At 40.2% G+C, this 60,948-nt stretch overlaps 2 protein-coding genes across 3 annotated transcripts; one reads left to right on the plus strand and one right to left on the minus strand.

Annotated features, from left to right (window-relative positions):
* Positions 1–6,439: 6,439 nt before the first annotated feature.
* aig1 (androgen-induced 1 (H. sapiens)) lies at positions 6,440–41,506 on the plus strand. 2 transcript variants are annotated; one of them, XM_053648081.1, is made up of 5 exons: positions 6,440–6,955; positions 13,477–13,632; positions 18,353–18,454; positions 36,533–36,648; positions 40,830–41,506. In XM_053648081.1, the coding sequence occupies exons 1-5, from the start codon at positions 6,815–6,817 to the stop codon at positions 41,056–41,058; spliced, it is 744 nt and encodes a 247-aa protein (XP_053504056.1). In that variant the 5' UTR covers positions 6,440–6,814; the 3' UTR covers positions 41,059–41,506. The 2 variants fall into 2 exon arrangements, with proteins under 2 accessions (XP_053504056.1, XP_053504047.1); XM_053648072.1 differs by lacking the exon at positions 13,477–13,632.
* Positions 41,507–51,048: 9,542 nt separating this feature from the next.
* adat2 (adenosine deaminase tRNA specific 2) lies at positions 51,049–59,577 on the minus strand. The gene is made up of 6 exons (XM_053648095.1): positions 58,811–59,577; positions 58,624–58,728; positions 56,397–56,547; positions 55,863–55,969; positions 52,295–52,367; positions 51,049–52,164 (listed from the first exon to the last, which is right to left on the minus strand). The coding sequence occupies exons 1-6, from the start codon at positions 58,907–58,909 to the stop codon at positions 52,052–52,054; spliced, it is 648 nt and encodes a 215-aa protein (XP_053504070.1). The 5' UTR covers positions 58,910–59,577; the 3' UTR covers positions 51,049–52,051.
* Positions 59,578–60,948: the final 1,371 nt, after the last annotated feature.

Here is a 60,948-nt window from a genome sequence, read left to right on the forward strand (position 1 = left end):
GACACAGCTTTGTGCTTCTTTTATTTTAGTTTTTCAATGTGTGGTTTTTTTTTTTTTTTTGGCAAGAGCACTTTTTAGCGAGCTTCTCTTCCACTTCCCAAAAATCAAGCTAAACCAAAATCCACTAAACCATTCATGGCTTGTCAAGTTCCACTAAGTTCAAGTTCAAGATGAGTGTTGTGTCAGCTCCGCCAACTCCACCGCTCTCTGGCTCTCTGTGGAAACTTGAAATGCTGGAACCTGAACATGCCAGATACCAACAAGTCATCTGCACCAAGTGAGCGGCAAGTGATTTCATGCAGTGGGGCCATTGGAGTGGGGGAAAAGAGGTGAGAGGGGTAAAAGGGGCGCCCTAACAGGTAGTTTCAGAGGACGAGGACCACACACTTGAGGGCCAGGCACTCTTTCTCTATCGTGCTGTACTTCAGCCAGCCCTCTGTGCAATGAGTTGGTCTACAGAACAAAAAGGAGAGCGAAGTCAGGAGAATGCTACAGCGGGCCCCCACACTAAACCGTGTTTATCTGGCAAAAAGCCTGTCTACACAGCCCCGCCCACTGGACTGGATCGGGGCTCTTTTTTTTTAGTGAGATCAGTCCACAGCCTGGTGATATACAAAAAATACAGTAAAACCTATTATAAGAGCCAGCCAGCCCTTAGCACTGCCTCACCCCTATTTGGTCAGGAGTCTTGGGCAGGCTGTAATTGCCACCATTTTCTCAGTTTGAAGATGCACCTACCCATGGTCAAAGTGGAAGCCCAGATACCATAATTCCACCCTTCCAATTGCACACGACTTTGCTCTTTTTTAATGATTATATCATGGGGGTGCATGGTGGCTTAGTGGTTAGCACGTTCGCCTTACATCTCCAGGGTCCGGGGTTCGAGTCCCACCGGGCCATGTGTGTGGAGTTTGCATGTTCTCTCCGTGCTGCAGGGGTTTCCTCCCCCAGTCCAAAGATGTGCATGGTAGGCTGATTGGTGTGTCTAAAGTGTCCGTAGTGTATGAATGGGCGTTTGAGTGTGTATGTGATTGTGCCCTGTGATGGACAGGCTCCAGGTTCCCCCACGACCCTGAAGAAGGAGTAAGCGGTAGAAGATGGATGGATTATATCATGTAAATATGCATCAGCATATGTGCAGTATAAATATTTAGTCCATAAGATGTTGAAACATGGCTGGGGCTCCAAACTAACTAAATAGAAGGCTGACAAATTGGTGTAACTTAAAGGAGTGGAAAAAGCTGTTTTGTTCTCGGAACATTGGAGACAAGGGAATCTGTGAAATTCCAATGTTGAAAAAAAATGTGCCATAAAAAAGTGAGACAATCAGACCAACCTGTCAGCATCAAGACCATGGGGCTGCTCCAATCACTAAAGGACTCCCTGATTACTTCCGTGTTGAGCCTTGAGTTCATCCCAAAATACATTATTTTGTGTTCGGGTAAATGATAGAGCCAGCTGTGTATAACCATGCCTGGGGGAGTCTAAATGTGGTGTTCTAGGAGTGTTGTGTGAGTGAGTAGAGGCAAATAAAAGCCTGGGTATTTCTCTTGTGACCTGGAAACCTGTGCTCTTCACTGGGGACTGGGATAGGCCATGTGTTTTAGGTATACCGCCAGTCCCAGCTCCTCCCTCTCGGGAACCACCATCACCATAACCATATGAATTGCATGAACTCCATGGTTTCAGGAGATTGAGGTGGTATATTTACAGTACGCTTCTATCTGTTCACCTGTGACCTTAAAGGGCCCTTGCCACTTCATGCGTAATTTAGACTTTGATGCAGGTAATAATATGAACACTTTGCTGAACAAATTATTGTGTTCCCCTGTCATATAGTCGGAACTGTCACTCTTGAGCCAGACACAAATTCTACTGTGTTAGTTGTCCCAAGGTGTGGAGTTTTGCTCTCAGGACCAGAAATATAATGAATTTCAGTTTTACCAGTTGAAGGTCTGTCTTCTCAATTTTCCTTAGTGAAATCTAATACATTGCAGAGCTTGTGCATGTACTGTATATTTGAATGGGGAGAACCCTGCAGAGGTTTGTGGGGACCTCTCATACTGCAAATAACGGAGGTTCAGGCCACTTAACCCAATTCTGAGCTTCATCATGAACAAACTAAGGAATTATGTTTTAAAGGTCTGTTTAAACTGCTTGGGGGTAATAAATACCAGTGCAAATTGATTTAATCCCTAATAATTAATATACAGTGGATATAAAAAAAAGTCTACACACCCCTGTGATGTAAAAAACAACAACAAAAAACCAAGATAAATCATATCAGAACCTTTTCTACCTTTACTGTGAAATTGCAACATATAAATTAAAGTGAAGAACAATAAGAATCATTTTGGAGGGAAAAATGAAAAAGAAAAAAGTACAATAACCTGGCTGCATAAGTTTGCACACCCCTAAACTAATACATAGTTGAAGCACCTTTAGATTTTATAACAGCTTTCAATCTTTTTAGGTAAGAGTCAATCAGTTTAGCACATCTTAACTTAGCAATATTTTTCCATTCTTCTTTGCAAAAGCATTCTAACTCTGTCAGATTGGCTGGGCATCTCCTGTGCACAGTCCTCTTCAGATCACCACACAGATTATTGATTGGATTTAGGTCTGGACTCTAGCTGGGCCATTCCAAAACCTTAAACTTGTTTTGGTGAAGCCATTCCTGGGACATTTTTCTTTGTAATTATGCTTGCTGTTGTCTATACATACACAGGATGTTCATACCGGGCATGCTTCCATCAGAAAAATATAAGTTTATAGTTCTTTATTATCTGGTACAGATAATGGTCTCAGACTCATGTCTAGAGAAATTTAAATAACACTTCTTAATACCAAAATTATACTGTAGCTTGGCTTCTAGTTTTTAGAATCATTTAAACCATAAAAGGTAATAAGGATTGTGTATTGAGAGGAGTTTTATTTTAATTTTACTCTAACCAACAGAGGCTCATCGTTCTCATGTTTGTTTGCCCAGCTTTTTGCTGGCATGGCCTTCTTTTTGAAAAACGGCTCCATGGAGAGAAGATTAACTTCCTTGTCACCAGCTTCCTACCAGTGAATGCATTCTGTTTGCACATCTCTCTTCAGCAAGGCCCGCTCTTCTCACCTTTCTATCAAAAGCCTTAATAATGGACACATGCCTCAGTCAATGCTTTCTCTATATCCTGCTCACTCTCTCTCTCTGTGTATGTGTGTGTGTACATGAGTGTGCATGTATGCTTGTGATTTCTGTGGTGAATAACCATGTAGAAAAAACCTGTAGGAGCAGCAATTCAATGAAATCTGTGATTTTGTTTACATATTGTTTATTGCTTGATGAGATAATGATGAAGGCAGCAACACTTCATGCACTATCATCATCATCATCATCATCATCCAAACAACAGGAGAAATGATCACCCACATTATCAGTCGGAAATAAGCCATATATATAATTGGCTATATTAGCATATTGGAATATTGGCAAAATTCTGTATATCTGGGCTTGTGTCGCTGATATGAAGTCTCGAGATACTTTTACATGCACAAGTATATTATTACATGATATAGTCAGATATTATATTCTGTTAATCTGATTTCACTTACTGTTATACTTAATATAAAGTACTGAGAAAAATCTTAAATAAATTTTTACAACATGGTTGTACATGTAGGAGCATTACACAGAGTATATAGTTGTAATATATTATACTACCTCCAGAAAAAAACACATCAGTAGGTGAATTTGTACAATGAATTGTATGAGGTTGTGTGTGTGTTGGTGACCCATCCATGGTGTGTTCCCATTTCGTGCCCAGTGTTTCCAGAATGAGCTCGGGAACCACAGTGACCCTGACCAGGATAGAGCAGCTACTTAAGATGATAATAAACCAGGATGTATGCACAGTAAACAATAAATACATGTGCAAGTTCTGCTGGTTGATGGGTGTCTGTAAAAGGACTCATCATTGTTATATATGGCTCACATTAGGGTGATGTTATTGGCAAACCTGAGTAGTTTGACAGTTCATTAGCAGTCCTTTGTGTGCAGGAAGAAGAATAGGTAACAGAGCGCAAAGCCTTGAGGCTGGATGGTATAACTAGGTGATGGATTATAGCTCATTTACTGTAATTAGTTGTGACTACTCATTATACTCCTCAGGATCTTCTTGTGTAGAGTTGTAGTTCTGCCATACTGGATTATGATGTGTGCTGTAATTGAAGTTCAGTGACCACACGCACTCTCTATAAAGCATCGTTTTTGACCTTAAGGATGAAGATACTTTAAATAATACTATATTATTACCCATATTGCACTATGCAACCCATGTGCACTACAATTCGTAACCAATTTCTCTCCCCAAAATGTACCCAACAGGATGGACAATTTCATATTTACATAAGAATAAAATGTGTTTTATGGCCACAAAAGCCTGTGGGTATTTATGGATGTATGTGAGACAGAAATTTGCTATTTTAATACTTTAAAGCTGCATTTTTTTCGTGGTTTTAATTTGTTAGGTAATTTGTTTGATTACTCCTTTATTGCTGCACTACATAGTGTGCTATTTACAGTAGAACGTTTAAGACAGTAAATAATGAATGAATGAATGGTGGAGCAATTTCAGACACGATGTTGGCTTTTTATATGAATTCCATTAACACACTACATAATCACCATGATATAAAAACATAAGCAACTGAATAAGAAGGAAAAAAAGCATCAAAACATTGTGTATTCTATGTCATACTGAGATTGTTACTGTATTCTGATTCATAATAGACAAGTTACATAATCCAGTAAAGCTCAATTGGCATGAATTAATAAAAATTATCGTTTAAAAAAAAGAGAGAGAAAAACCCTAGGTAGACCATGCTAAAAGAATGTTTTTTTAAGTAATATTATCTATTCTAATGATTAACACTAATTAACACAGTACTGAAAGTACTGTATAATAGGTCATTTTAAAGAAAAGGAATAGCTAACAGAAACTATTCACCTTTATGCAGTTTTTAGGTGATAAAAGGCTGATTAAAGGTTTTTAATACTTAATTTGAGTATGAGATAAGTTGATGATCTCTTGGGATTTTCACACACAGCAGTCTCAATAGTTCACACAAAATGCGGCAAAAACAAACAAACATCCAGTGAGAGGTCGGAGCGGTCAGAGTAGAATGGCCAGACTGGTCTAAGCTGAAAGGAAGTAAGGCACTCAATAACCATTTTTACAAAAGTGGTCATCAGAAAAGCAGCTCAGAACACACAACATGTTGAACCTTGAGGTGGATGGGCTACAAATGACCACACTGGGTTCCACTCCTGTAGGCCAAGGACCGGAATCTGAGGCGACAGTGGGCGCTGACTCACCCAACTGGGCAGCTGAACACTGGAAATAGACCAGGTGATGTTCTTCCAAATCTTTAACTATCCAGTTTCACTGATGTAGTTTAATCACAGTTATCTGTGAGATGTGAATCCATGTACAGTCTTGGTCGTTACACTACAAGTCAAAAGTCTCCATAAAGGAGAAATTAACACTTTTTTAGCAAAATGTCTTCCAAAATGTTTCATACTTTTTCAGATAGCCTTTGACAAAAGAACATATTGAGATCATTCTCATGGCTGGATCAGGAAGCTGTCACAAGGTTGTGATGGACTTTAACTGGAAACACAGCAAGCATATCACATGACACTGTTGCCAAACTTATTAACAAATTCAAAAAGACTGGAAGTGGAACCGAGAAGTGGACAATCCACTGACAAAGGCACAACAGACGTGATGCTGGCAAACATAGTCCCCTATGGATGGAAACTTTTGGAGCTCAGTGGTCACCAACCCATTTCCTTGAGACCCAACTTCCTGTGGATTTCATCTCCAACCAAAATCTAACACAACTGTTTTAGCTAAGAACTTCTTAAGGCAATTATTAGATGGTCAGGTGGCCATCATTATGGTTGGAGCCAAAGTAGGAACAGGAACAGAGTTGCTGACCACTGCTCTAGATTGTGATGTGCGTCTTTGTTATAAAAGCTCCACCTTTCCCAAAACACAAATCGAAATGCACGTTAGCCTTCAGCCACCCTATTTTGTAGCTGCTGTATGATAGCACTGCTGAAAAAAAAAATAGAAACCATCACAGAAATACTAATGGTTTCCACTACAAATACCATTACAAACCATCAGCTAACCATTAAAACCATTACCATTATTGGTCCTTAATGGTATCCACTAGACATAACATGCCACCAATAGAAGGCAACAGATTCCCAGTAGAGACCCACAGGGATCATTACAGTTTCCGTTCAAACCGATACAATTCACATTTTAACCATTAAAACCACTACAAATTCTCTGTTTCTAATGGGTTTTTTTTTCAGCAGGGAGGGGAGAGATGGCTGGTGGATGGGAATTGGTTGAAATTGGGGAAAAACTAGGGAGGAAAGCTGGCCATATGAGAAGTCACCTTGTTTAGACCAAAACATCAACGTTTAGGCGTATGATGAACACATGCAATAATGTTTTGTGTCATCACTGCTGTGTATATGCAGAGCTGTGAGAATGTTTGCTCTCAGTTCCTCAAAAGGAATGCTTCCCCAGGACATTCTTGTCGTCATCACTCAAATCTCGGCAAATATCGCGCGCTTACTGTACGTAACGGGACAGCCCAGCGTGGCAGCTTCAGCTGTTACTATAGCAACAGCCTCCCTCCTCTCTCCTCTCTCATGCTACCTCATCCAGCATCTCTTCCTTCCTCCTTACCGACACAGCAGCGGTAGGTAACAGCAGCGCCGGCGCGTCCACCACAACGGAAAATAAACATGGCGCTCATTCCTTCCCAAATCCTAAGAGTAGCCATACTCCTGTCGTATTTATCCATCATCTGCAATTACAAAGCCATAGACATGCCCGCGCATCAGACATACGGCGGTAGCTGGAAGTTTCTGACGTTCATAGATTTGGTAAGTGTTCCTCCAAACCCAGCGAATGTTTATTTATTCGGCACGCATCTCTGACAACTGAAAAACAAATGCAGGTCCCGGAGATAAACATGCAGTCCCACTGTGTAAGGCTAGGCTTCCTGACTGTCTATAAACTGTCCACTGGCTGTGATTCAGAGTGCAGTAAGACATCACGTCACAGGCCATAATAAACCTAATAAAAGAGAGGGTTTACATTAAAATACTCAATATTTCACTATCAGATCATTTGCATAAATATACCGTGTTTGCATCATCCTTATAGTAAGAGCAAATGTAGGTCGCGTCAGGTAGCAGTCTGCGCATGCGTAAATGTAGGCCTGGTGTTTTGTCCTACAAGCTCGTGACTCATGTTTTCCACATAAACGGCTTTTTTTCTTCTTCTTCTTTCAGTTATACAATGAATTTAATAGAAATGGCACGTGAGGTGGTAATAAAGTTGTTGTTTTTTTAGTACTCCTTTGGCACTGGAAAGATCTTTGGACACTTTGCAAAGTAGGCTTTTTATGTGCAGTAATGTAAAGCAAAGTTCAGGCAGCTGTAGAGAAAACTAGTAGATATGTTCATCTTTCAGTCCTCACTAGCAGCTCTCACCCTTAAGACAAATAGTTGAGGTTTAAAAGCTTTTCCTAATTTGTCTATTTGGCTAGGCCTATATATAAAATGTAATAAAATGCAACTTATAATGATTTCTCCAGTTTCAGAATTATTCAACCCCTTAATGGTATGCATCTTTAGTACTTAGTAGAGCACTTTTTTGCTGTTCTGACCTGCTGCAAACGAGATGCATAGCTTCTGGCAGCGTTCCTGAGGAATCTTAGCCCATTCCTCATGAACAATGGCCTCCAGTTCAGTAATATTCTTGGGTTTGTGTGCTGCAACCGGTTTCTTCAAATCCCACCAGAGATTTTCTATGGGGTTGAAGTCAGGTAACTGTGATGGCCCTGTAGAATCTTCCAGGACTTCTTCTGCAACCAAGCCTTGGTGGAATTTGAGAAATGCTTGAGATCATTGACTTGTTGGAAGGTCCAGTGACGCCCAAGCTTCAGCTTCCTCACAGACGGCATGACATTTTCTTCTAGGATTTCCTGATACAACGAATCCATCTTGCCTTCCACACGCTGCAGGTTTCCAGTGCCAGAGGATGCAAAGCAGCCACAGAGCATCACCGAGCCACCACCATGCTTGACTGTGGGCAGAGAGTTCTTTCTTCATTCTTCTTTCTCCATCTGCTCCATCATGCCGAAGAGTTCCAGTTTTGTTTCATCACTCCACAGAATAGAATCCCATAACTTCTGTGGCTTATTTATAAGATTTTGAGCCGACTTTTCTTGTGCTTTTGGGTCAGTAGTGGTGTACAACTAGTGGAGTTCTGGCATGGAAACCTGCATTCTGCCTAACTGTGCTCACTGAAACCTCAGTGCCTGTTGCCACCAAGTCTTGCTGCAGGTTTTTCACAACCTACCTTCTCAGAAATCTGATTGCAGTCGTTGATAGCTTCCTTTTTCTGCCCCGTCCAGGTATTTCACAAATTTTCTGCCCCTAGCCAGTTCAGGTATTTCATGTGTTCCAGCTCAAACACACCTGGTGCAACTGATGAAGCCCTTGATCAGTTGTATCAGTTGTGCTTGAGACAACACCTGTTTTGCATAGTTGTGCTGTTGTGAGGGATTCTATTCAGGGGATTGAATAACTTTGAAACTGGAGAAGTCATTGTAAGTTGCATTTTCAGTTGAATTTGGGGAAACCACTTGAAGCATTCATTGTGTTGAACTATTTCAATTGCTTTTGTTTGATTTGTTCATTGCAAACAGCTGAAAGTCTGTAAATTTTGACAGTAAACCTGATTTGCAATGAGGGTTGAATAATTTTGATTTCAACTGTAATACTATGCTATTTTCAGATATATGAAGGTGATAGAAATGTATTTTAGATATATATTTTTCTTGAGCATATGTGGTTTTTGTTGCAAGCACCATTTACTGACCTAATTGTAATAAACGTATTACATATTACAGTAGACTAAACAGAGGACTGCAAGTCAGGTTCAGATATTGGCCATCGGGCTATCAGATGCTGCAAAATACAGAAATATAACTGAAATATTTAAAGTAATGTCAAGCGCAGCTCAATCTGATCTGCTCACACAGCTAATATTGTCTCATTTTCACTATCAACGTCACTGTCTTTTACATAAAACTGCAAATGGCTGCATAATTGTATATTATTTCCTAATCATCTGGATTTTTTTGATTGGTAAATACTTTTGAATGTAAGTTTGAAGTTTTCAATTTGAGCAGCTCATAACAACAATCACAACGACAGCATTTTATTTCTTATGTATTGGTCAAAATAGTGTTTCAAACACACCTCCCGACTTTGAAAAGGTGTTATCGAGAAATTAGTTTTTAGTCACTTAGGGTACACATATATTGCATGTTAGAATGTTATGTAGTCCTAAATTATAAATCTGGAATTAAAAAATGTAGTGGTCAAGGCTTGGGGTAATTTAGCTAGCAGCTATAAGTTCATGGAAACTGGCCAACATTGATAGTCAGTGATTAGCAGTTAGCTAGCTGTTACAGAAGGTAGGCCTGCACTTCATAATCACTATAAAGCACTATTAAGTAACGCCATGATCTGCTTTAGTATTCTAGCTACATATAGCATTATACCACTTATGTTTTTCTTTTGAAATACACTCACCAACCAAATTATTAAATAATGCATTCAAATACTGTGCATACAGAGATGCTTTTCTGCTCATAACTGGTGTAAAAAAGTGGTTATTTGAGTTATAGTAGCCTTCCTGTCAGCTTGAAGATACGCTGCTTGAAAAGTGACTGCGTGTTCATGATGCTCGACTGTCATTTCTAGCCAAACCCCTTAAAATGTAAGTCTGGGTTCTTTCACATTCACTAACATGGTAATGGACGGGGTTGAAAATGGTACTAGAGCCAGAAGGCTGGAAGGCTTCAGAGACAATTTGGCTTAATTTTTGAATCCCTTTTATGACATCCACCCATATATACAGTCATTGGTTTGACAAGTATTTCATACCTATTTCTGCAAAGACATTATCTACTCCCTAATCCTGCTTTCCCTCTCCCAATGTTTGTGAGGTCTCTTACAATAGAAATGGTTCTGTATATCATGGACACATGGTCTGCACTTACACTTTTGTGAAAATGTGTTACATTTAATTCAGATTATTTGTTATAAAACAAGACCTTGGTGGTCATGGGTATTTTAAACAATCTGGGAACCCCGTCTTTAACTGTCCTGTCTGCACCTCCTCCTCCGTTAAAAATATTAATAGAGCGAGTATGTGGCAGGACAAATCTGGCCAATATGAATCTCTGTTAGCACCTTGTACGACAATTGAGGTGTTTCCACAAGAGGTATTCTCAAACAGTGCTTCTACGTACATCTGGAATTACATACCAGTATGCTCATTCATTTGGTTGTTGTCCATATATATGGTGAAGTGCTGAGCATAGTATAGGTAATCCCTAAACTTTTCACAGCCAACACACAGCCCACCTAAACATCAAGAACAGTGGGCAAATGATACTGGTGCTGATGTCCTTGACCCGTATCTAACGACTCGTTGCTGACCAACTTGGTGCCGGACAAGAATGGCTCTGAGGCTCTGGTCTGATGCTTCCTGATGTTCCCGATTCCAGTTTACATGCATTTTGGAAGGTAGTTTTGGGCCTGTCTTCTTCTTCATTCAATTTTCAGGCCTCAACTTCACACCATGACGCTTGAGGGCTTGGAGGACATTGTGAACTCCTTCCACGTGCTCATTGAGGATCTTTGCATAATAAAGGGCACCATTCAGTTTTGGGATACAACATTTGTCCCTCAGGGATTCCAGCCTCTCTTCCATATTCCATTGGAGTACTAAAGGAGAATTTGAAAGGCCAAACAGAATACAGATGCATTTGTAAAGTCCCCTGAAGAACCCTTGGTAGATGTGTCAAGAAATGAGGACACAGGAGGCAGGCTTTGGAGAATCCTGATCAACACATCACAACAATGCAAAAGTTTCTTGAAACCTGAATTTCCAGCATATCTTCTCCAATGTCTTGCTCGACATGTATCACGTTGTCTTAATCAAGCTCAAAAAGCACAACAGGGTTTGATGAGCCCATACTGGCTGGGACCTGACACTTGATCCAAACTGCTTGCCCTGCTGGGATGACTGTATAAGATGTACCAGTCCTTAGGCTCTTCTGCTGTATGGTGGGTCTTCTGGCTTGGATGAATTTCACTAGTAAGATTTGTTCTTCTGGTTGATTTTAATCTCATTACCCAAGAAACAGCCTCCTTCCCTAAAAAGATGAAGGTTTTAACAAGACAATGACCCAAAACGAACAGCCAAAATAACTGAAGAAGGCCTTGCATGGCCGAGCCAATCTCGTGACATGAATCGCATTTAAAGAAGGACATCAGAAGGACCCCCATAACCTTGGGAAAGACGGTTTGCCAAGAAGGGTGGGCCAACACTGAACCATAATGCTGCACAAACCTAACTACTTGTAGTTGTCTTCATGCTGTAACTGCCACTGCCAGCTTTGCAACAAAGAAGTAACATTGGTAATTTGTGATGCCTGAAGAAAATGTTCTCTAACAATTTAACTGAATTAAAAAAAAATATAAACACATCTACTAATCTAGAAATCCAGAAGATTGGTACACAAAACAGAGCTTTCAGTAGGTTTGAAGGCTACAAAAGAGTTTTTAAAATTCAAACACTAGTTGTAATAGGAAACCCAGTTAGTGTTAGTACTCAATAACAGTCTAAACAGTACATAAGTATCCGATTTGAGACCTAGCACTAGTTTGTTTAGCGGAGGTAGATGGACCGAGAAAATTGGCTGTTTCTATTGCAGAGTTCCTAAGTCATGTGATTGCGACCAATGGTTTAGGAACCCCTGCACTATGACCGCCTCCTGGGCGGCACATTTGGACACTTTTGGCGACATGGAGCTCATGTCTATATTTGCCAGATTTTCCATATTGAATGTTGCTTTCTTGCACCCCAAAACAGTATAAAAAATTGTGCTTTTTATACTCTATAGAGAACAGAAGAGAACCTTGAACAATTGTCATCAACAGAGTATCAGTATTAACATTTGAGAGATTCTCCTCCTCAATAAAGTACGGTATAAGCACTATGTATGAGTACTGTCTCTTATTGTCTGGCATGGTGCGCTATCAGAACGTGTTAAGAACCATTGTCACTGTTTTGATATGCAACCTCTACTAGTTCTGAGGGAAGCCACCCTTGTCTGGAAGTAGACAAGGGCAAAATATTTAACTGTGGTTCTATGATTTAGGACTCCCCAGGCCATCTGGGTCATTGGATGTAGTGGAGTCCTTTTATAGACCACCCACCTGGCGTCGAAACATCATAAACATATGTGCAGAAGAGCATTGTATCCACTGCCACTGAGAATGACCCAGTAACTACCAAGCAGCTGGGTTACACAAATGTGGTCCAATATGAACCTAGTGATCAGGCAGAAAAAAATGCTGCATTTGTGCAGCAGTTCTGGCAAATCTGTGCTTCAATAACCCTGTTTTACTGAAACAAAACTGACAAGAGCGATTGATGAGTTAAGCTTTAACTCATGTTCAATCATTTTGCAGTGGTTGTACTGCATATGGTAGCTTTTAGTGGCTTTCTTGATGCTATTTAAGAAATAAAAGATTCAGACACTTGTGTCTCAATCCAGAAAATCACTATGGTAGCTTCTCAGCAGAGAATAAGACATTGTTCAGCTATTAAATTATTTCTTATATGTTGTATAGAGTGCTGAGAGAGAGCGAGAGAGAGAGAGAGACTGAATGAAATAGAGCCTGTTGTGTGTAGCAGTGTAACAGGATACTCCTCATCTCAGGTAGTTACTTTTTATTTCCTCCTTTCCAGAAGGAAATATATTGAGGAATAAAAAATTAAACAGTTAATTAATCAGAAGAAGAAAATTTGATTTTTTTCGACCATTTTCTTTGTGTAAAATGAATAAAGTACTTCCCTCTTAAATTAATTCTGTGGTAATTTTTGGTGCTGATTTCATTGCTGGGAAACATATGAGCATTTACAGAGGACAGTAGTCTGTAAAGACTCTACATTATCTCATAATGCATCTTATTTGTACAGTAACAGTACATTTCTTTTTGCTACATACAGTATATTTACATATTCAGCACTTCTCTTTGAGTAGAATGAAATATATTTGCCTCTTCAGTTGTTTTTCTTGAAATTTATTATTATTAGCTTTATGCATATCATATGATTTGGAATTTCTCAGATGTATTAAGTAGGCATTAAAGCATCAAGAGTCCACATCTGAAACATCTCCATCCAGAGACGAAAGCAGATCAGTGAAGGGTCATTCAAGGCCAGATGACTTAGAAGCTGTTTTCTTCTGAAGTGGACAGGACAAAATTGGCAGCTGTATTAGCATTAGCATTCTTTTTCTCCAATTCTCCAGGTCATCCAAGCTGTGTTCTTCGGAGTGTGTGTCCTGACAGACCTTTCTAGCCTATTGATGAAGGGCACAGCCAATGTGGAGCAAGAAAGGCAACTCCGGAAGCTGATTGGTCTGCGGGACTGGATGATGGCTGTGCTAGCCTTCCCTGTAGGAGTAGTAAGTACCGTACCTCCATTCATTTGCGTTTGTTCATGTCATTCATATGCCATTCATTTTTTCTCTGTAAGCTGAGGTTGATCTGAGGGCATGGAACAGTGTTAGCAGGCATACTTATTAATAGAGAGCGTGAGGTGTTGTTATTTCCAAACACACAAAGCTACAAACCTGGGATTTTTACCTTAAATGAGATTGATGTCTGTGAGTTACCAATCATAGCAGTGGGAACATACATCTTGTTACCGCCCCCAAAGTCTCAAAATTCCACTTGAATCAGCAGAGTAAAAAAGCAGAGTGTAGCCCAGAGTGAGCGATAACAGAGCACAAGCATTCTGATTCTCATTCGCTTTGCAAATGTCTAGTCCATCTGTCAGTGCTATATGGAATGACATGACTCCAAATCATTTGTAGGGAATAAGGGCCCAAGGTCTTGGCAAAGAGAGGGAATATTATGTTTTGTCTGTCTGTAATGTCATCCGTGTTAATGATGGACATGTGATAGTTGTACAGAAAAGATTTCAATATTTGAGACTAGCAAAAAAAAAAATATATGATGCAGAAAAAAATCGGATGAATTTCTAAGCTCTGATGCTTTGGGTAAAGCAGTGTTTATAATAGACTTACTCATCATAGAAGGTGTTTTTGTTAAAACAGTAAAATGTCCATCGTTGTCACAGTAAATAAGAAACCTCTGGAAAAACCCAAAGCACCTGTGGTGATGCACTGGTAACGATTGTAACATAAGGTGTATACTGGTAGTGCATAAAATGAATGTTTTATTCAGGCGAATCCATGAATCATGGTCCATATTCCAGGCAGACAACGTAACACAAGGGTAATCCATAACCATTAATGAGAAAATGGGTACGAGTCAAAACTGGGAAGTCTAACTAGAAATACAAGAACTGTCTACCAAGGAAACAAGGTGAACATGGCTCAGAAATAACCATAACAATGATGAGAGAAAGACACAATAGGGTATAAACAGATAATCTAATCAAGAGCTGAATAGATAACAGGTGAGTACAAACCAAAACCAAATGACAGGACCAAATGACAGGACAGGGGCAGAGACAAGACTAAAATGATAAAAGGCACTGTCAATGTAAACGAAAAGTCACGTGGAGCATTATCAAAACAAAACAAAGTGTGTATGCTGTGCCACATGCAGAGAGGGGGAATTCATGACAAAAGTCTGGCACATAACCCCCATCCTGTCACATCACCAACAATGTGAAACATGTGAAAACATGTGACACTTGGCACTATTCCTTAGCCTGAGAACTTGGCACGAGGCTCAGATTACTCCCTGTACATGATTAGTTCACTTGTTAATGTGGGGAAACACCTATTAGATTAAAGGATTTATGGGTAATTTGCAAACTGGCAGATTTGTGTTTCTGTTGCAGAGATTCTAAATAGATGTTAAATATATGCGTTAGATGATTTTGAAAGGACACCTTCTTGACATGGGTATTATACACGTAATATTCCAAACTGGCTTAATTCAAATTAACCAGTATAGACTGTATTTAAAATGTGATATACCTCCTTTTCATGAAAGCTATAATGGAGGTAGACTTGAACCTAATTGGTTATTTTTGTGATTAACCATAGAAAAATGTTACATTTATTATGTTGTATCAATTGACTTTATATGTTTATAGTTGTTGCATATACTGCATCTCCAAAACCTTTCAGACATCTCTCTATTTTGAAGCATTCCCATTTGAACACAGGTGTTTAACTGTGCTCAGCTATGCAAACTCTGTTGGCAATATACAATGCTGTGTAGAGCTCAATTAATTTGACTGTGGCACATGCTGAAGAATATCCAACATATGTCTGACATTAATGTTCACGTCATGTAATTCTCCATCTCAGCGCGCGTTGTGGCTCTCGTACTCTTATTTTGACATTGTTTGTTTTCTCTTTTTGTTCTTGTGTCCGCCCCTTGTTTTGTCTTTTTTGGTTTTCCCATTGTTTCCATCTGTTTTCAGTTTAGTTCCTGATTAGTCTTCTTATTTATACCCTTCCTTGTGTGCATGTATCTTTGTGAAGTTTTATCGTGCCTCCTTGTTCATTAAGTCCGAGCCTTATATCCGCATTTCTGGTTCTCTGTTGTTTTCCTAATTCCGTGTTTTCTTTGTTTCTAGTTCGATTTCCTGTTTGTTTGGTTTTTATCTCTGCCACTCTATGTAATTTGTGATTACAAATGTTTGCCCAACTTTCTATTAATATCTAGAATTTTTTTGAATAATAGTTGAATGAGCAGATTGGACAAGCATGTGTCCAAATACTTTAGAAATATAGTGCATATCTAGACAAAGCAATTTTCCTTACTACAGTGGCCATCAAGTGGATTGTATAAGCAGGTTTGGAGGTTGTTCCACACCAGAGCTATAGATGGCCCTACCCTGTGTGCAACATGGACTCATTGAGCCCTATGTGTTTTTTGCAAAGGGCCCTGGTAATAGGAAGAGTGTTTATGCATGGACAAAATCCAAATAAACCACCTGCCTGAATAGTCCATACCTCAGGAAAGCAGCCACTCTTAAATTACTGAAAGAAACCACATCAATGGCCCATATTCACCAAACATGTCCTTCTAACATGGCTCTGTTTATTTAGCCATCACCAGAGTATTCCTGGAAGCTGAAATGACCAATCCAAACAGGATCCTGTCAAATCCTTAAATGAGGTTTGTCAATGAAAAAGATGGAATTTGGGAGCAGTTAAAACCACATGGATCAAAGGTATTCCAGAGGAGGGAGAATGGGAATTTCTTGCTCACATGGCCTATGCTTGCTAGAGCCGAGAACCTCAAACACCCAAGGTCCACAGTAGTAATGGGCTTGTTCTGCAGTTCATTAGACTTCTATAATTTTGAATCTATAACTACAAAACGCTGACTTAGTGTGCTGTCCGCTTTTAGAGATTAATTAAGGTTTGTTCATATGAAAACGCGAGCTCCAGAACTGTAAAGACCTGCCTTAAAAGGGCTAGTTTTAGAAGTACTTCAGGAGTATCCCAAACTGACTCCATAATGATTTCATAACATCTGGTCATGCATCGACTGCCTTCACGACAGCTAAGGTTATTCCCATTATGAAGAAGCCCAGTCTAGATACCTCAGACAACTTAGCAGCAGGTAATACATTTCTTTCTAAAATTCTTGAACGTGCTATACACAATCAGTTGTGTGTCTGGTTTACCCAGACCGACTTCCAGGAACCTTACGAATCTGGCTTGAAAGCAGCACACTCAATAAACTGCCATCAAAGCTGTTACTGAGAAGCTTCATGCCATTAGATCAGCTGAGCTTTCACCAGTCCTCATTCTCCTTGACTTTTCAGGAGCCTTCCACACAGTTCACAAAACTCTCCTTTCTATCCTCATGAGAATTGGAATTCGTGGGAAAGCATAGCAATGCTTTGCTTCTTAACAGAAAGGACGGTCATATCAGGTAATATAGATGTCCACGTCTGCTCAATACAGACTCTACACTGGTGTCCCACAAGGTTAGTGCTGGGTCCTCTTCTGTTCTCCCTCTATACCCGCTCTCTCTGTGAGGTCATATCCTCACATGGGTTTTCATGAGACTGAAATGCGGATAATGCTCAATTCATCCTCTCCTTTCGTCCCTCAGACACTAATGTCACTACATGGATATCAACGTGTCTGGCAGACATCTCATCATGGATGACAGTTCATCAGCTGAAACAAAATCCCAGCAAGTCTTAGAGCTGCTGTATATTACTGGAAAGTCAAGATTTTGTGATCTCCTTGCACAGCTCTCAGATCTCAACAGCTGACACTGCAAGCAATCTTCTGGACAACAATCTATCCTTCTATTGCACCAGGATTTGATTCAAGAGTTTGATTAGTATTGTCATACTTCATGCTTAAAATAAAAGTATTGTGTATAGTGCCTCCTCCTAAGAGTTGCTCTGAGAACTAATATCCATGTATTCCCAGCTAACTCTTTTTTTTATCTTAAGTAGACTTCTAAGGGGACTTTCACACTAGCAGTTTAGTCCAAAACAGTGCAGGGTTTGCATGAAAAATTGGTAATGTGAAAGCTGTTTGGGCAGACTGGGAAGCATACCGTGGTACAGAACCCGGGACTACTTGTAGAAAGTGGTCTGAGTTCGGATCAACTGGAACTGAGAAGTGATTTCCGTGAATGTGAATACAACTCGTACTCGTGTCCTCACTTATTCAGGAAGAGAAGTACCCTACACATGTGTTTTAGCCAATGACGACATCATTAGTTTCTACAACACACGTGTACCATGAGTGACAAAGGAACGTTGTGGGACACAGAAAAGCTCCACTGCTAGGTCCAAAATAATAATAAAAAATAAAAAGATATGGTGAGTCACGTTGTGTTCTCCATGTGCGTTTGTGTATGATGTATTATGAACGCAATTGCACCGGTGTTTCTATAGAATCAAGTGAGTCTGAAATGACACCAACGCTACGGGGGGTGTCAGGAACAATCACACTCGGATTCGGACCGCAGCAAGCGTGCCCAGTGTGAAAACCACCTAAGACTAATTTTAAGAGTAACTCTCAAAAGCTTTATATGTTCTGGCCCTGATTCGAAGTCTAAATATTAGTCTCAATGAAAAAGATATTCGTTTACAATGTGCTGTAATCAGAAGGTTTGATAAAGATTACAGATATCTTTTTTCTCATAAATACCTTTGTTTTTCAGTTTGTGGTGACCATGTTCTGGAGCCTGTACCTCTATGACAGAAATTTGGTGTACCCAAGACTCCTGGATAATTTCATACCTCAGTGGCTAAACCATGGAATGGTAAGTATTTCACTGGTGCTTAACAAACAGTCTCACAACAAAAAGACAAAACTATTTAAGTACATTCTTTTGTCTGAATATTAAATGACATAATTAGTAATGCCAGTGATATTGTAATGATCAAAAAGGCCCACAGTAGAACATCCTTGCAGTCTCATAAGAGCTAAAACACATTTTGTTCCTTTAAATGCCTTGGGCTGTACTGACATTAGATGTGAAAACGGTGAGGTGAAGTTGTGCAACCACTGATTTCAATCAGATGAAGCAAAGTCCCAGAAACTTGGAACATCAGTGGTTTGCCCTGTTTTTATGACAAATAGGTAAGTCTGAGGAACATGAGCAGTATTGTTTCTGTGCTGAGCCACTGTAGATCCAACAAGATTGAACAAGTCATTCTGAATCACAGAAAGGAATTTTAAACAATTGCAATAGGCAACTGGAAATGATTGTGCATGCATGAGCTTAAAAATGAATAGAGTCCTGTTCCTAACACTAAATATTCAGGAGTATGTCCCAGTTGTTTACTCAGTGGCGCAACTACAAAATGTATTGGTCGCAAAGTATATTTTATTTAATAGACCTGGAAGATCATGCCAAATTGTTGGGAAAGACATTAGAGTTTAGTTATTGTGGTCATAAAAAAACAAAAAGAAAAAGAAGAAAAAAAAACTGCACAGGCCCACATGAAACACTTCAGAAAAGATTATTGTCTCAGACTGATATTTGCTGCATTTGTAAGTTTGTTTTGGACTTTACTGTGGTTATTTGTGCTGTAGTCACAATGCTGTTGTTCTACAGAAATGGCTTAACATGTGAATTAAGATGGTCCCTAAAGATCAAATACGAAAACAAGAAGCTAAGCTATTGGGCGTTGTGAGTACAACAGGTTCTCAAATGCAATTTTGTTTTTTTAAAAACATCTCAGGCTGGGAACAATTTGTGATAGCTTAGCCAGCTTGACTCTGTGATGGTTGTGGGAGTATTACACCATTACACCATTGTAAATATTTTGCTGCATTCCATGGTACCTCGTTTGTTTGTTTGTCCATGCTTCCATGGCAACAGTCCTCTGCTTCTCCCCGCTCATAGGAGGAAATAGTGGCCAAGCTTTGTTACTGCGAAGTCTGGATCTGCAATTAAAGATACACTGCCATCGCAGTTCTGTCTGCCTGTTGTATTTTTATCTCTTAGGTAAATCTGCTTACCTACAGCAGAGCAATTAGGAGTGCTTTACACCTTACTTCCAAGGATAGAAACCAAACTGAATTTTGGATGAGTGCAAGGTGTTGATTAAAAACTGTTGTCATGTTCTGTAGACAAGAAGCGCTAAAATGACTCATACTTTTGAAACCATTATTTTGGATATAAATGGAAGATTTTTGAAACATGAAGAGGACCATGCTGTGCATTGGTCACAGGGCATCACATTAAACTTTTTGAAGTTTTACAGATGTTAGGGTCTGGTTATACAGGAAAGCACTAGAGATGCAAGATACAGTACATGCCAGCAATATACTAGGTGCTTTACTGGAAATGTAATTATTTGTAAATAATTAGTTCAATAATGAGTAATTAATCAATAAAATCTGTCTCATAGAATATCCTGTTTTTAGTTTAAAAATTTCAGTAGAAATTAAAATGATAAACTTTCAATAACATCTCAATTTTAGCACAAAGAGTAATAACAAATGACTTGGTTTCTGACCAGGCTTAGTCCTGGAATAGTTTGGCTTCTTGCAATATCAAAATAATAACCACAGCACGGCAATAAAATGTTCAATAAATTTGAATTTATTGAAATACTGAGAGAAACATTAGTTAGTAAGGACAGACAAAGGAAAGAAGTGTGTGTGTGTGTGTGTGTGTGTGAGTGTGTGTGACAGAGAGGGAGAAAGGAAAAGAGGAGGGAGTATATGTGTGTGTGTGTGTGTGTGTAAAAGAGAGAGAGAGCGTGCAAGCATCTGTGTGTGTGGACATGTGCTCTGCTCTAGAGTTAATGTGTCCATGTGTGCTTTCGTGCTGAGATTATGAAAATGAATAATCATGTGAGACACGTGGAGATCACTGAGTGATTGTGTTAGTAAGCACAGAGTAAGATTACATGGAAAGATAAGAGTGAGAGGTCAGAGAGAGAGAAGGGAGATTTGCGGCAGTGCACGGAGATCCCGGTGTTTGACAGAATGCTGAATTTGGTCTGTCGTGGATGCACTTCTGGTGCAGTTCATTCAGATTTAAAACTGTGGAACAATGAAGATGTATCACACAAAGCGGGAAGACAAACCCACATTTCATGCTGCGGTGTGGAATTGGTTGATTGTACACTGATGAGCGATGTGAGCCGTTCTCTCGTTATGCTCCTACCACGATGGTCAGAGCCGAAAGAAACGTGAGCCTTCTCTTTGTGATCACATCACGTGCTGATCAGCCTGGGAGGGTGCTGAGATGTCCTCCATCCAGAGACAGAAGGAGACAATGTCTTGGAGGTCCTATTGAGGATGAACAAAGGCTGACGCATCCTTTTTTAAGGGTTTTAACCTGAGCCCTATATCAAGTCACATCCTTCCAGTGACTGTAAGAGTGTAGTAATGAAAGGGCATCCCCAGTCTGTGGGTGCGTGATACTTGCACAGATTATAATATTTGTTTCTATACGCATGTACATACTATCTGTTAATATTAATATGACTGCATGAGTTGCTTAAAATGATTTCCAAAAGCATGAAAGAGATCTTCCTTAGATGAGAAGTAATGCTGTCAAATTGAGCAATGCATATTTGGCAAAACTTCACAGAACTCACTTAATGTGGCATTGACAGTTAGTTCATCAGTATTTAACGAAGACTCTGTCAGGCTTTCATGCTAATACTAGATAGCAGTTTACCTCCACTGTGTAATTAGTTTGCTAACAAGTCAGTGTTGTCAGAGAAGTCATGAGCTACTGTACTGTACTTGGTAACTGCATCTCCCCTAAGAGGTTAAGCCTTTCAAAATGGCACCTTTAAGCCCTTACAAAGTGTATGGATTAAACTTTTAACAATCGAATTACTTTTGCAACAGCCACAGAACCTAAATGTGCCCAATCAGACTTGGTAGCAGTTGAATCTGCTCCTGGCAAGAGTGTGCCAGGCCATGATCATATTTAATTCAATAGGTTAGTTCATAGAAGCTTTAAATGAAGCATGGTCCTGGAATGGATCTCATTGTGTATACGCGGGCCTTTAGGACTAATTACCTAAGGTAAACAACCTCTATATCTACAACAGACTTTTGTTGTGCAGCGAACTGGAAAGAGGAGAGACAAAGGTGATACGGTGCAGTAGTCTTTCCACCGAAGCAACCCTCTTTGCCATCAACTATTTATGGGGTGCTTTTAGACTTTCAGTAGCCCCATACTCCACCTAGTTATCCTTTCCCCGAGTTGAATTTGGTATTGATTTCTTCCTAAGCTATTTATTCATCTTATCGGGTGAACAAGTTGGAACTTAGCTAATTAAGTGGTTTCATTTCCATGAGGTTTGTGTAGAGTTATGTAACATTAACTGAGTAAATAATGGGAATTCTATATCACCCACAGTTCTACAGATGGAATGATTTTGACACATGCACTTTGTGTAACCAAACACTCCAGGATTTTTGTAAGAAGGCCCGTTACATAACGACCTAATAGCTTCCTTTGTGCCTGTGGTGATGTACATCCTTTTCCATGTGCCGGTAAAGAAATGTTCACACCAAGCAAGCATCATAGACCTGCTCTTTAATAGTTCTAAACAGTTTCTTTGGCATTCCTCTACAAATCCTTCCGTTGGACTTCATGGGCTGTTGGTTAGAGTGGAAAAAGCTGTGCCCATGGGCCAATTTGGATGGGATGCTCTTCAGAAAATTGTCTCTAACTGTACACTCCTGCTGTGATTACTAGTATGTTTAGACATGCAGGAGTAAGCAACTCATCATTTACAGTTGCAAGGAGCCATGTGAGAAGTGAAAGAGCTCTGCAGCCACAATCGAGACGTCTCTGTTCTCACTTTTATTCTGATTCTGGCTTACTGAGTGCTGTTGTCTCTACAATGCACCACATTTCAAGTGAGCAATAGTGTAATGTCTAATGTAGATATTTGACTCTCAGTCTAATGCATAGAACAGAAACACAGTAAGTTGCTGGACTAAAAATGAGATATTCATGTTTATATCTATATGAGGCGGCTGTGGCTCAGGTGGTAGAGCGGGTTGTCCACTAATCGTAGGGTTGGCGGTTCGATTCCACATGCCTCCACATGCTGAAGTGTCCTTGGGCAAGACACTGAACCTCAAGTTGCTCCCAATGGCAAGCTAGCACCTTGCATGGCAGCTCTGCTACCATTGGTGTGTGTGTGTGTGTGTGTGTGTGTGTGTAAATGGGTGAATGAGGACCAGTGTAAAGTGCTTCGTAGAACTGCTAAGGTTAAAAAAGTGCTATATAAGTGCAGACCATTTACCATGTCAGAAATGAATAAATATTGAATGATATCAAACAGTGACCTTATTGTCCTCGACCTGTCCGCTGCCTTTGACACTGTGAATCACCAGATCCTCATTTACACTCTTGCCCACTTGCCAACTGGAAGTTGTGGCCTGAATCATGCCACATAGCTTTAGTTTCATTATATCACATCCTTCCTGCTGGAGTCTCTCAGGAGTCCTTGGTCTGTTCGCCTCTATGTTTATAGCAAATCACTGGGCTCAGTGATCAGATCTCACGGCTTCTCGTATCACTGTTTATGTTGATGACACAAAATATAACTTGTCTTTTCCTCCATCCACCTCACAAATTTCCCAGAAAATATTGACTGATTGACTTTGACATCTCTTCTCATTATCTGAAAGTTAACCTTGACAAAATTGAAGTGATATTCCTACTGCAAAAAATAGCTCGCATTGGGTTGATCTGACAGTCACTACAGATACCCTCACGGTCCACGATGCAGGCACGGCCAAGGATATTGGTGTAAATGATGAGTTTAACTTCTGCTCGGGATGTCGGACTCATGTCCGGTCTTGAGACATTTTATGGATTGATTTAGACTTGTCTCAGACTTATTGGAGTTTGTAATTGGACTCTCGGTCCTGGGCATCGGTCTCACTAAATATAGTCTTGGTTTCAACCAAGAGTTTGCAAGTAATGTTTGTGTTGTCTTTTTGTCTTTTCACATACACACATTGCATCTTTATTCCTTCCACCTCTGCATAATACCTTGAATATGACCATTTGTTACACAGTGTATTCAGACCTCAGTCATAACACAGGTTACACAAGAGTTATGTATTGCTTATGCCAGGGGTGTCCAAAGTCCGGCCCCAGGACCGAATGTGGCCTGAATGATTATTTAGTCTTGGCTACAGACAAAAATGTTCAAAAAGTTAACAGTGAGAAGGAGCGATTTCAAAAGAGCTGGACACAGGAATACTTTTTCTTCGAGAGCCAGAGCGAATGTGTGTGTCTCGTATGTCGAGAAGCTGTTGTGCTATTAAAGGAATTTAATATCATGAGACATCATAAAATAAAATAAAAATCACAGGAATTGCGAAATATATTCTGAGGATGAGAGGGCAGAGACTGAAGTAGCTGGAAGCTGACCTGACAGAAGGAACTTTTAATCTGAGCAAACAGCGCACAGAACATTACTAGAGCTAATAAGTGGCGATGCTTCCAACCACTAAGCCTGGAAAACCTTTTGTGAATCCTTTAATGGGTTCGGAAAAGAAGCATGAAATTAATGAATATCATCGTATGTGTCTACAGTTAACTACAGGTAATACCCCTCTGCAGTTATTCCACTACAATTAAATTCACTATATTGGAGCTCTAAAATAATATTTTGGTGACTGGCCCTCTCGTGTTTTGATGTGGTCTAATCTGGCCCCCTTTGGAAAAAGTTTGTACACCCCTGGTTTATGCACATGAGTTTTTTATAGCCTTCTTGGTAGCTAGACTACTCTAGCATGTGTACAAACAAGCATTTATCTCTTGCTTTCTTTTTATGAATCTTTCCAGATTTGCACCTTTGACCTGCAGGGCTTTATGCTGTTTTCTAAAAAGAATCATCTACTAAACAACTAAATGTAAAATGTCAATGTAACAGACATCACTCTACTGTAAGAATTCTAGCCTTTTGTTAATGTTATTACATGTAACATTCCGCTATTGTGCTAACCATACCACCTCTTATTCGTTTCAAAAACGGTTTGTTTTGGGGGTTTTTTCAGTCATGGTCCTGACTGTTTTAGGATAATTTTGCATTGCAACTGGACCACTCTGTAAAGCTCCCGCTTGACAGATGGCAGCTCGTTGTTGTTGCTGGCACGTCACCAGTCACTCACCATGGACATACTGTACAAAACAAGATAATGCAGTGCTCACTTTTCGTCCGCCAGTGGGGAAATTATTATACGAGCACTATAAATCAAATGATCTATTTTTAGGTAATTATGCTGCTCATAATGTGAAAAAGAGATGTATTTTGACTGAAACATTTAACATAACATTAGTCTGGCTACACACTTTGTAGCTCCATCGTGCCTTGAACTCGGCACTGCATCCTACCCTGATGGAAAGCTATGGCAGCAGTGTAAGACACATCCAGCCAAAACATCCTGTCATAAGAGGAGATCATCTTCTTAGGAAAATGCCAGGAACATGTAATAGTCTGTTTCTGTAGTATAGGATCTTATTAAAACACACAAGTAGATAATGTGATCAATGCACATTGCAGTGTGGATTTTGTACAGTACAATGCAAATGTACAATATCTGCCTTTATCATCGCAGTAAGTTAACTCAGAAGAACTCACATGGTACATCCCTTAAATGTTTTAATATTTGATTAGCTTTTGCTATTCGGGTGAATAGAACCAGTACCATGGAATAGAGGGTGAATTCACGTATGTTGGGAAAACAAAAACTTATGTTACTAATCTGCTTGATAGAAGTAACATGTGATGTCATATAAAGGGGTGTGGTAAGTTTCAAACGGGAAGTGTTTGATGCTTATCTTGGGGTAGGAAAAATGATGCCTGCTTTGGATATATATTTTTTTTTTTTTTTTTTTGAACAGTTCTAAAATGAAGTCTAGGCATGTGCATTGGGGTCCCAAAGGACAAAAAAATAGCTGTGCAAGGTTTTTACAAAAAAACATTTTAAGAACAGCTCAGCAAAGCTTATGGGAGGGGTTCTGCAAAATTCCCACCTTCCCAACAAGCCCAAAATATTTGGGCACAGGAAAAGACAGACATGTTTTTCAAGAGAACTAGTTGTTATTGGTGCACATTTCTGATTTGCAGTATATATAAGTGCAATACGTGTACAGTGTAGGCAGAACCTGGCACTCCTGCTCACAGCAAAGCCCAAGCTCATTAAAAACCATCAAATCCGTTAACGTGATACTAATAGGAGATGTGCTATTGGGGTCTAGCCTGATCTAAACACTGCTTACTGAACTCCAAAATAAAATATATTTCTAGCATATTTCTGTGCAAAAGAAATACATTCATTAATTGAGGTGCTGCTCCATATATCCCATGCAGACACGCTGTTCTTCGTTCTTAAATTGTCATTCTTCATCATAATTAAAAGAAAATCTTGTCTGAAAATTATAAAGTCTGCTTAAAGGACCCAATTTTGACTTGCAGAAACATTGCTTTATAATGGATTTTGATCGTGTGTCCAGTAAACTTTCTGGACTGTAACAAACCCAAAAACTGAAATAAATCTGGTCAAATATTATTAGATGGCTGTTGTTGTCACAATTTGAGGTTGAGCCAGAAGCAGATGCAGATGCAGATGCAGATAAAGACATTTATTTAAAGAAACGTACTAAGAAACAAAGACACTATGACAACCTTGAAACACACTGTGGCAAGAAACAAACATCAAGACATGAACAACGGGAGTCTAAGACAACAAAAGACAACCAACCGTGCAGACACGGACTATATATACACAGGAGTGCTCATCAACCAAAACGTGAATCAGGTGCAGGTGGTCATGTGACAACTAGTGCAGTGCAGTGGCTGATGGGAAATGGAGTCCAGAGTTTCTTGATACGTGACAGAACCCTCCCCCAAGGGCGCTACTTTCGGAGCACCCAAAATTATACGTCCTCCCTCTGGTGGTCCTGGTCCCCTGGGATAAATGTCCCCAGCAAAACCAGGAGGCCGGGCAGCTTCCACAATGGCATAGGGAGGCTGAGATATTTCCTCAGCTGAACATGAAAGCGGGGCGATGTCCTCGGCAGAGCATGAAAGCGGGGCAACGTTCTCCACGGGACAGGAGAGGGGAGCGATGTTCTCCATGAGACTCAAGGGGGGAGCGATGTTCTCCGCGAGGCCAGGGAGAGGAGCGATGTTCTCCGCGAGGTCAGGGAGAGGAGCGACGTCTTTAGCGGAACATGGAGGCAGAGCGACGACCTCAACGGAGCAGGAAGGCAGAGCGACGTCCTCGGCGGAGCATGAAGGCAGGGCGACGTCCTCGGCGGAGCAGGAAGGCAGAGCGACGTCCACAGCTGAACAGGGCAGCGGGACAGCCTCCTCGGCTGTGCAGGGCAGCGGGACAGCCTCCTCGGCTGTGCATGGCAGCGGGACAGCCTCCTTGGCCTGTGCCTCTGAGGTCTCCATGTTGACCTCAGGTGAGAACTCCACAGCTGAGACCTCCCCGTAGGCCTCAGGCTGGAGCCCTGCTGTCCTCATTGCCCCCCCCAAAAAAATTTCTGGGCCAGCCTTCACCTCTGGACTGCGCAGCAAGGTGTGCCTCCCCTGCAGTGGAAAGCCCCAGATGCTCAGGTTACTCTGCTGGCTGTGTTGCAAGGCGGACTGTGGCGTGAGCGGAGCTTGGCGATGCGTGTCGGCGGCCTGTGGCGTGAGCGGAGCTTGGCGGTGCGTGTCGGCGGACTGTGGCGTGAGCGGAGCTTGGCTGTGCATGTCTGCGGACTGTGGCGTGAGCGGAGCTTGGCTGTGCGTGTCCGCGGACTGTGGCGTGAGCGGAGCTTGGCTGGGTGTGAGCGGCATTTGGTCATTTGGGTCAGTAGGCCTGAACGTGAACTCAGGGACGTGAGGCTTGGCTTGGACCTTCCTGACTGGAGGCTGGACCTGGAGCTCAGGGACTGGAGGCTGGACCTGGAGCTCAGGGACTGGAGGCTGGACCTGGAGCTCAGGCACTGGAGGCTGGACCTGGAGCTCAGGCACTGGAGGCTTGACCTGGAGCTCAGGCACTGGAGGCTTGACTTGGATCTCAGGCACTGGAGGCTTGACCTGGATCTCAGGCACTGGAGGCTTGACTTGGATCTCAGGCACTGGAGGCTTGACTTGGATCTCAGGGACGTGAGACTTGACTTGGACCTTAGGGACTTGAGACCTGACTGGGACTTGGATATCAGGGACCTGAGACTTGACTGGGACTTGGACTTTCCTGACTGGAAGCTTGGCTTGGATCTCAGGGACTGGAGGCTTGGCTTGGATCTCAGGGTTGAGCTCTGTATGACGTTGCCTGTAGTAGTGGGTAAACGGCAGGGCAGGTTCGCCTTCCAGACTTACCCCCCTGAGAAGTTGTTCTAGCTCCTCCTTCGCCTCCGGACTCCCGAATCGCAACATGAAATCCCCCACAAACTGTTCTACACCGTCCAGGTTCCTACAGTGCTTCTCCAGTTTTAGCTGCACCCATTGACGGGCCGGTCCAAAGAACCGGGACCACATAAATCGGAGCCATTGCTTCTCCTCTGGCTTAGGGTCAAACAGGCTGGTGAAATAGTATTGACAGTCTACCAGGAAATACTCTGGGGCACCGAAAAATCCGTCAAATGGGTCCGGAAGCTCCATAGATGTCCATTGTGGGAAGTGGACGGAGTCTATAGCGGGGACGGTTGGCGTCGACTTCCGGGTTCTGCGTCTCCTCCGTTCTCCTGCTGCTTCCATCGTGGAGGCGATCTGCTGCTTCTGATAGTAGGTCTTTCGTTCTGTCACAATTCGAGGTTGAGCCAGAAGCAGATGCAGATGCAGATGCAGATAAAGACATTTATTTAAAGAAACGTACTAAGAAACAAAGACACTATGACAACCTTGAAACACACTGTGGCAAGAAACAAACATCAAGACATGAACAACGGGAGTCTAAGACAACGAAAGACAACCAACCGTGCAGACACGGACTATATATACACAGGAGTGCTCATTAACCAAAACGTGAATCAGGTGCAGGTGGTCATGTGACAACTAGTGCAGTGCAGTGGCTGATGGGAAATGGAGTCCAGAGTGTCTTGATACGTGACAGTTGTAAACTGTTGCCTAAATAACAGTTTCTTGGTTTGGGAAAGACAGCACTTTCTTCAAGAAAGTACACCCTCCTTCAATTCAAGGCTTTTATTTATCAGTGCTTAAATAACTATTGTCTGGTCCTCATCAACTTCTATAAACAAGAAAATAAGCTCAGCTGACAACAAAAAACTACAACAGATTTCAATATATAGTCATTTTCCCCCCAAAAAAAGTACACCCTATTATTTAGTAACATGTAGAACCACCTTTAGCAACAATAATTGAAGTAAATGTTTTCTGTAGGAGTTTATCAGTCTCTCACTGTTACGAAACGTAGACTGGAGGCGGATGCAGGTGCAGGTCACAGTCTTTATTAGACACAAAACTCACGATTAAAGTAAACGCGGTCTTCACCGGGAAACGAGAACATTCGAGGCATGGAAAACAAACGAGACTACTGATCCAAACAATACTAACCAGGATCAACTAAAGACACGATATAATACTGAGCGAAGTGCTCAGTCACCCAGGCATTTAAATAAAGAACATGATTAACTCAAAGCATGGACACCTGGGGCAAATTAAAGTCAGATAATATGAAATGCTCAATCTGGAAGCGAGCGAACAAAAACAATGTCACGTGACTCGTCAGGAGCTGAGCCAGTGCCCTCTGCTGGCCGTGGCATAACAGAACCCCCCTCCAAAGGGTGCTCCTCCTGGAGCACCAAGAACCCCCCTCCAACAGGGGTCTCTTGCTGCCACGGAAAGCGAGGCAGCCTCCGTCGGGCAGCAGAGGGGTGGAGCAACACCCCCACCGGGGTTGAAAGTCGGAGCGCCGCCCCCGGCGGTGCTGGAAGTGGAACACAGGGCGCCGCCCCCGGCGGCTCTGGAACGCGGCTCTGGTCCTGCTGTCCAGCCCAGCCGAGGAGGTCGTCCCGCTGCCCTGCACGGCCGAGGAAGCTGTCCTGCTGTCCAGCCCAACAGAGGAGGCCGCCCAGCCCTCCAGTCCCGCTGGGGACGCCGCCCAGCCCTCCAGTCCTGCTGGGGACTCCGCCCAGCCTTCCAGTGCTGCTGGGGGTGGTGCCCAGCGTTCCAGTGCCGTCAGGGGCGGTGCCCAGCGTTTCAGTTCCAGAGCCGCCGGGGGCGGCGCCCTGCGTTCCAGAGTCTCCGGGGGTGGCGCCCTGCGTTCCAGAGCCGCCGGGGGCGGCGCCCCCAGCGGGACTGGAGGGCTGGGCGGCCTCCTCTGTTGGGCTGGACAGCAGGACAGCTTCCTCGGCCGTGCAGGGCAGCGGGACGACCTCCTCGGCTGGGCTGGACAGCAGGACCCCCAGGAAAAAATGTCCCCAGCAAAACCAGGAGGCCGGGCGGCTTCCACAACGGCACAGGGAGGCTGGGATACTTCCTCAGCTGAACATGAAAGCGGGGCGACGTCCTCGGCAGAGCATGAGAACGGGGCGACATCCTCCACGGGACAGGAAAGGGGAGCGATGTTCTCCATGAGACTCAAGGGGGGAGCGAGGTTCTCCGCGAGGCCAGGAAGAGGAGCGAGGTTCTCCGCGAGACTCAAGGGGGGAGCGAGGTTCTCCACGAGGCCAGGAAGAGGAGCGAGGTTCTCCGCGAGGCCAGGAAGAGGAGCGAGGTTCTCCGCGAGGCCCAAGGGAGGAACAATGCTCTCCGTGGAGCATGAGGGGGGAACGATGTCCTCCGTGGAGCAGGAAGGGGGAGCGACATACTGAGAGAAGCAAAGAAAAGGAGCGACGTCTTCAGCGGAACATGGAGGCAGAGTGACATCCTCAGTGAAGCAGGATGGCAGAGAGACGACCTCAGCCGAGCAGGAAGGCAGAGCGACGACCTCAGCCGAGCAGGAAGGCAGAGCGACGACCTCAGCCGAGCAGGAAGGCAGAGCGACGTCCTCAGCCGAACAGGAAGGCAGAGCGACGTCCTCAGCCGAACAGGGAGGCTGAGCGGCGTCCACAGCCGAACAGAGAGGCTGAGCGGCGTCCACAGCCGAACAGGAAGGCAGAGCGACGTCCTCAGCCGAACAGGGAGGCTGAGCGGCGTCCACAGCCGAACAGAGAGGCTGAGCGGCGTCCACAGCCGAACAGAGAGGCAGAGCGGCGTCCACAGCCGAACAGGAAGGCAGAGCGACGCCCACAGCCGAACAGGAAGGCAGAGCGACGCCCACAGCCGAACAGGGAGGCTGAGCGGCGTCCACAGCCGAACAGGGAGGCTGAGCGACGTCCACAGCCGAACAGGGAGGCGGAGCGACGTCCTCGGCGGGGCATGAAAGCGGAGCGACGTCCTCGGCGGGGCATGAAAGCGGAGCGACGTCCTCGGCGGGGCATGAAAGCGGAGCGACGTCCTCGGCGGAGCATGATGGCTGAGCGAGATCCATAATAGGGGAGGGAGGGTGGGAGTTGGTCTCAGCCCCGACCAAAAATTCCCCCTCCTGTCGGCGTGTCATGGCGTAGTCCCTTACAAACGCCGGGTGTGGCCTGGTGCATGGTCTGTCCAGCTGCGGCAGGCCTAGCATGCGGTTATTCTGAGCAAGCAGTTCATCTGTCCTTCTTCCCTGCTCCAGTAGTCCTAAATACCACTCCGCATATGCTGCAAACCAGGCGTCCATCGTGGTGATCTGCTGCTTCTGATAGTGGGTCTTTCGTTCTGTCACGAATCGAGGTTGAGCCAGAAGCAGGTGCAGATAATAACATTTATTGAAACAAACGTACTAGGAAACAAAGACACGAACACAACTTGGAAAACTACTGTGGCATGAAACAAAACACCGAGACATGAACAACGAGAGTCTAAGACAACGAAAGACACGCAAACCGTGCAGACACGGACTATATATACACATGAGTCCTCATTAACAAAACGTGAATCAGGTGCAGGTGGTCATGTGACAGCTAGTGCAGTGCAGTGGCTGATGGGAAGTGGAGTCCAGAGTTTCTTGATACGTGACATAGTCCTGTAGGTCACATGATGTAGCTCTTGGGTTTTTCTTTATATTTCTGAGCATTAAACGATCTTCTGGGAAGATTGGCCTGCCTTGAAGGCTCTACATTTGTAAACAATCCTTCTCACTGTAGAATGCTGAATTTCAAATTGTTCGGAGATGGCCTTATAACCCTTCCCAGATTGATGAGCAGCAACAGTTGCTTCTCTGAGGTCGTGGCAGATGTCTGTTCTCCTTGGCATGATGTAGACACACATCTGAGTGCTCCAGAACACCAAACTGCCAAAAGTTATGCTTTTATAGAGATAGTCACACTTTTTGATGATTAACTGTTCATTTGTATTTCACTAGTAACATCTGGCTGCTAATTACTCTCTTAATGATTGTGTAAGTAGGAAGGGTGTACTTATTTTTTCCCACCTGGTTTCTGAATGTTGGTTTACTTTTTGGGAAAAAATGGCTACATATTAAAATATGTTGTGTTTTTGTTGTCACCTGAGGTTATTTGTTTGTTTATAGAAGTTGGTGAGGACCACACAAATGTTATTTAGGCCCTGATGAATAAGAACATAAAATTCAGGGTGTACTTTCTTTTTCTCATGATTGTGTAGTGTACACTTAAGATGCCAGGTCTAAATAGAAGCCCATGGTCATTACATAACATTAGATTGATCTACATACATGATGATTTGTTTCAGTTATTTTGAACCAAGGTGCATAGGCTTCTTTAATTCGTTTGGTTTGGGCAGGTGTGAACATGTCGTTTAAATCCAGATGTGGGCCAAATCAACTGCACCTACATCCAAATCAAGTACTAAATGAACTTCAGTTCAAGTGTGAAAGCAGTTTGACGCAAATTAAAGAAGTGTTGGGAAGTGCTGGGTCGCTGCGTCTGTTTGAGTTTACCAGGCTCTTCATAGTCCGTCTAAGCAACAAAAATGGCACAGCTTATGGGTTTGATCTGAACTAAAACTCAGATGAAAATAGTAATGCCCTTTCTTTGCTGGTGTATAGAATTAGGACAGAGACAATGACAGGACAGGGGTCTATAACTGCCAAGATTATGAAAATAGGCACCCATTTCAGACCAGCTTCCGTTGACGCAACATGACCTGCTGTTAATAAACAGGATGAATACAGCTGTGTTAATGACTGATTACTTTCTAATTGCAATAATGCTGCATTCTTAAACAGAATCAGTCCTTCTTTGACCTTTTCGTAGTGACAACATAGAGTTCACATCTGAAGTCAACAGTGCACCACTCTGTAGAGCCGGAGTAGAACCAGCTGACAGAAAATGTGATTCAGCCTGGCACAATTGTGTATGGATCAGAGGAAGCAGATGTGTTTTTTCGGAGTGGGAGCAGGAGACAGATTTAGTTAACAGATCGGAAAAAAATTCAAGTCTCCAACAACCACAGCAGTGCAAGAAAAAAAGACGATGTTCAGCGATATTAATTCCTCTCAGGACAAAAAAAATAAAAAATCATTTTCCCTGCTTTTTCCCGTGTGCTCTCAGCTTAGCTATTTCCTTTGCTTTTTTTTTGTGAATACTTAAAAAAATCAATAATTGCAGGTCTGTTTTTCAATTATACTTCTATTTCAATGCCTTTTAGGGCTTGGCAGTGCACAATATCATCCTGGACTTGTGATTTAAGTGCCGTGCTGAGCCTGGAAAAGTTGTTAGGATAGGTTTCTCCAGCCAAACCCCATCATTAAAATGGACTCATAGCTGCTGGCTCACTAGCTCATCCTTGATAACTACAAAAAATATTTACTTATCTTGACCCAGTGAAGGATGACAACTATTTGTAACTATTGCTCCAAAAGCTAACACAGAGGTCTTGACTCTGAAGAGCTGTGAAATCATTTGCTCTCATACTTCAGTTCTGGGTTCCTGTGAACATTTCTGACAAATGAGTAACTTTCTTTCACTCTGCATATGGAAACATTTGTGCTAATTCTTCTGCTAATACTCAATGATATCCAATGCAAAATGAAAGTGTGAAATCACAACACCAAAATAACCTCCCTTCAACGTCCGTGAAAGACATTTGGGAAATCTGACTCATGTTTTTCCATAACATTTTAAAGTAGTTTAAATAGCATGTGTTTTATTCAAAATGGCTGAAGCATGTTGGCAAGCACTAAATAGAGGTGGATTTTGCACTATCATTGTTGTAGAAGTGAAACCGTGTAAACATGGGCCTGTTCTTCTTATAGTTAAGGGTCTTCTGGCTGCGCTATGCTGTTTTGTAGGATGGAATTTTCCACAGACTGTCCTGGTGTGCAGAGCAAAACCACAAGAACGTCTCTGCCTGGTATGGTGGTCAGAGAAAGAGAGCTGCCACTTTATACTAGGATGGGGGCTAAAATAAAGCATATCTTTATATCTGGATTGTGCACAGGATGGGTGTAAGTCAATGCAACAATGTTAACGCTAATTAACCCTGGAAAAACTGGAAGACACTGAAAGAACAGGGCTGGCAGAAATACAGATCTTTTTTTCATTCACAAATTATAACAACCAATCTCAATTTTCAGAACATAACTTTATCAAAGCAAATTAATTATGTATCAAAACAACATCTTTCTCAAATCAAGATGCTCTTATCAAAAAGCCATCTAATAATATGATGGCAGAAAAATTGGCTGGAGACGTGATCAGAATCTGTAAAACTGGGACGCAGTCACAGTGAGTCTGCCAGACAAAATGGCATCCTTTAAGTGGCATTTCATTATAATGACTTTTGGAGAAAGAAAGTCAATATATGATGGACAATATGATGAAGAACAATAATTTAAGAATTAAGAAAAACATGAGGGTACAAGTTTTAAAGTATTTTTAATACATACAGTGTGCAAGGGCTGTATGAAGCAGTGGCTCAGTAAATGAAATACTTCTTATGTTTCTGCAGAAATATGCAAAAAATAAAAATAAAACTTGGACATCAGTAAAAACTGAGGTGGAATTTTGTTAGAACCTGGCAACTTGGGTGTGCTCTTCTTTTTTTGTTTGTTTCAGCCTACGGGATCCTGATGCACGCACCTAGTCTGAAGCATTCTAAAAATAAAAAATAAATAAAAAAAGATGCAACATGTAACCTCACCCTGACCCTGAGCACCAAGAGGTATTTAGCAGGGATTTCATTGCTGACAGGGGGGAGATGAGCTGTGGTGTCATGTGAGCTCTTCTGTCAGCTGGTAGTGTGTCAGGGACAGCCTAGGAGGCCAGTTGGAGAAATATAAGCCCTGACCTTGGGAGCACTCTCCCTGACACACTATCCCCTCCAGGAGCTTTCTGCCGGCCAGCCTTCATACGTATACTACAGATTCCACCATGCTTTGCAGCCAGCTAATCCTCTCAGCAGGTTCAGACAGGCAGAAGTTTGATGAAGCAAGTAACATCTAAATCAGGGACACACTCAAGCCTCTACAGATAAGGCATCTGATCAGAGATGTTATTGTAAAAACATGACATAACTAAAACTAAACTTTCATTAATGTAGAGGTGGTTTTTAACTCAATATGGTTCACTTCTCTGGTTGTTTAGTTGATCAGATCAATCAGTAGAATCAGTATTGTGTCCAAGCTTGGTGTTTGCACATGCAGAACACAACAGGAAACGAAGGTGACAGTAGATCAGGTCTTAAGACCTTATCTACATGGATTATATACATATTATAATTCTGAAATTTGTACTATTGTAATGGAAAATTAAATATTTTGTCCAGTGATTGACCAGTGAGCAAACACCTTTCATAAAATAAATAGTAATGTCAAAGATCACAAGAAAACAAATCTTACCTGAGATACATTTATATTTAGTTATTCAAAAGTGCATTAAATGGAGTCACTTATGTGAGGAGTATGTATAGATACATTCTTGGTGTCAGTATATAACACTGCTCCATTGAGGCACAGTCTATGTGAGGGGTGTATTTGGTGTTAGGTGTGATGAAAATCACTCAGACAGATAGGTATCAAAGATGTGAATCCAAAAAGCATTTTGAATGATTTTTTTTTTCCTGTGGAAATATATTAAACTTAAGGCACACCAATACAAAGCCCATTTATTTATCATGTCATGTAATTTCAGACAGGTTCATACATCTCCAATTGGAAGCCATTTCCAAATCATATACTGTATAAAGGCAAAGGATGCTGCCATTAAACACTCATTGAAAGCCTGGTCAATAATTGGTTTTGGAGAATAGTGACCAAATTGGAGCGCTCATTTTCCTGTGCTCCCCTTTTCCAGAAGATGGCTCAGGTGCCACAATAGATGTTTGCCAGAACAGTGTATTTTTTTAACAGCATATAAATACATATATATATATATATATATATATATATATATATATATATATATATATATATATATATATATATACATATATATATGACTTGAGTAATGGCTGAAGTCATGACAATAACACCGCTGGTCTGTTGAGGAAAGTGAGTCATGAATGCAGCCATTACAGCGGAGTGATGTTTGCGCGGGAAGGAAGGAGGGGTGGCCCAGTTTAATTGAGTGAAATGGCATGGAGGGGCAAATCATTTCAGTTCTGCTAGCAGATATTAAAGGGCACGTTCAGACAGATCATGAGTACTAACACTGAATGAAAACTTGATAGCATTTCAAATATGGATTAGCCTATTAAACCTAGCTGAACGAGTTGGAGGATGCAGACATCTTAGGAACATGTATTGAATGTGACAGGAACGTTAAACAGAGAAAGCACTTTTCGCTGAAATGATATTGTTTTAACTTTATAATAACCCTGTAACAGTGTGTTATTTCATTTTTGTGTGGAATGAAATTTCTTTCCCTTTTCTCCAGCATACGACAGTGCTTCCTTTCATCATCATTGAGATGAGAACCACACGTCACCTCTATCCCAGCAGGATGTGTGGACTCTTGGCTGTGTGCTGCTTCTGTGTGGGATATGTCCTTTGGTAACTACCTTCACTGACTATTGCTGTGCTGTCATCATTACACCAGTGGATGTTTGTGGATGAGTTAACAGAGTGTCAGGCCTTTGTGTAATACAGTATATTCAAGATTTTAATTTGTTTTTCCATAACAATATGGCCTAACGCTTCTTGATATGTTAAAAGGAGGGGTTAAAGTGAGCCGGAAGGATCCGGAACGGCATTCTGGCACCCCAAGTAACTCGGAGAGAGTAAAAATTGGTGCGTGTTATATATTCTAGATAGACTCAAATCTGCATTACAGGACAGCATTTAGAGTCACTCTTTAAAAAATAATAATACAAGCTTTTGAGAATAAAGTTGTAAAAATTTGAGAATGAAGTAGTGACACTGTGACAGAATGGTGCATATCAGAGCAACGGAAATAAAGAATTACTTGACAAATAAAGAAAATCTTCTGCCGTATCTGCATCACATTATTATTAGTACTAGAGCTTTGAAAGGACTCAGCAGGAAACACAAACTTGGAGGAAATCTGTGGCATAACAGATGTAACTCCAGTGCGCTCACTACAGCAATCAAGCCCACAATGTTGAATGGTATATGAACTCACCATAAGGTTTTATCACACACATGCATATACCAAAATGCACTGGGGCTTGACGCCGAATGCATCATAGTTCCACTCCTTACGGATCGCTCATTTTGATTATCATTATCATGACCTTGATGAAGACCATGGAGATTTCTCCTTCAACACAAGAGACAATAATTTCACCAAATACTCAATCCTCATTTTAATACCCAAACGTTGTGCTGATGTACTTCATTTTGTCATAGGATTATGACTATTCTCGAAATATTATATTTTTATTTTTTGCATGAGGTGTATACATGAACATTTTCTATTCTGATTCATCATTCAGATTATTAACTGATTATTAGGCAACATGTAAACGTAACTAATGAGAGGCGGGAATGTAAACGCTCAAAATCACTTCAAATCTGGTTGATTTTAGGAGGGCTGCTGATTTAACTGTCCATGTTTAGTTCAACTTGTAATGATATATGCGCTAATCAACTTCAAACTAAGAAACATGGCGAACAAAAATTTTTGGTGAACAAGAACTTTTTGCTAGATTGTTCCAATAATTCATGTCCAAATTTGTTCGCTTGGTGATTAAGTTAGCTGTCGAGTAATCTAGTAACACAAACTGGATGCTAGTTGAGCAAATATCGCTAGCAACATGAACTGAAATCAAACAAAAAACTGTTCTATGTTATCCCAGTCGAAATGTCCCAGTTTATTTACATCATGTTATGATTTCTCTTTAAACAAAAAGGTATAAGCTGAGGTGGTGAGGAAGACTGTATAGAATTGTACCCTCTTGGCAGTGAAAAAGCTATTGCATTTAAAAATAAACTGTCATAACATCTTGCTACTGAGAAATGTACTTCAACTACTAGCTATAGATTCTGTGGTTAATTTACCACTAACTTCAGAAGAAAGAAAAATAATGAAAGAAAAATCAATGTTAGGATCTTAATTAGAGATATGTTTATATCAGCTCCCCCTTTACCCCAACCACAGACATTAAAGTGACTTCTTTCCTACTTTCCTTTACTACAGACATTTGGGCCACATTTGGTGAGCTTTTAGAATAAAGCTTCGTGTGTCAGATCAAGAGATTTATATGAAGTTGTGGATTTAATATCAAACACTGACAGGGAGCAAATACCTTTTCAACATTTTAAGTTAATTTTAATTGAAACCAGATCATTCAGTTTCAGTAGAATTATAAATTGGAGTCAGATGTTTAACCTTCATCTGCACCTATCTCACCTATCACATTTGTTTTAGGTTGACAGGCAGGGAAACTTCATTTACATAATATAAAAAAAAAATAACACCTTTCAGTAGACAGTAAAAATACTGTAACAGGACAATGAAACTCATTTTAATTTACAGGGTGTCCGAAATGTCAGGAACCATTGAGAGTAAAGCTACATGTACTTATTTTTGGATTTATTATATACAGCATATGCTCAACATGTTATGTTCACCCTTACTCGCTATGCATTTCCTCAGCCTCTGTGTCATGTTGTTATGGATTTTGCTTAACATATTCCCACTGGTTTCACCCTGTATTATATTACGCCAGACTCAACATTCACACAGCTTCTGCATGTTGCTGTGCCATGCTCTGCTAATCAGTGTAGCTAGAAATATGTTCAAAATACACTAACACACCAGGACACTTTTACCAGGATCGCTCGAAATAAAAAAAAAAGTCTTAACCCTTGTCGTATAATTAAGCAGGTTATCTAATGTTCTTCATTGGCTCGGAGGCTGAGATTGGAATTTGTATTTTGGTGAATCGCTAACTAAACTAAACTATCTAAGATCAAGATTATCAACTGATTTCTGTGACTGTGCATAAGTATTAGTGAACGAGAGCCTAAAGCATTGTACATTTCTACTGTATATACAATAGCTCTAAAAAGTCTGCACGCCCCTGTTAAAATGGCTGGTTTTTATTTTTGTGAAAAAAAAAATGAAACCAAGATAAATCATGTCAGAACCTTGTCTACCTTTATTGTAAAATTTTAACCTATTAATCAAAGTGAAAACCAATAAGAACCATTTTAGGGGAAGAAAATGAAAGATAAAAAAAGTGTACTATCCTGGTTGCATAAGTGTGCACACCCCTAAAGTAATACTAGTTGAAGCACCTTTAGATTTTATCACAGCATTGCCAACCTACCCCAACCTTGCCAACCTACCCCATAGCCCAGACATATGAAGAATTCGTGAGATTGTTTTCACATGTAGGGAGCAACCAGTACTTGCCTGAAATTGCTGCAATTCTTTTAATGTTGCTGTAGGCCTCTTGGCAGCCTCCCTGACCAGTTCTCTTCTGATCTTTTCATCAATGTTAGAGGAATGTCCTGTTCTTAGTAGTGTCCCTGTCGTATTTTCTCCACTTGTTGATTATAGTCTTTACACAGTTCCATGGTTTATCCAATCCCTTGGAAAAAAATTTGTAACCCTTTCCTGATTTACATTTTTCAACAACGAGATCCCGTACCTGCCTTGTAAGCGGTAAGGAACAGCTGTACTTTATTTAGGGTTAATCAGACACTTTAATTGATAGCAGGTGTATACTAATTAGTATTTAACATTTGTGATTGGTTGATTTTGAACACTGCCACATTCCCAATTATAAAAGGGTCTGCACACTTATGCAAGCTGGGTATTGGAAGTTTTTTTTCTTTTTCCTCAAAAATCATTTCTAGATGTTTGTCACTTGATATTTATATGCATATTGCAATTTCACAATAAAGGTGAAAAAAAGTTCTGACATTTTTACATTACAAAAACCTGCCATTTTAATAAGGGTGTGTAGACTTTTTATGTCCACTGTGAGGGCAGTAATACTCAGTAGTTTCAAAAATATTGAAATTAGAGGTTGTGTAAATGTTACAAATTCCAATTTGGGAAATTCTTTACTTTGGGCAAATTTAAAACATGTAGTATACTGGAGTATAGTGGAGGTTGATTTCTACTTACTCAGCTACAGCAGAATAATATTATACTGTACGCAATCTGATGGAGTATTACATTATTAGTATTAGTTCCATTATTATTAATGAACAGACTGGTAAAACAACACAGAATGATCTGTTCTTTGTCACCTGGTGTAGCTTTCTGTCTAGCATATTAACTGATGACAGTAATAAATAATCAAAATAGATAGAAGAATTATAGGCATCCTTCACGAAAATGAGCAAAAAAAAAAAAAGATTTATAAAATGTATAACCCCTATACTCTCAGAAATGAACTTAGCCTTTAATAAAAATGGGTAGCCTTGATGGTAGTTTTCGTTTTTGCTCATTCTCCTGAAGTGTGCCGATAATCCTGGAGTTGACTTTATATCATGTTTTCATCATAAGGAATTGAGCAGACGAATCCACTTGCACAAGATGACTGCATACTCTGAGAGTACGAGGTTCTTTAGAGAAACAATAGGAGCAGTGTCTGAAATGCTGAGATGCTCCTGGTAGACACATTGCTACTCCGGTGACTGATTCTACAGCCTTTCATGCGGCAGGTCAGACAGACAGAAGGACAGAAACGATTGTCGTAAGCCTACAAAAATGTATGACACGTAACAGTCTCCTTTTCTCTCTCTCTTTCTTTGAGGATGTGTTGGGTGTATAACGCGACGGGAGTCTGGGTGTACCCACTGTTAGAGCACATAGACACGGTGGCCAGAGTGGTGTTCTTCATCTGCCTCACAGCACTCACCGGCCTGTACTACATCATGGGGGAGATCCTCAACAGCTATATCTGGGATTCCTCAAGGAGTAAGTTTGTGTGGTGTGTGTGTAAGCACGATAAGGTCTGTGAGTGGTATATGATGACTCCTTGAAATGAGCTACAGTTGTACTTTTCTTATTGTCTGCCACACACAAGAGGAGAATATCTCCAAACATGCCTGGAGGTGGTCTGCTGTTCAGCACCCACACATGCACTCTGCTGCTATTAGCATTATTAGAGCTTAGGAGCACAGAGCATTGTGGGTGTCAGAAACAGATGGGAGTGTGAGCAGTCTGATAACAGCAGATGGTGAAGTCTTCTTGGCCTCCCACCTGATTGACACTGACCCACAAATCACGAGAGCTTTTCGAGTACTTGCACACACAAACCTAGACCCACATACATAGTCCTACATTTGCAAGGTTATCTTATGTGCCTAGCACTTGGAGATACTTTGCTTCTTGCTTAGACCATGGCAGGCATTTCACACAAAACGCTAGTGTGTCTAAGAGTTAATGACAGCTAGCAGATCATGAACTGATTACAAGCAGTTTCAACGTTAGCACGACTAAACCAGTACAGGAGTTCTGCTGGAAACATACAAGTGGTGGACAAAATAACTGACCCAGATGTAAAAGGAATTCTTTGATACACTAAACTTAAATGGTTTATTAGTTACAAAACCAGCAAAAAACTGATTTCTTTGGCTAAGTAATAACGACAGCGCTTGCTAGATGAATTAATTGCAGACGTCAGAGGAGAGTTGGTCAACATGATGGCTTCAGAAAACACCACAGAGTACCTCTGACACAAAAAAATGGATGTTATGAATTTACTTAAGGGCTGCTATTCACCAAATATAATCGATAACCAACACATTTTAGACTAATAAGAAATGGAAATATGCCCTAATGAGTCACATTTGACCTTCCTGCCAACATCTCTGGACATGTTGATGTTTGAAGAAGGCCAAATGGTCTCATCAACCCACAATGTCAGTCGCTGTGATTAAACATGATGACGCAAACTACTGTATAATGATATACCCAGCCATCTCAGGAACAGTGATGAATTTTTATGGCTGTATAACTGCCAAGAAATGTGAGAACATTTCATACTACATGATGACATGGGAATGTCAAAGCTGAGAAATAAAAATGGCTGATGAAAAGAAATGATCAGAATCGTGTTATCCTTGTAACCAAAATACAAATGACTTGCTTTATTTCCAGAGTTGGGTGTAATTGTAATCTAATGACTTTTTCTAATAGCGCTGTAATTACATTTTAAATTTATGTAATTTGATTACAGTTACTGATACAAATTTATTTTTAAGAAAACAATACTAAGTAAAATAAATTTTTTAAATAAATCGCGTTTTTCCTCGAAGATTTTTTCTTTAGCACCGAATAATTCTCCACTTGGAGCAGTTTGTCACTAGGGAACTGAAGGTCAGTAATACTGAAGGGAGGCGATACCAATCAGACATGGAAATACTCGTGTCTTATTGGCTGACAGCTCTCAATTCTGCCAAACTCTAGCTCACACAGTCAGTGGGAGGAAAAATGAATATACAGCTAATTTTTTTTTAAACCAGTAAAGGGGTTGAAACTGGAACACTAACATCCTTTGATGCTGAACAGGAAAACAATGTGTGTAAATGTCTACATGAGTTCCAGTTTATGTGAACATGATATGAGCAGAGCATAAGGAAAGATAATGTGCTTTGCATGGCACTGTAGCAGCTAAACCCACACAATGATAGCTTAGCTATGCCTCCCCTTGGCTAGCAACACCAAACTAGCCTTGTTAGAAAAGTTTTATATTTTATCGGTCTGGTAGTCTTACAAACATTGACAACACCTGAGGCAAGTTTTATGATAAATCCGACTTTCTCTGATCATGTGACACGTGCTAAAATTACTGAAAGAGCTATGAGTTTCACTTTGTAGTGTATTTGTGTAGGTTGGATATGTTTTGAAAGTAACGTAAAGTTATTAGTAACCTGATTACTTTTTACATGCAGTAATCAGTAATGTAATCAGATTACAATTTTAAAGTCGTAATTAGTCATCTGTAGTGGATTACTTTTTTTCAGTATCTTACTCAACACTGTTTATTCCTGCCCTCCAGGTGCTTTAGAGTCAAATAAGGATAAAAGTGACTGAATCCATGGACAGTGAGATGCGACAGCTGTGTTGGAACTATTGCATTACCAGCGCTCGTTGTTTGGAGAGTAACTCTGGACTGAGCGGTAAATCTGACACTTGGGAAAAGGTCATCGATAAACAGAGTGTACCCGACCACCTTGTTTTTTTTCTAGTCCAGCTCCTGATACAACTTCATCCAATTCTCACTTTAACGAAAGCACAGCTCTTCTACATGAGTTAAATCGAAGTGATTTCAGAATACCTCAAAAAATGTATGTATTAATCATATGTATCAAATCAAATGTATTAATCACAATTCCTGTCTTTGTACATGTTTAGGTCAGTATTACAACCTTATTATGTGTTATAATGCTATATATTCAACTCCATGGTTATTGGCAGCCTTTATGAAAACAAGTATACAAATATATCCATTACACCGCGATGAACTGCCATCCCGGCTCCGGATCCACCGTGACCCAGACCAGAATAAAGTGCTTACTGTAGATGTATGAGTGAATACATATACAGTATAAATGCATGCATTGCATCTATATTTTGAGATTGAACCTATGGATTTACTGTACAGCTTTATTTTTACACAGCATTCCTTTGAAACATAAAACTCTGTGTAATAGACCAGGCTCAGGAGGAGGTTGGAGATCCATGTGCAGAGGTTTAATTACAGATTCCAGGTAGACAAAGCAGGCAAAGACAATCCAAAACTCCACAAGAATAATGAGGCAGGCAAAGGTCAAAACACAGTATGGTATGAGATAACCAAACAGCAGGATCATCCAGAAGAGTAATCAAAAAGCACAACTAAATGTCGAAACCCAGTAATGGCAGTAAGAACAGAACACGGCTCACACAGACTCTGGGAATGTCAAACCTTTTTGTTAGTTTGTTCAGCATGGTAGGTTTTAATCTAAGGTTATAGTCTTAAACCAGGAAGTGAACAGGAAGTAGACAGATAGAGCTGGGATAGGGATAATTTCCTGGACTGGTGTGACACTGTCCTCATAATACCATCAATCTGAGGAAATGCAAGAACCTGGTTCTGTTGTTTGAGTGGAAATTTTCAATGATTATGTGTAATGTTTATTTTATACAAGCATTTTTCCCCGTGTTCCTGAAGGGCACTGATAGTTCAAGAGTTGATATTTTTCATCAAAAGGGATTGAGCGGATACACCGACTCGCACGAGCATGTGGTAACTGATAATGAACATGCACTGGGCCTCATGAGTTTGTTTAGTAAAGTTGTGTGTATCTGTGTTCGTTAGCCAAATCAAATTAAATACTTCTGCCAGATTTATAATATAATGCACATCTTCTGACAAATCAGATTCAAGATTTCAACCACGCTGTTGTATAAAAATATTATATAGCAGTGGAACAGCATTTGCTAATACAGTAAATTACAGAAAAGGTGAGAATTAAGTGAAGTGAAAGGAAAAGAGTTTGATGTAAAAATGGAGGGCAAGAGATATCTATGCTGTATGCAGATAATCATGGACACCAAGCACATCACAAAGATAAACTGCTATGTTTAATTCTTTTAATTAAAGAATTAATTCAACTGTGGCTCATTCTGACGTGCTCTCCAGCCTCTCGCACACTTCATCCTCTCTCAAACTTCAGCCTCTCGCACATTTCAGCCTCTCGCACATTTCAGACTCTCGCACACTTCAGCCTCTCTCAAACTTCAGCCTCTTGCTCATTTCAGCCTCTAGCACACTTCAGACTCGCACACTTCAGCCTCTATCAAACGTCAGCCTCTAGCACACTTCAGCCTCTCGCACATTTCAACCTCTCGCATATGTCAGCCTCTTGCACACTTCAGCCTCTTGCACACTTCAGACTCTCACACATTTCAACCTCTCATACACGTCAGCATATCGCACACTTCAGCCTCTGACACGCTTCAACCTCTCGCACATTTCAACCTCTCACACGCTTCAACCTCTCGCACATTTCAACCACTCGCACACTTCAGCATCTCGCACTCTTCAGCCTCTCACGCTCTTCAGCCTCTCGCACTCTTCTGCCTTTCGCACACATCAGCCTCTCACACATTTCAACCTCTCACACATTTTAACCTCTCGTACAGTTCAGCCTCTTGCACATTTCTACCTCTCTCATGCTTCAGCCTCTCGCACTCTTCTGCCTCTTGCACACTTCAGTCTCGTGCACGGCACCCTCCCCGATGGCATGTTGGAAAAGAAGGAAAGCATGTATCGTAAGGAAACCTGATGTATTCATGCACACTCGGGAGTATACAGCACATTGCAGGTTGAGACATACCAGATCGCTCACTTATAGGTCACTTAGTGCTGACTCTAAAGTGTTTAAAGCATTAAAGAAGATTAAAAGAAAGATGCCATATGAGCTATTGTCCTTTTATACAGCATTACAAAATAAACTTCACTATACTGTAATGTATATGTGACAAATAAAGGCTTTCTTCTATTGCAGTGGCATGGTCTTGATTGAATGACTGGTCTTATTTGTCCTAATGTATGGATTTGTGTTGGCTTCAAGTTACACAAACTCAAGAGCTTTTGTAGGATACAAATATTTTTCCACACAAACAGGATTCTCATGAATACCAAATTTCTTATGTAACTTATGTGGAGGGCAGGGCTCTCATTCATCAACATGTGTGTAGAATTCAGCATTTATCACACATACTGTATGTAAACACACTCATGGACAGACACACTCGTTTACATAAAGAAACACCCACAAATACATTTACATTTATTTATGTAGCATACACTTTTATCCAAAGCAACAAATGAGGAAATACAACAAACCGATATTTCAAGCGGAGAACAATACAAGTAGTGCTACTATACAAGATTTATAATTGAATTCTAGAGCAGCAAAGTGAGCAGAGTAGAGGTGTAAGAGCCAGAGCAAGGGTTTTTTTGTTTGTTTGTTTTTTAAGTAATGTGGGGTTAGTGTTTTAGGGGTTAGTTAGGTGTTCACGGAAGAGGTGGGGCTTTAACTGTTTTTTGAAAATAGTGACAGATTCTGCAGTCGGAATTGAAGTTGGAAGTTCAATCCACCACTGAGGGTCAGTTAGTGTGAAGGTTCTGGAAAGGGACCTTGAGCCACGCTGAGTAGGCACTACTAAGCATCGGTCGTTAACCGATTGCAGACTGCATAAGGGAACATAAACCTCAAGGAGAGTGTTGTGGTAGGGGGGTGCTGTTCCAGACAAGGTCTTGTACGTGAGCATCAAGGCCTTGAATTTGATACGGGCGGCTACAGGAAGCCAGTGGAGGGAAATGAAGAGGGTATGAATAGCTAAATATGGTGACAACTTCCCTTTAAAAAGGAGAATGTATGCCCCATTGTGCAATGTATTGCCCCATTTACACATGGAAAATTGAAAAGAATTTAGGTAACAATAATAAGTTGATTATAAGTGGATTATTATACAACTGGTGTGTTAAAATAATTTGTATTTATAAACAGAAGTTAGCAATTTGATTTGCCTGTTACTCTGATGCCTGGTACTTAAAATAGTCCTTCTCTACCTCATCATCATCCGCATATTAGGCATATGCCATATTCTGAACAAATCTGGTCATTTAGAGGATACTAAATCCAATTATATCCTGTTTTAGAAGATTCTGCTGTATCATCAAATATCGAATTGTTGCCATATAAATCAAAATTGTATCGTATCATAGAAAATTTGGAATACACCCCACCTCATGACACTTTTCGACCGCTAGGGGTTTCGGCATACATACACATGGTCAGGAGTAGTTAATACATAAAGTAAATGGTAAATGTACATATGCACATCTTCATGCACAAGAATAACATTGTAAACCACGTTCTATACACAGATACACGTATTTGCACGGTTGATAAATGTGATCCCTGAATGTAAATAAGCAAGCGAGTTCCCTGTGCATGGGCAGATATGAAAATCTACTTCCCTTCCCATGGAGCAGGGGTGTAACACAATGCCATTATCTGTACTGTTTAGTGCTCAAAATATTTGTATATGTGTTTCGTATTGAATGTAAGTCTGAAGTGGGCATGGTCTATAACCACAGTTGTTTTTTTTTTTTTTTGTGAACGCTCTCATTATGCCCTGAAAACACTATGAACTATTTTTCATTGACAAACGATGTACTTACCTACAGAACATTACAGAACTTTATTTAACTCCTGAACCTGATGTCCTGACAATCTTTTTATCTCCTATGTAATGTAACAGAATAAACAAGCTAACTATGCTTCAAAAGAATGCTGTCTTTCCCAGATCAAGAAACAATGGCAAAAAAAAACAAAAAACCTCCACCTACACAGAGTCGTATCTGTGTGTGTGTTTGTTGTATACGTTATCTCTTCAATATGTATAGTGTATTCATATTTGGTTAAACCCAAAGCATATAGTGTTATAGTAGTACATGCTACTACCAATGAATGTTTTTTTTTTTGGAGACGTGAAGCACCTTATGGACCTGCAGTATAACTCAATCAATTATGTTTATAAAGCTCAAGATTTTCCAGAAGGGAATGTTGTGTAGCAATGTTGCTAGCGTTCTAGGTCCTCATTTTCATTAGTGTGTATGGATGTTTGCTTGGACTTGCTTTGAACATGAATTCACAAAAATCACTTAATGATCAAAAATAAAGTTGCAGGTGGAATGAGTTTGCTCAGGGCGTCTTTTACATACAGTAGGTGTTTGTTTAATCCTATGTCTGGGGATGCTAATCAGTTTATATATTTACTAATGACTTTACAGCTTTTGGGTTAAATGTAATTACTGTTAAATACAGATACATTTTGATTTACACTCAAACCTCATAAAAAAGCTACCAGTCATACTTTCTTCGGATATCATCAGTGAATACCTATTCCCGAAAGCACTACTGATAAATTTGTGTCAAGTTGCGATCTGAGGGAGATGTGACGTGCACAAATGTGATGTCCTGGCATATCCAAGTCCGATAGGATTTTCTGGTACAAGTACATTTTAGACAGGATACAGTTTGCATTTACTAAACTTCTGTTACATGTTATACATTGACACCTCCATACAAACAGAGGGCTCCCTGTCCTGTGAGCACACACACTTCCTCTTCCCCAGTCCATACTTGTTTATGGATTACAGTGCCAGGGAAAAATATTTACCCCCTTCTGTTTTCCTCTAATTTGCATATTTGCGACACTAAATGGTTTCAGATCCTCATGCAAAATGTAATATGAAGATGAAGAGGAAACACAAAACAATGATACAATGATCAGTTCATTTATTGAACAAAAAAGGGATATGCAACCCCTGCATCACCCGTGTGAAAAAGTAATTGCCCCCAAACTTAATATCTGGTTGTGCCACGTTTCACTGCAACCAAATATCTCCCTGATCTCCCATATATCTCACTGATCTCCCATATCAGGAGATCAGTCTTTCAAATCAGGGTGGAAGCCCATTTTGGCCCATGCTTCTTAGCAGAATTGTTTTAATTCACCCACATTTGAGGGCTTCTGAGTGTAAACCATATTTTTGTAGCATATTTGGATTTTTTTAACCTCTGCTTTCTCAAACACAGCCTACTGCAAAGATAATAATTTCACGGTGCTATGCTGGACATTTTCTTAATGAGAAACATATGCATTCCAGGCCTGAGCAGGAAATGTTCTTAGTTCGGCAAGAAACAACAATCACCTCATGACAGATTCATCCAAATGAGTAAGTCAGCATAGCGCAGTGTAATAACGTCTGTCAAACTGCAGAAGAGGAGAGAAAACAGCTCCAACTGTTAAAATTAAGTGCTAACTCTTGACATCCCAAAACCAGACTGTCAAAATCTTCACCCTCTCCCAATCCTGTTTAATCATCCTCTCAGCTCATGTTTAAAAAAAATGATAGATGCAGAGCTCCAGTACTGAGTTAATTATATTTACAGAAGGAACAGCGCTCCATTTTAACTTCTCACTTTGTACTAATTACGTCCACTAGGCCGGCATCCTGTTTGATTGTTCTTAGGAAATGTTTATGTATGTTTCAAGTGTGTGTGTGTGTGTGTGTGTGTGTTTCTGTGGGCGCTCTCCATCAGCACATCAACTGCAGAACAACACCTCGTAGTCTTCTCATTAACACCATCGCTCTCTCATGCAGAGGCGACAAACTGAACGTGATCTGAAGGGTTCTCGCGCATGAATTAGCATAGTAATAATAAAATCTGACATGTTTGAGGCTATCATGGGCACAGACTCACCCAAACTGTACAGTTGAAGACTGGAAAAATGTTCTGATGAATCTCAGTTTCTGCTGTGACATGCAGATGCAGCATGAATCTTACATCAACAGTTCAGGTCGGTGGTGGTGGTGGTAGTGTAATGGTGTGAGGAATGTCCTCTTAATACCAATCTAGCATTGTTTGAATACCACATGCATCACTTTTTTTGCCACAATTTACCAATCATGTATTTATTTCCACCATGACAGTGTGCTATGTCACAAAGTCATCTCAAACTGGTTCCATGAACATGACAGTGAATTCAGTGTACTTGGCCTGAATCAGATTGGAGCACCTTTGGCATGTGGTAGAACGGGAGCTTCACAGCATGAATGTGCAACATGATAAATCTGCAGCAATTAGCAATTACACACTGCAATCATGTGAATACAGACTAGAATCTCAAAGGGAAGGAGAAGACGAAGGCTTTATTTGCCGTATTTGCCACACTTTACAGTACAGTGAAATTATTTTCTTCGCATATTCCAGTTTGTTAGAAAGTAGGGGTTAGGGAGCAGGGTCAGCGCCCATGGAGCAGAGACGATTAAGGGCCTCACTCAACAGTGGCACTTTGGTGGTGCTAAGGCTCGAATCCCCAACCTTCTGATCAGTAACCCAGAGATTTTAACCACTGATATGTATGTGGCGTAAGTATATATATGTGGTTCTCCTAAACCTGTTCCAGCATGACAATGCCCCTGTGCACAAAGCGAGCTCCATGAAGACATGGTGTGTTAAGGTTGGAGTGGAAGAACTCGAGTCACTCCAAATACTGACTTTAGGTAATTACTGCTCTTTGTAGATGATACTTTTTTATGTATTTTTGAGGTCATCTTTGATGATCATATATACTCGCTTCTTTCTAAAGTTATTCCCTCGGTTTTGATGATGGTCGTCATATAGGATAAAGGTAATCAGTCAGAATAACTTTCTTATTGATTTGCAATGACCCTTCCATCCAAGGGGACTTAAATCCTATCAGCAAAAACGGTGCATCATCAACCATTGTGAATATCTTCTGGTTTCACCACAGCCTCAGAGGTGCTTTACTTGCACAGCTGACAAAGGACTTTTGTTTGAAACGTCCTGTTTCTCTGGGAACTTTGTGTACTGCACTGCAATTTTCACTTCCTCAAGACTGTACTGACTCCCTGGCTTTTTTCCCTTCATATATTATTTATAGTACTTATTATAATTACGTCATTATTGCTTAAAAAGATTGTACTCTAAAGCCTACACAGATAAACAGAGTGAACGTCATGCTTTGTTTCATTAGATAGAATGCAGCATGTAGCCAGATCTAAGTCATCAACAGTAGACAGAGTGCACATATGGCTTAGTGGTTAAGGCTCTGGGTTACTGATTGGAAGTTTGGGGGTTCAAACCCCAGCACTGCCAAGCTGCCACTGTTGGGCCCTTGAGCAAGGCCCTTAACCCTCTCTGCTCCAGGGGTGCCTTATCATGGCTGATCCTGTGCTCTGACCCTGACAGGCTGGGATAAGAAAACAATTTCAATGTGTGACCAATAAAGACTCATTAACAAAGCAAGATTCTCCAAATCAGATTTCTTGCACTTAGACAGATTTTGTGCACTCTACAAATACAAATAAATAAATAAATATATATATATATATATATATATATATATATATATTTATTTATTTATTTATTTCTGTTTTGTGCAAGGTTATTGTTTATGAATAAAACAGAACATCTCTCTTGCTGGAGGAGTGTAGGCAGAGTTAGGTTTGGTTTATGATACCGTGTTCTTTCTCACTTCTCGCCCTGAAACTGCTATTGGTGCAAGCAAAGTCTGCAGTAATTACAACAAAGTTCTTGCTCTCTTACTGTGAGAGCCCTAAAATTGTCGTTTTCTTGTCAACAAGATGTCTATTATTGCATAATTAAAAAAATATATACAAACAGTTGTGAATGATCGTACCCGTTATTCATCATATAACAAATTACATTCATTTTCTACCTGAAAAGTTCATGAATAATCAACAACCCATGATATGACAGACAGAAATCCTACCAGCATTGACATTCATCTAAACAACCCGTGTACCACAGACCAAGGAACAACGTTCTCTACTACGCTCTACATATGATAAATCTTTTTTTAAACCAAGAGTCAAATCCTGAGGGCTGAAGCACACAACGTAAATCACAAATACTTTGGTCAACACAACCAATGTGTGTAAAACTGGACTGACTGAACACCAATTTTAAGTGGATCTCTGCACCGTTTATAGAAGAAAACTGGGATATATGTGTGTTAACACTGCTTCATGTCTGTGAATATTCTGGAGCTACTAAGATTACTAGATCAAAAGCACACATTCAACTGATCAGCATTGCTATGTGGTTTGAGACACAGTCGTGTAGAGACAGGATTGTGTACTTGCTGCCTCATCTGCTCCTTACTGACAGGTCAACTTACGATTTGTAAAAACCTTTTGATGATGTTGAGGTGCTGTTTTCAGAGTAGCATAACAGCTGATAAGAAAGCTCAGGCATGTTTTCACGGTATAACATATGAGTGATGTAAGGACAGAGAAAAGGAGGAGACCTCTGGAAGTGGAATTTCCAAAGACGAAAGTCATTTTAAACCACATATTGGTGCAGTCTGTTGACTCGACTTCAGTTGGAGGAAAGGAAATGTGGGTTTTATTTTTCCATTTCAGTCTGAAACGGCCATTTTTACGTCATCCTCATGTGGAGCTGCTTCAGTGTGCGTGGTGATAGTGCCCCCTGCTGGACTCACGCATTCTTTCCTTACTTTAGGATTCGCCACTGTAACGAGGGCAGAATGATGCAAAAGGAGGAAAATATTAAATACATTACTGATGGAGTGACAGCATCCTTCCTTACTTTAGGTTGCGAAGCTATAGTGAGGGCTAAATGGCATGAAGGACAACCTCACCATTAGGATTCTCTTGCTTGTAAAATGTCTTCAGCATGTCAACAGCCTCCTCCGCTCTGTGACCTGGTATACACTGTAAAGTCAAATGGAAAGTAAATTAATGTTGTTCTTATATTAGTTAAGGTAAGAGTAACAGAATCGGACTGTACGATAACGTAGGCAGCTAAACAGTTTCTAAAGAGTGATAGATTTAAACTTGCCATACATCAGCTTTTTTTTTTTTTTTTTTAAATCATTCAGAATCTCAAGAACGCATGAAGCTCAGGCAATGACTGAATAGTTTGTGGTAAATATAAAATATAAATATAAATCAACCTAATCAGGAGCAAAGCAAAAACATCTATTCAGATATTTCCTATAAATCATATCGTTGCTGTATTTATATTCAGTTACCATACATTTGTTTTTGGGCAAGTCATTTAGGGCTTGCTGCGCTGCACTTCATCATTCAGGAAGAGGCACAAATGAACCCTTAGGGATGAACAAACTTTGGTCTGAACCCCAAAACAACAACAAAGCTGAGACACCATTTACCAAAGTATGTGCATCCACCATTAAGAGAGCCCTACGTCATCATGGCTTGAAAGAATGTCGCACAAGGAAGAAGCTCCTTCTCCAACACTGGCATAAAAAACAAGTGTGCAGATGACCACAAACCATTTGGAGGAACGTTCTCTGATCAGATGAAGCAAAAATGTAACTGATTAACCACAATGACCAGCACTGTGTATGGAATAGGGCTGCAACTAACAATTATTTTCATAATCGATTAGTTGGCCGATTATTTATTTATTTATTTATTTATTTATTTATTTAATCGATTAATCGGATTGGGGAGGAGAGCAAACTTTCAGTAGCATTTTTTCGTTTATTTAAAATAAAATCCACAAACTGAGTGTTACAAATATAAACTTAAGACTAAAACTTTACACAACTGATTGTCCAATTATATAAGACTGAAAAGAACCCAACACACACACACACCAGAATATATATTATTCATTTAGGACTGTAGTTTAATTCAGTGCTTTTTGTGCATCAATAAAAATAATGCATATATATACATATACATATATACATACATACATACATACATATATATTATATATATATATATATATATATATATATAAAATTTATAATTAGTATTTATATTCATGCATTACTTTTTATGGATGCACAAAAAGCACTGAATAAAACTGCAGTCATAAATCAATAATAAAAACTCACTTTCACTGCACCTCATGGTTTCTGTTACTCACTGCTTTTAGGCATATTGTTTTACTTTTGATCATAGTGTTTTAATTAGACATTACAGATCTTACTTGCGCTCCCACTGCAAGTGGAAGCAACGCTGCCTCGTTATTAACAGATCACTTCAGTTGTAATAAACGACAGAATTTAGACTGCAAGCACACAAATACAACATATAATGACAATAAACTTAAATTAAGCTAAACCTTTTAAGCAACTTGCAGCAGTTTCCCCAAGCCCTTGCACAGAGTGGAGCATTTTGGATACAAACATAAGTTTGTGCTTGTGCATCACTGTCGTGCTTCCCTGCTACACAAATTCTACTTTATAAAGTTTGATCTTCTTCAGGGTGTTCAATATAAAATGGGTCGCACACTTTCTTCCTCAGTCACTTGACGATTTCGTCAATAAACTGACATTAAAATGACAATAAACTGAAGAAAGTCATTGTCGGTGACTCTGACGTCATGCGCCACTCACTAGGAAACGGCTTAGATTTCCGGTTAGTTAAAAAGTAATGTGTTCCATTTGAGACGATACTACCTTTCTAAAATTCATACACTAGACCAGTGGTTCTCAACCTTTTGTGAGCTCTGGACCCCTAGCATATTTTGAACAATCCACAAGGATCCCCTCATTCTACAACAATTATAGGCTATATATTTAAACAGTTATTTCTATATATGTTACTTTATTTTATTAATATTTAACATTACTAATATTAACATTGGACATTTAAAATTTTATCAAAACATTTCAAAATTTATTTTTTTACATTTTATTGAAGGTGTGACATTTAATTTGACTCTCTGAATTATCTTTTGTTTATTTCATCCATCAATGCGACACTTGAACTTGTCTACCACTCATAGGTGTTTTCGGAACAGAAGTAACGTAATGAGTAAACGTACCGTGCGCAGACCAACTAATCGATAATGAGATTCGTTGAAAACGATTTTCATAATTGATTACTATCAATTTTATCGATTAGTTGTTGCAGCTCTAGTATGGAAGAAAAAGGGTGAGGCTTTTCATCCTCGGAACACCATCCTCCCTGTGAAGCATGGAGGCGGCAGCATCATGCTGGGTTTTCTTGGAAAAGGGACTGGTGCACTTCAGAAAACAGACAGCATCATGAAGAAGGAGGATTATCTAGAAATACTGAAGAAATGTCTCAAAACATCAACCAGAATTTTGGTAGCAACTGCGTCTTCCAGCATGAGAAAAATGACTACGTTTACATGGACAGCAATAATCTAAATATTGACCTTATTCTGAGTAAGACAATATTGTGATTAAGGTGTTTACATGAGTCGCTTTTAGAATATTCCTTTCATGTTCCCGTTTTACATGTTATAGAACATAGATCGATTAATGGCACACGTCATTACGTCCCCACGCCACGCCGTCTGACGTTCCCTCCAGAATTTCACGTATCGACATACAGTTCGTCTTCATTATGGTACCGTATACAGTTTTGGGTGTTTCATTTTTAATTTTACGAAATCTTCAAGTGCATTTAATTATTTGTCATGCTTACGTGCAAATAGACAACTGCTTGAAGCGGTGGGCTCCGTCCCAAACCGTGTACTTACCTACTATATAGTATATAGAAATACATGTATTTTGCCTACTATACACCAGGTAAGTACACGGTGTCGGACGCAGCCGTGCTCTCTTGTTTGCCGTCAAACGGTTGAACACTGCCGTGTGTGTACGTGTCTTGTCACAAAATGTGGTGAAAAATCCCACACAACGTTAATAGTGTGATTAAGGTGTGTACATGTCTGTAATGCACTCCGATAATGCAACTAAAACAGGAATACTCCACACATCTTAATTCAATTTGTGTTTACTTCGAGTATGACTTTAGTCGGATTAAGTTCATCAGAAATCGCTGTTTACATGCTAGTTTCTTAATCAGAGTATTGTCTTAATCGGGTTAATATCGTACTGTTGTCCACGTAAACGTACTGAATGATCCTAACCAAACCTCCAAAGTTGTAACAAAAGACAACGCAGTGTATGTTTTGGAGCCCTGACCTGAATCCCATAGAAAAAATGCATGGACTGAACTGATAAAGTGTGTCTGAGTGAGGAGGCCCACAAACCTGTCTGAGTTACACCAGTTCTGTCAGGAAGATGGGGCAAAAATTCCAGCAAAGTATTATGATTTAATTATATTATGATTATATTATAATATAAGTTTGTGGAACGCTACAACAAGTGTTTGATCGATCTTGTGATTTTAAAAAAAGGAAACTGAAACGAACCTCTGCAGAAATCTTTTTTTTTTTTTTTTTAAGGATGTTACCTTGAATGATGTTCCAGTGTCGGGAAGATCACCTGATGAGATGTCCAGCACTGAGCCGCAGCCCCCAAATCTTTCATTCTTACACCCGTACACAACCAGTGGGACATCTACCTCACTGTCAAGGACTAAGACATTATGTCCCTTTTGTTAGTTAAAGTCTGGCATTGATCTGTGCTGAATATAAACAGATTTGTAAATAATTACACATAGCTTAGTTGTATCATGCAGAACAATGGCTCTGCTTGCGGATGGAATATATAACGCTGTACATCGGTGTCTATTCATAGTAGTGAGAGATGGATGAAAATAAGTTGGTCACAAAGAAGCTGTGTACATCAATAACCATAAATGATACCATTACTAAATATCATTTTTAATTAGATGTAGAAAGAATACAAGCATTAGGATACGACTAAACAAAACAGAATATGATCATTACAGTTCTAGGATCTCAGAGCAATAAAGTCCTCTGAGAAAAAAAACATCAGGACTGAACAAAAAAGCATAAAAAGGAGACCAAATAATAAAGGATACTCAGCAGACGCAGTGCAGCTGCACATGTAATGCACGGTTCGACGGTCACATAGAGAACAGTGTGCTTACACACCTCCTTTGGGTCCAGGTCTCTGTGAGAACACCACTCTAACACTTGGTCCAGTGCCACCATTTCTGCATGACGTGTAGCCTTGTCCAATGCAGAACAGGCACAAGTTTGTTTCAATCAAATGCACATCTGTTTAATTCACTTGGAAAGTCCTATCTTGCAAACAAATTTACTTTGATATTTTATTTCTAGTTCACCGACAGTGATCCTCCAACGCCCGGACTTCGAACAGAGCACTGCTTTTCAATCGAGTTTTTACTGTTGATTTAATTTTGACTTAAAGAGCGATTCAAATCAGGATAAATCTAGACCTCAGGAGTGACACTGTTGCAATCAGATGTGATTTCTTTTTCAAAACAGTAAAGCTGAAGCCATTTTCAAGTGCAAGCAGGAGCAATACTTAATGGAAAACTCCATGCTGAAACATTAAATATGTTTACATTGAAATATTTGTAATGTGCTTAGTGAATCTAGTACTAGTTTGTTGGTAATTGTTGTATTTTCACTGTTCCTGTCAGAAACCTGCATTTGTCTGCCATGCTGACATCATAGCGAGACATAGCGCAGTTACAGAGGAGAAAAATTTGCAAAAATCGCAGACAAATCTGTGATAACCATTACGTTTCACTGTTCGATCCTAAAGAGCAAGAGCTCCTTCTTTTCTCTCTCTCAATCACCATGTTCATTCAGTACTCAAAGGTTCCAAAACACTAAGTGGTTGGGTATGTAGTTGCACAGAGACATGGCTCAGCAAGATAGCTGATGCTAATGTGAAAGTTAAAGCTTTTGAGCAAAGTGTACAGGATGAGGAGGGGAGAGAGCTGAACGTACCAAAGGATTAAAGCACTGCCGTACCAATAGCTTTAGGTATTGGATGACACGACATTCGAGTTGCATCATAAGTGGTAGGTCAACTGTAAAAATTGTTTAAATCTATAACATTGACTATAGAGTCGGTGTTATAAATTTAACACGAGAATACGTCTATGTCGATTGATCTAAAGCTAACACATGTATATACAGTATAACTCATTTAAAGGTAAGACGTTCTGCTGTGTTTGCCGTTGATGCTGTGAGCAGCCATGTTGGTTTGACGTCACTCTGAAAACAGGGAAGGAACTCGAAGTTGAGAAGGCTAACCCAAGTTGATGAGTAGGAATTTCAAGATGAGAGGGTGTTTTCTTTGGCTTTTACTGGCTGGACGCTGGGAAATTACCAGTCAAACACAGCATTAAACCTCTGCAACACTATCATCGATTAGTCGAATGACAGTGTGGGTAACGTAGGAAATGTTACAAAGTGAAAACAGACCAACCGATGTTAAGTTAAAAACATTAACTCAGAATATCATTACAACAGTCTCTGAGGCCAGTGAAGATCAGATGTTAATTTGATCTAAAGTCGTTCAGGGTGGACTTTCCTTTTAATGTGCTCAAATGAGCTTTCCATAGCCAGCTACTAGTCTGTACATAAGAGTGGAGTTTTATTTTGTTATTCTGTAGTTTGCAAGCTGCACGTCACTCTTTACAGTCTCGTGCTGCAAATCGCCAATCATGTAACATTTAATACATCACTTGTGAGATGAAAAGGTAAACATGGGCATATATATATATATATATATATATATATATATATATATATATATGTATATATATATATATATATATATATATATATATATATATGTATATATGTGTATATATATATATATATATATATATATATATACACATACATATACATACATATATACATACATATACATACATATATACATACATATATACATATACATATATATATATATATATATATATATATATATATATATATATATGAAATTGAGCCAAGAATATACCATTTCATGCTGGGGGATTTTTCTTGCGAATGATTCTACTTTAAGTCAAATAATAATAATAATAAATAAATAAATAACTTTTTTTCCATTGTGACATGAACAGAACACAATTAAAATTTAAAGCATATCACAGAATTCCAGTTCAGCTCCAGTTTCTGCTCTCTTGAGGAAACTGTTAACATGCTTCTGTCTCAAAAGGTTTTTAAGAAGAAATATGAGATATTTGTTCACAAGTGGCATGAAAATTAAAAAAAAAATTCTGAATAACAAAGCCAACAAGAGCTAGATTTATTACTTACATTTTTTGTTTCGTTCACCTCATTCCTTCCTTTGCCTAAAACAATATTGTTGTACACCAGAAGACATCCAACTGGCACCTCACCATTTTCAAGAGCCTCTATCGCCTGTTAAATAAGAAACATGCTGTTTTAATAATAAATCTGATCAGAAATTGAGAGTAAAGTGTAAAAAGCAGGACAGCAGTACCATGTTGAACGCACTGGACATCCATCTCTGAACCTCACTGTCTGAGGGCTGGTGGAAACTCCCATTTATGACATCGCTTTCCGTATGGTCTGTTCGCATCTCGAAGAATGTTTTTATTAAACTATATTAAAGCAGACTTTCTATTACTAAACTCGAGATCATACAGAGCAAGCGCACAACATCCAGTGGAAAGAGGAACGATAAGTACGTGTTGCGTTCCCACCGGGGAACATAAAAGAAGGACCAGACAGGGGAAATTAATCACAGCAGTACACCCGAGCATTCACAGCAAAACAGTGAAACTAAATAAGAATTATTAAGTAAATAAGAGCTTGTGGAAAGTCAGTAGTCCTTTTAGCCTCGTGAAATGGAAGAGCATGTTGCATGTCTCGGGTTTATGAAGTAAAAGCTGTATTGTTTGTAGCAGCTGCGTAATAAATAAATAAATAGTGCGATTTTTTTTTTCAAATTTAATAGATTAATCGCCACATTACACTGATTTACATGTAATGTGCAACGCAGCTCAGCAAACACTTCTAGTTGTTTCTTAAACACACGACGGAGCCTAGAATCCAAATATTACAGCGCCGTCCACGTCGCACATTTATTGCGTCATCATCTGTATTGCCATAGACAGAAGACGTGATTGTCAAACTTAAAGACACCACAAGGAAAATCCTTCAACGAACTTTTGTTTCTAAACAAACTGTAATATTTTATTGGAATAATCTCTTCGTTAATGTACATTGGAAAACTACATGACTTCTTCCCATAAAGTTTCTTATCACTTATAACTTATAGCCTACCTTAAACACTTCCAAATATAATAAACAAATGAACCTGTTAAATTCACATGGTGAATTTAAATTCACATAGAGAATTTAGTGATACATATACTGGAATATCAGAAAAAGATGTTAAAAAAGCTATTCTACATACATTATATGACCAAAAGTATGTGCACCCCTGACCATCACACCCATATGTGGTTCTTCAAACTGTTACCACAAAGTTAGAAGCACACAATTGTATAGAACGTCTCTGTAAGCTGTAGTGTTTTAATTTCCTTTCACTGGAACTAAGAGGCCCAAACCTGTTCCAGCATGACACAAAGTGCACAAAGTGAACTCCATGACAACATGGTGTGTTGAGGTTGGAAGGTGGAAGAACTCATGGTTTTGGAATGGGCACATATGGGTATGATAGTCAGGTGTCCACATACTTTTGGCCGGAATGGGCACATGTGGGTATGATATTCGAGTGTCAACATACTTTTGACCATAGTGTATAAAAGTAGAAAAGTATTCACTGAGAGTCAAAGAGCTCTACTGTGATGGAGACGATTTAAGAGCAAAATATTGTAGAAATATATCTAAATATATTTAATATATGGTTTGAGTATTTCAGAAACTGCTGATCTTCTGGGAATTTCATATAGCAGTCTCTAGAGCTTACACAGAACAGTGCAAAACAAACAAACAAATAAACAAACAAATAATCCAGGGAGTCGCATTTCTGCAGAAACACTTTGTTGATGATAGAAGTCAGAGGAAAATAACCAGACTGGTTCGAGCTGACAGGAAATCTAATGATAAATTGTATCAGTGTAATATACTGTAGGTTATTCCTTAAATTTGCATCCAGAAGCTAAACTTGTATTTGGGGGACATTTTAAGACGGTTATGGTCATTCTGTATCAATTCACACTTAATAGATATTTGGATATTTGTTGAGGCATTTTCCTGGAATTGGCATGTGGCTCATTTCAGTGGCACTAGAATGTAAAATTTAGAATGTTTGAACAGTCTAGGAGGGAACACGACAGGTAATGGCAGGGATGCCAGATTGGGATAGTTTAAAATTCTGGCTGGAACCCAAAATTTAGTTTTAAGAAAGATTTTATTTTGTCACATATATATTACAGTAGGGCACATGGTGGCTTAGTGGTTAGCACGTTCACCTTACACCTCCAGGATTGGGGGTTTGATTCATGCCGCTGCCCTGTGTTTGCAGAGTTTGCATGTTTTCCCTGTGCTGCTGGGGTTTCCTCCAGGCACTCCGGTTCCTCCCCCAGTCCAAAGACATGCGTGGTAGGCTGATTGGAATGTCCAAAGTGTCTGTAGTGTATGAATGGGTGT

Source organism: Ictalurus furcatus, chromosome 2 (genome assembly GCF_023375685.1).
Source record: "Ictalurus furcatus strain D&B chromosome 2, Billie_1.0, whole genome shotgun sequence".
In the NCBI taxonomy this organism is placed as follows: Eukaryota; Metazoa; Chordata; class Actinopteri; order Siluriformes; family Ictaluridae; genus Ictalurus; species Ictalurus furcatus.

Coding starts and splice junctions, on each gene's coding strand:
- aig1 (XM_053648081.1), top strand. CDS start 6,815: ATGGCGCTCATTCCTTCCCAAATCCTAAGAGTAGCCATACTCCTGTCG. Junction 6,956..13,476: donor TTCTGACGTTCATAGATTTG/GTAAGTGTTCCT, acceptor CCAATTCTCCAG/GTCATCCAAGCTGTGTTCTT. Junction 36,649..40,829: donor TGTGTGGGATATGTCCTTTG/GTAACTACCTTC, acceptor TCTTTCTTTGAG/GATGTGTTGGGTGTATAACG.
- adat2 (XM_053648095.1), bottom strand. CDS start 58,909: ATGCGAACAGACCATACGGAAAGCGATGTCATAAATGGGAGTTTCCAC. Junction 52,368..55,862: donor ACACTGGAACATCATTCAAG/GTAACATCCTTA, acceptor TTGACTTTACAG/TGTATACCAGGTCACAGAGC. Junction 52,165..52,294: donor CAAGCAAGAGAATCCTAATG/GTGAGGTTGTCC, acceptor CCCTCGTTACAG/TGGCGAATCCTAAAGTAAGG.